Here is a 70,732-nt window from a genome sequence, read left to right as displayed (position 1 = left end):
TTTGATCTTGTTTTCAAGTCTTTTTGTTAGATTTTAATTGAGTTTTGCTAACGATTTATTTGCAAAGAGAATATCGGTGTAGTACAATTCGTAAGATACAAATTGCACTAAGGTAAATTACTTATCGACTAAGAACTCTTCAAAATGAGACAGATTAAAAAGCATTTGTTTATAATTATATGGAGGAGGTAACTTTGTTTGAATACAAAAGTCAAAACCTTTTTTTTTCTTTTGGTTTTTTATAAGATAATATTTTGTTTTGCTATAGGAAGGCTACAAGTTACACCAACTTCGTATGACTATTCATTTCATTCTTATCTTAATTCAAACAATTTTTCTTGGTCAAATCATATGTCGTAAAAGCTATGTTACATATATATTATTTAAACGAACTTCAAAACAAAGCACTGTTGGTTATTAGTTTGAGAAAATGTTTGTTTATAGTTATATCGAGTTAGTTGGTGGTTACTTTATTTGAATTAGAAAGTCAAAATAGTTATAGTATTTGTTATTTCATGCTTATCGTAATTCAATCACTATTTCGTTGTCCTATTATGTGTATTTTGATTTAAAGTTATATATTTTTTGCAGAGAGTTGTCCGTATTTACACGTAGCTCGTATGAATCTATTAGAAAAAATAAAAAATAAATAAAAAAAATCTGTATGACATTTTTATAACAGCTTTTATAACACCAAAGTTTTATAACCAGTTTTGTTAAAAAAAATAATAAATAAATAAATATATGACAATTCACATGTTATGCAACACATACAAATTTAATGAAAATAATAAATGAATGGTGAAAAAACCTTGTAAATTTGCATCCTTTTGTTGTTTCCATTAGGCGTCACCATATGACCATCTTGTCGTTTTATCGGGTTTGTTTGGTCGTGGCTCATTTTATTATATTTTTCTACTTCGCACGTTTATTGTTGATTCATTTCATCTAGTCGAACAAATTGTATGGACACTGAGTGGTTGTGGAGCTAGTCAAACATATATTAGTCTTTGTTGTATTTATTTACTTGCATCTTTTGGTGAACGAGTACATGTTATTTTCAACGTTTACCCTCATGCGTATCTATTAATCCACTAATAGCATGCACAATGTGTGGACATTTTCATTTAAAAGATGTGTCTACTGCCTAGTAACCAACATCTACATCATTAACACACATACATCTTATTTATATTATCATTTTTCATACGATCACTTTCTATTTGTAATAACCAAATTATAAGGGTTTTTGGTCTCGTTTAAATAAAATATATTGATTGTATAATAATATAATAAAGAAATATAAAAATATATAAAGATATTATAATGTTATAATCATTAAAATACTTTTTAAAGTTTATTAAGAATTTACAAAGTTTATAAAAGTATATGATACTTGTGTATTCTTAATAAAAGTAACAAATTTTGCAAATATAAAACTTAACAAATAAGAAATAAAAAAAAGTAAAACGAATTTTGGAAAAAGAAAAAAGGGTTGAAAGACCACCACACCCTCCGTCTTCGTCTTGGTTCATGGCCGGCCCTGAGGTGGGCGGGGAACCGGTCAGGCCTGATATTTCGAACATGTTGTTTAAAAAAAAAAATCTGATATGTATATATAAAAAATTAAACTAATAGGGTATACTCATACAAACACCAACATAGGCCCACTTACAAAACTATTTTTATGGTTTTGATTAGTTATTAGTCATTGACATTAGGTTTAGAGCTTTAATGAGCTCAATACCCAATTTTGTTAAGGTCTAAAGGCACGTTTTTTCGAGCTCAAACAGGGTACATGAATTCTCAGGGCCGGCCCTATCGTGGTTGTTTGGACGTCTTCATGGATATGGTCACATAATTCCACATGTGTCGCCCTCCAACTCAAGGCAGACCCAAGCTTTGGCTTGGGTAGGCGGGCGGGCGCCCCCCTTGAAAACAAAATTTTAGTGTATTTTCGAGGTAAAAATTCCGAGTGCACCTCTTGAAAATTTGGTTGAACCCTTCGTTCGCATCCCCAGAAAATAATTCCTGCGTCCACCACTGCTCCAACTGAATGTGAAAATGAGTTTGGCTGGCGTTAAAGGAGATTGATGAATTTTCAATTATATTTATTATTTGGTAGAGTCAATCATTAAGCAACGCCACACCTTTCGCTAACTATAACCAGTGGCGGCTATGATGGTGTGTGGGGAGAACCTCCGCATAAGGCCCGTGATTTCGAGAGGCATGCAATTTAAAAAAAAAATCTAATAAATATATGTTATTTTTTTTAAATAGTAAACACATACCAATTCCAATATAGGCCCATTTACAAAATCATTTTTTATGATTTAGAATTTAGCCTATTGACATTAGGTTTATTGAGTCCAATACTAATTTGATTTTTTTACAAAAATAATAATAAAACATTACAGAAAGGCACATTTTTCCAAGCTCGAACAAGGTACGTGAATTCTCAGAGACGCCTCTAACTATAACACACCTTAAGCGTGATTACCCCTCCGTCTGCGACTCTGCGTAGCACCTACGTGTGTTTCATTATCACAACACACACAATAATACATGGTCTTAACGAAACGATTAAGACTGAAACGTATGATTTTGGATAAGCATATTGAAGTGAGTGATCACTATTTTTGATAACTCTTAGGCCCACTATATGTGTGAGTGGTCTACACGCTTATAATTCCTCCCAACAGTTTATGCTCGAAAGAGCATCTCATTCGTTAATGTTTTGGTGTTTGGAATTATGTATCGAGATATAAACTTGTAATAAAACAAAATAGGCATATCATAACAGTGAACTTGATAGTTCTTAATAGGTAAAAATGACCCACCAAAAACTTATTTGTATTAATCCATCTAAAAATGTTTAGAACTATTATTTTTTTAATATGTATCAAAGCCTTTGGTAATTATTATTTAAATATTTAATATAAAAAGCTTACATCACCAAGATTATTAATATTCATCGATCATCATGTTTGACATACTTATTTTTCTGTCTTAATCTATATTTATATTTGTTTAAGGAATATATATGCAAAATGGTATAATCTTTTAGTGTATTAATATTAAGATATCTCACCAAATAAAATAACTACAAAAAGTATTATTTATTCTATTTAAAATCATTTATTAGAGGAAGCTATTTGGTAGAGACATATGTCTTTAAGATATAAGCTTTGTCGTTCAAAATAAATATTCTTAACGATTCTAAAGAATACCATCTGTTATTATCAAAATAACTCTTTTGATAAACTCTAACAGTTAAGAAAATATATATATATATATGCTTCAAATAGACATATTTTCTAACCATCGTCATCGTCTAGGGTTGTAGTTCCGGAAAGTTACAACACCACCTTTAAAAAATAAATTTCTCCAAATTACTTGGTATCAAATTAACTAGTTTAGTCCGTTGGACGGCTTACGCTAACAACGTAACAAACAAAGCTAATATATATTGAGGGTGTTCGGGAACGCTTCTCCTTTTCTTCTTTTCCATGTCCTTTTTTGAAAAGGTTGCAACCGTCTAACTTTTCCTTTTCTTCTTTTCAAACCACTAAAATTCATTCTCAAAACCCATTATCCAAACACTACAAAAAGGAGCTCAAAATAAGCAATCCCAAACACCCACATTAAGTGGACACAAGTCTAAACAACATTATAAACAAAAGCACCATTTTTAATTTATAAAAGGAAAACGAACGTGAATAGTGTACAACCATACAACAATATAAAATAAAAGTGATAGAGTGACAAAACATGAAATGATATCATTTTAATGCAAAAGTAAACGGTAGGCAACAATGTGGGAAAGTTTTGTAACAGTCAAACATTGTTTACTCCCTCAATTTTTTCGACTTTTGGATAGTCCTCTTTAACCTCAAAGATGGCCTTTTTTTGACTTGTTGACTTGATGCATGGTGCCCATTTGTCAAAGTATCAATACTAATATATGGTAGTAAGGGGGCAACATGTGGCATGGTTTAAATGTTCTTATGTGATAATATATCCCACCGTGCCAAGATAAGTTCACCCTTGGTGAAGCATTCTCAAAAGTCTTTATGCGAGGGTATTTAAATACATGGCAAATATAGGATGAGTTGTAAAAAGGACAAATGTGCTCCTGGATTTACTCAAATGATTGGTTTTCTAATCTTACCAAAACTTAGGCCGTTGAGCAATGCCAACCCTGCATGGAAATAAAAATGGAATCAGATGTGAATTTAGTGGGTGATTATGATATAAAGTTGAAGAATTTGGAGTTGCATATTGACTCGCAAGCCGTTTTGGTATTAAGTATACTTTTTTTATTAGTGCAACTTTTATATAAGACTATTAAGTATACATATAACTTTTAATGTTTTTGTTATTACATTAGAAAACATGTAGATAGAGCGTGTCTTTTAAAAAAGTTATTTACTTTCGAAGGTTTTTGAATTTTCTTAATAAAATGGTTCTTTACTTGCAAATACCACTAACTCAACTAATTTAGGATAAAGTGGGTGTAGTAGGTATGCTTCTAGCAACCTCTAAATAACTAACTCGATCAATAAGGACCAGTTGAGTAAACATAACTCTACCATCATGTCAGCATTCTTAGTGTTTAGAATCTCGATCATCTTGCATGAAAGACAAAAAATGGAATGATTAAAAAATTATGCAAAATTATCAATATTGTCGATATCTCAGCCCTGTCACAGTGTGTCTTTATATATATGAAAGATAAACTTTACCTGTTGCTCATCGTGCATTGGATTTAACCTGTTTATCTTACATGGAAACCAAAAAAAAGAGTAAAATGCACGGATAGTCCCTGTGGTTTTGTAAAATAACACCTATAGTCCCCAACTTTTGGAAATTACACCGATGCTCCCTGTGGTTTGACAGTTTGTTACTCGGATAGTCCCTGGAGTGGATGTCCGTTAGTTTTCTCCGTTAAATATATGTAAAATGACAAAATTACCCCTTGCTTTTATTAAAATAACCCCTTACCACCACCTGCAACTCCACCATGAATAGCCCCTGCCCCTGCCGCTAATTTGCTTCAGTCAGATATCAAGTTATTTTGGGACGGGTATATAACCGGTAGTTTACCTACCTTGAATCCGATTGATCGATTGAGAAACGATGAAGAGGGGAGTTGCGGCCTGCGTGCGATTGTGAACCCTAAGTTGGGGGGTTTTACCTGGGAAGGAAAAAGAAAATTCAGCATCCCACAAAAGAAGACCCTATTTGTATTCGAACAAAAACCACAGCTATAAAATTAAACTCAAAATTTTGGAGAAAAACTTCAGCAAAACAAAAATTTGGAAAAACACTTCAGCCAGCAAAACAAAATATTGCTCACCCCAAAACCAAAAGATGTATACATCGCTGTTGAAATAATTGATGCGATTAGAGTGGACAATTATTTCAATAAAATAAATCTCATCTAAGGAGATGAAGAACACATTAGCTGCAGAGGCACCATTCATGGTGGAGTTGCAGGTGGTGACAAGGGTAATTTTAATAAAAGCAAGGGGTAATTTTGTCATTTTACATAGATTTAACGGAGAAAACTGACGGACATCCACTCCAGGGACTATCTGGGTAACAAACTGTCAAACCACAGGGAGCACCGGTGTAATTTCCAAAAGTTGGGGACTATAGGTGTTATTTCATAAAACCACAGGGACTATCCGTGCATTTTACACCAAAAAAAAAGTAAAAGAATTGATTACTACTTAATAATATAAATTAAACAATAAGTAATAGGGTCATTTACCTAGTCAAGTTTATATGTTGATGTTAACCCCGACTGGTCCATAAAAACTAATTTTCAACTATGAGACTGTCTTTCTAAAAAATAAAATAAACATAAAAATACACATCCTACAAGAAAACAAAATTCATTGTTGATTACATTTAATGAAGTAGGTTAGTAGAATATTTAATAAAATAAATTACCTTGGCAAGTTAGTTTGTGGTTTCATTCGGATCTACTTTTACTCCATGTAAATGTATCCATTTCCACTTATCCTTTCCTACTTTTGTTCCATGTCACTCGGATGAGATGAAAAAAAGCATAACTATATTACAACAATGAAACATGTACGTCTCCATCTCTACTGTTTAGTTTATCTTACCTTGGCTTTCGTAATCGTCAATTTCGAAAATGTAGTTCATTTCTATAAGTTGAAGTGCTCTGCAAGTTCTATTGAGAAAAAATATTTTTTTAAGACACTATTCGCGTATTATATATATATATATATATATATATATATATATATATATATGCTAAAGGGCAGTTGCAACCCCAACTTCCCTTGTTGCCCCACTTTGTTCTTGCTAGTGTTAGTCTCAAACTTATGAAAAGAAATATAAATATTCAGCATGTCTAAACTTTTACCCGTAGTGTTAAAAGTAAAACAAACATTTTCCAGTATTGTTAAAGTAGAACAAACCCTTTGTTCTTTCTTGATCGGGCTGATGTGTTGGTCCTGCTTGGCTACAAAAGCTTTTTTAGAAAGCTAAAATGTGATACATCAAGTGGAGGGTTTCAATTATATAATAAAATCAACAAAATAAAAATACACTCATGCATGCATGCAACTCTAAAATCGTATAATTTGATGCATTGGTATTGTAAAATTACATAAAAAAGGTCACCTCTTCACTAATCTCTCTCAAACTGAGATTTGTAGGGCTGAAACATTGGCCGTAATAAAGGATCTCAACAGTTGGGAGTGTTTCTCTGATCGGACTAACTATAAGCCAGTCCTGCTTGGCTTCAGAATCATTGTTAGAAAGCGGAAATGGAAAGTTTCTTAAGTTGCTAATACAATATATATAATATGTATTTTGTCACTTTTGGATCATACACTTAAATTCCGCACCATGTAGAAAATCAGAGTTACCTTGCATGCAAACTCTGCTGTTGAAAATAGGTACTGCATAACACGAAATATGTCTTGTGAGAAATCTGCAGTGTTTGTCTTGGTTATGTGACCAACAAAATGAAATACGTTTTCATGCTCCCTACGTATTTTATACACATTATGCTTGGAAGTTACGTAGACCGTTATCCCCACTACTTGCTGAAAAGTTGGGCTAACCACCCATTAGGAGATAACCACCTAGTTGTGGAGATAATGGGTAGGAAAATGTGGAGCTAACCATCCATTAAGGAAACCGCTAATAACCGCTCTGAACCGCCACAATAGCGGTTAATTTTGTGAGTTTAAGTGGCTGAGATTTAATCTCAGGATGATCCGACGGTGGAGATTGATTTCAAAGATAACTTCCACTTAATGGGTTCCATATATATATATAATACATATTATAATATTAAGAGTTTTGATAATTCAAAAGTTCACTCCAATTCAAATCTCAAAGCATTATTACTAAAAGGGAAATTGGATTTTAATAATCTCACATATAGCTATAGGTAGTTGGCCAATAATAGTCTCACATTTGTCATTGCCAATCCCACCTTTTAAAAAAATTCTCACTGGACATCCGTTAAAAAATTAATTCGTTAAGTTTTTTTTTTCCCGAATTTCAGACTAATGTTTTAGGGTTTTTTATCAGAACGAGGATACGAGTCGATTGATGTAAAATTTACCTCGAAACTGTGCTCCAAACGGCTTAAATTTTGTTAATTGGAAGTTTAAACATTCGAATTGAAGCACCGTTTTCGTCGTTTGGAGCACTGTTTTGAGGTACGTTTTACATCAATCGACTCGTCTCCTCATTCTAATCAAAAGCCCTAAAATGTCAATTTGAAATTAGAAAAAAAAAACCTTAACGAGGTTAAGTTTTTTAACAGAGGCCTGGTGGATTTTTTTTTTCAAATGTGGGACTGCCAGTGATAATATTTGAATGTGTAAGGAGAAGTACCTGTTAAGTTTAGATCTTCCTAGAGAATATTAAGCAACCATTCCCAACTCTTATAAATTTCAACTTCAACTAGAGCAAAAGCAAGTGGATATATAGTTGTTACCATCGACACCAACAACACTTAAGATCTGTCATGGATACGGACCTTTCATAAAGCAGTCATCCAATCTAAGAATTTGTCTACCACAGATATTATAATCTCTCTTTATTGCACCATAACAGAAGTAAAGCCTTCAGATTGCCTAGTCACTGAATTAGGGTCTGGACACGACTCCACCTCTATTTTGATGGTGCTTCTTGGATTTGCCCTCATCAGTTCTTCACTATAAATTCTAAGCAAACCATATTGATCTTTGTAATCTCTATGTAGTTTTCTGGTATCAATTGTTTTAGCTCTAAAGATCTTCATAAATGAAACATTTAATTGATGCTTTTTTTGGACAGAATCTTGTAGAGCTGGAAGGGGTATTGTAGGATTGGTTTCAACAAGAGGTGCAGTATCTTTGGCTATTCCACTCATAGTGTATAGACAAACCTCTTTAGTTTGGAGGCGGTTGTGTTCACGGTGAATGGTTTTAACCAGTGTTGTAAAAGTCGGCCTACTCGGTCTTGTACTTGGCGAGTACTCGGTCCTCGGACCACCTCCGAGGCGAGTTTACCCTAGTCGGACTTGACTAGTCGGTAGCGGTCAAAATCGGCCTACTCGGCCATGTACTCGGACTACTCGGCCTTGTATTCAGACTAGTCGGACTTGTATTTATAATACTCGGACTTGTACTCGGCCTACTTGGCCTTGTACTCGGCCTACTCGGCCTTGTACTCAGACTACTTGGCCTTATACTCGGTGAGATTTGAACTTCAAACATATATCATTTTAAATTATACTCATTTAACATTAATTATGCTTATTTTAACATATATATAATATATAACATTTAATTTTCTTTATATTTACCATGTCCGTGTACTCCCCGAGTACTCCAATTACTCCCAACTCCCCAGTCGACCGACTAGGGACCGCCTAGCGACTTTTACAACACTGGTTTTAACACACCAGACACCTAGGGTTAGTGGTCTTGATACATGAATAACCCAAGGATAAGTGGGTTTAATTTTCCTTTTAGGTTTAGGTTTTTCATTTTGCACTTCACTACTTATAGAACTTTCTCATTCATGCCCTTTAACACCTACCAATCTTGGATTTGTACCCTTACAAACTATTTTGTACCTTAATGGCTCATTCTTACCAATGTAAACATCTTTTCTAGCCTTTAATGCTTATTCCTTTACCGTCTGATTCAAAGTCCCCTTATCATCAATCAACTGCCTAATATACTATGGCATATAGGGGTCATAAGCTTTTGCTTTCCTTAACCTTTCTTGCAGCCTTGTCTAAGACTGTGATCTCATTATCATTAGACAGGTCAAAGTTGTCATGATCAACTAGAATATCTTCATCTAAATCAAGATCATAACCAAGTGTAGCCTTGTCTTCAAGATCATCATCTTCTAGATCATGATCAACAAAATCCTTCCTGATCCAGCCTAATGTGGTCTTCTGTTTCTAGATAATCTGGATCAAACTCCCTGGCCTCCTCATTGATGCGTGGTCGGAAACCGATGATTATTCGTAGTTAAGTTTGTGTTTTTTACATGAGTTTTGGTTTCGAATAGCCTACTTTTGATTAGAATTATGCTTTGCAAGTTTAACGGAGTTTAAGAGCTATTCGGAGGCTTTACGGAGCATCGGGGAACGAACGGGATCGACAGGAATGCGAAACAAGGAAATCAGAAAACAAGAAAAAGGGCAGGTCATCACTGTCACACCCCAACCAATGGCGGAGTCATTGGAGCGAGACGAAAAAGATTACTCATCACACATAACGCTAATTTTAGATTATTTGTTTATTTTTATTTTATTTACTAATTTAACATATATAAAAAAGTTAAATACTACACAATGATTTCTTTTATGAATGGTTTAATGATAGAATAATATACTATTTATCAAATACTTTAAATACAAATTAAAGTAATAATGTTAAAAGTAGTCGACAATTATTCTTGTGTTTGTAATACTTTGCTTGTTATGAAAACAAAACCAGTGTATATGCTTACGCATGTAAAAATTAAAATCTATGCAGATCCTCCGATTAAGAGGTTTTGGCTCTGCCACTGGTTTCAGCTCTTGCTTGATCTTTCCTCCGGCAGGAGCCACCACAGTTCATCATTTGTTGCTAGGTTATAGGGGACCATTTTTTATACTCGTCCATGGTCTCATATACTTTTTTTTGGAATTCTTAGGGACAATTCTTGTCTACGGGTTTCGCCTGTTACAACGTAGGGTTTCTCCAATACCAAAGTTCTAACAATATTGAATGAGTGTGCACTGCACTCAATACATCCCAACTCATATAAGTAGTTATTATGATTTCTCAATTTATCTACAAATAAATTCGTTACTAAAAATAAATTGATGACACTCATCTAACAATAACAATAAGTTGTTTAAGAAGATAAACAATGAGTTTAAAAGCCATAAATGTATTTTATACATGTCATATTTTAAAGTATTTTATATTTATAATATGATATTAGAATACCATTTTAATGTCAATGGCCTTCTGGTCGAATGACATAGTGGTGATGGTTAAGGTTTGGAATATCTAGAGGTCTCACTGACGAAACCTGACTCAATGTCGTTTTCTCATATTGGTGGGTTTCCTCCTTGATAGTGTTCCGTACTGAGTAAGGCTTGAAGTTTTAAAATCAGTATGAATAGTTGACATCCGGTGAAGATTCACTCGGATATTGGGATTAGATAGAGACCAAAACTATTATTTTAATGGGATAATCACGAGAATAGCCAAGACTTGGTTAAAGTTTCAAAAATAGCCAGATGACACCTCCTAAAATGGGCTTTCACGAATTTCCACGCGGCTCAAATTAAAAGTTAAGAACTTTCCTCACGACCAATCACCTTTTGCCACGTGTGCTGCTGTCATCACCAGTTGTTCCCTCAGTCTCTCTCTCTGTCATCTTGTCTGCACATCTTCTTCTTCTTTAATGATGCAGAGCACATCTTCTTCTTCTTCACTTCAGCAACAAATCCCAAAATTCCTTAAACCCCAACTCCATCGACATCAGTTCTCCCTTTCCATGGCGACTGTCATCCTTCAAAAAAACCCTAAATTCCTTAAACCCTAACTCCATACTCCTCCGATCCCTTTCTTCCACCGCCACAGCCACCGCCGGCACCACCTCTTCATCCTTCACCTTCTCATCCGACGATAACAACGAAACCAACAAACCCAACAATCCTAACGGAGATGAAATATACATCAAGGCTCGCAAACCCGCACCTTCCACATCAGTCACCATGCTGATGTCATTCATGACCGGATCAATAATCGGTAAGAGATTCTACAAGCAAGTAACCACCAGACCTGCTGATGATGGTGTTGGTTGGTCTGTTATGCTTGATTACCGGACACTTAAAACCCCTTCCACAAGGCCTCTTAAGTGCTCTACTTTGTCTCTTGCTAATTAAGCTATAGCTACTGAGTGGTGGTTGTGGTGGGTGGATGGGGGTGGTGCTCGGTGAGGGTGGTGGTGGTTGTGGTGGGTGGAGGGTGGTGGTGCTCGGTGAGGGTGGTGGTTGGTTGCAGGGTGGTGGTGCTCTGCATTATTAATTTGAGTCGCGTGAAAATTCGTGAAAGCTCATTTTATGGGGTGTCAATTAGCTATTTTTTAAACTTTGATCAAGTCTTGGCTATTATCGTGATTATCCCTATTTTAATTATGGTGATAATTACAAAAGAAGTTGCATTAAACCATAAGAACAAAACTATTTTAAATATGGTGATAATTACAAAAGAAGTTGCATTAAACCATGGGTATATGCAATTTATTCGCATTGTAGGTACAGCCAGCCAATGAAAAATCATGGATATCATCATCATCATCATCAATATCTTTCACTTTCAGGGTTATTTTCGTCTTTTAAAAAAACGTGGCTCTCACTTCTCCTCACAAGGATTGTTATTCCTACGGCAGAAGATACACTCGCAGATAGATCACAAATCATCTCCAAACCCTAATCACTCTCTTCTTCAAGGTAACTTCAATTCAGTTTTTTTCTGTTACTATCCTTCATTATGCTACCTCAATATTTATCAATCTCACTGATGTTTGATACATATTAAGTTTCCAATTTAATATGTGAATTTTCGTTTTTTTAATTGCGTAATTTGACGGAAATTCTTCATTGAATCTTGTTAAATCGGCTAATTGTTTTGTTGCTTTCTGTTCTTGAAATTATTTTTACCTTTGATCGTCTGTTTATTCAATTCTAGGGTTTTAATAGTAATTGGATGGCAGGATTAGTATCATTTCTTTTTTATTTTTGATGAAGAAATATCACGTGGGATATTTATTGATAAATAAAATAATTAATTGGAGTGAGAAGATGCAAGTTGCAAGTGCTGTGATGATAAAAGTAGGTGCAAATTCTCTTAATTTCAACCAGTTTTCTTTCATTTTCACCAGAAATTAAATCGTAGAATCTGATTTGGGGATCGTTTTGCAATCAATCGCCTTCGTGATGTGAATTCGACAATGCTACTTATACAAAATGTGCTCTCCTTAATGACCAAATTGGTGACTGACACTCTGGTTAGGGGTTTGAAGGCTCTGATGATAAAGTCAGAGTCTAAAGTTTCAATTTGATGTATTACGCATATCTTTTAATGTATTGTACAAAGTGGTATGCCGATTTTGTTTCTACGCTTAACTGAACATCTCTTGATATATGCCATGTGGCATGACGCGTATATGCAATTATGTACATGATACAAGAGGCTAACATGTTACTTTAACTATATAGATGACTAGTTTCTAATCATAGTTACTATGTACTCCATGCTTATGTTGAGTGTGTTTCTTTACGTATGCTATTTTGTTTCCAGATTTGAATCATGGGTCAGTCTCTAGGATGCATTCAAGTGGAGCAGTCTAATGTAGCCGTGAAAGAACATTTCGGCAAGTTTGATGATGTACTTCAGCCTGGTTGTCACTGTTTACCTTGGTGTTTAGGGTATAGGTTGGCTGGTCAACTGTCGTTGCGTGTGAATCAGATCGATGTTCGTTGTGAGACTAAAACAAAGGTTTTTTAGCCTTTCACTATTGACCGTTAATGATCGTATCTACAAAAATCACTTTTAACAAATTTGATTGGATCGTTTTGGTATCATTTCAGGATAACGTCTTCGTTACTATGGTTGCTTCCATACAGTACCGTGCCTTGTCTGAGAAGGCTGCAGATGCTTTCTATAAGCTCTCAAACACAAAGCAACAGATTCAAGCTTATGTTTTCGATGGTAAGATGCCATATATCGTGTATTATCTTCCGTTGCTTTTGTTTAATGATGATCGTCACGACATTTCGTTAATTTTTCCTTTATTCTTTCTGTAAGCCTGATTTTACATCATTGTTGTTAGTAATTAGGGCTAGTGTACCAAAGCTGCAATTGGATGATGTTTTTCTTCAGAAAAATGATATAGCCAAGGGCGTGGAAGAAGAGCTTGAGAAGGTAATACCGTAAATCGTAATAGTACTTTTCCTTTATTCGTTTAAATGTAATATTTCTGCCTTGAACGAACAAAAGAACGTAATATGTTTCTTCTGTTTCAGGCCATGTCCGGTTATGGTTTTGAGATTGTGCAAACTTTGATTGTTGATATAGAACCCGATCAACATGTGAAGCGATCCATGAATGAGATCAATGCAGGTATCTTAGTTTGACTCGCTGATATATTAATGAGCAAAGTACACGAATAGTCCCTGTGGTTTTTCTAAATTCCGGATTTGGTCCCTAGCTTTTCAAAAGTACACGGATGGTCCTTGTGGTTTGCACTTTGTAACGCATTTGGTCCTCAGCCAACAAATATAGAAGTTTTAGGAGGTCCAAGTTAGGGACTAAATGCGTTACAAAGTGCAAATCACAGGGGCCATGCATTTACTTTTGGCAAAAGTTGAGGACTGAATTTGTTACAAAGTGCAAACCACAGGGACCAGGGACCATCCATGTACTTTTGGAAAGCTAGGGACCAAATTTAAAATTTTGGAAAACCACAGGGACTATCCGTGTTCTTTATTCTATATTAATAATGTTAGTTTCAGCGCAATAATGCTAGAAAAATGGGTCAATTTGGTTAGCAGGGTATTGGTGGGCTCCATGAGTGTTCTGGTGATGGGTTCTCACTGTAAATAGAAAAAAAAATATAAATAATGAAGTGTTCTTAAACCTTGAAATTGCTTATTTTAAAAAACTGGATTATTGTTTTCATAATTATCTATAATTTATCAAGTATTTAGTATATAAGAAATTTAAAATATGAAGAAGGTACAACAGTTATACGCCTTCAAATTGTAAAATGGTTCATATATCGACACGTCCAATAAAATATTAAGTGCAATAACAGCTGCTAGAATGAGAGTTGCTGCAAATGAAAAGGCAGAAGGCGAAAAGATTCTACAAATCAAGCGTGCAGAAGGAGAAGCAGAATCGAAATACTTATCTGGGCTGGGTATTGCGAGACAGCGTCAAGCCATAGTGGATGGTCTTAGGGACAGCGTGCTTGCGTTTTCTGAAAACGTGCCCGGAACATCGGCGAAAGAGGTTATGGACATGGTGTTGTTGACTCAATACTTTGACACCATGAAAGATATTGGGGCTTCATCAAAGTCTAATGCTGTGTTTCTTCCTCATGGACCTGGTGCGGTCAAAGATATCGCCTCACAGATCCGTGAGGGTCTGCTTCAAGCTGAAAGTGTTGAAGCTTAGTTGACCTGAGAACTTGACCTTGACCTAGACTTTGATTTTGTTCTGAGTCGATTGAATATGGTATATACTATCGTGAACATAGTCTGGCTTTTTGAGGATTTGGTAAAGTAGCATGATGCGTATACACACTACGAGCATTCTCTTATTAGTTTGGTCTATGTATATGTGTTTTCGCTTTTTGAAATTGGGTTGTGGATGCTTGAGTTTGAATTTCACAGTTGCATTTTTCTCATTTAGGTTGTTACGTTTGTTCCTATCAGTGTTCTGGGGTTATTTTTGGTCGATTGGCGTAATGAAAATTAAAATCTTTATGTTGATCCCTATCAAAGGGTAATCGAGAAGTCGTGAAGGAGACATCCAGAACAAAGATTGATTGAAATTTGAAACACTGATTTTTTTTTTAACATAAGTAAATTATTGATACTTGAAATACAAAAGAAGTATTAACGTTTTCTTTTTACCCAAAATTTTTTTACAATAAAATTCACTAATATATTTGATTTTATCAACTATGCAACCACATGGATAATTTGGAAAGCTAGAAACGCGAAGATCTTTGATAACACCCCGTCTGCGGTATAACAAAGACAGTATACTTGATTAGAGAAGACCTTAGGTTAGAACATAGGTCTCCGCTCAATAAACTTTGCTGGGAGAGGTGAAGAGACTTTAATTTTGCCTTCGTGACCTCCGATCCTTTGTAGTATTTTATGTTTGATATAATTCATATATGTATCAGATTTTATAAACTACATGACAATTAATTTTGGTGTTAAAATTGGTTTTTTTTGTGAACATGCCACTCCATCAAACCAGTTCTCAAATGAAACACATGACACGCATCTTAAAAACACCTTTGGCATAAAGAGTACTCAATGAACAAACCAACCAAGAAGATAAACCTCTGGAAATATACTACAATCCATGGGCAGGTAACGAAATCACCTAAAAAACTGTTTGCAAATTATTTCTACGTCACCAAAAGTATGAAACGACAAAAAAACCCTTCATTTCGAGAGCCAGATCAAACCAAACACTTCCTCATGGCTTAAGAGCCAAAGCAAGACCAAACTTTGCACTCTTGTCAACAGCTTTGGTGTCGACTTCTCCTGAAATGGTAAAGAGGGATTTGGGGCGCCACTCGTGCTGGATAAGAGCGTTTGCCTTGCCAAGGTTGTCGATACGGGCCTTCACTGTGGTCAATGGATCCAAAGCGTGCTGGGTGCCAACTGTGATTGTGTTTTCATTGGTCGAGAAGTTGTGCCTCACTTCTGCACCCACTGACGTGTTGGTCAATGGCTTCACGATGTGGTAGTACGACGCATTCAGAGTCTCACCCTTGTCATTCCTGCAATATCATATTATGTGTGTTAGGTTTAAATGAAGAACCATCACAACTTTCGAACTTAAAGAATTAAGAACTCACAGAGTCAAAGCAGCAATGAGGTCAGCATTGGAGAAGCTGATGCCAGCGTTACATTTGGTGAAGTTCCCAGTCTTGGTGTCAAAAGAAACATCGGTACCAATAGCAGCAAGGTTGGTCCCCACAACACCAGAGAAGTTGACAATAGGGTTTGCGGTCAACCCAATGCTTGTGGCGATTCCAGCGTAGTCATGCAAGTATTGCAGTTCCAACTATCATAATATTAAATAATTAGGCATTTTGATTCTACCATACAAAATTCATCATGTTAAGAAGCAGTTTAGCTTTCACATACCTTGCCGGACCTTTGATCGGGGACTTTGAAGCTAAAAATTGCCTTTAGCCCGGGAGCAGGTTCATCTACCACAATGGTTGTCGAAAGCTACAGGTTTACAAAATTTTCAGTCAAAACAAGATTTATAACCAGACTATTAGAAAATATCATATGCCTTGTCTACAGACATTTTAACCGTAAAACATAGAAATAATAACAAATAAATAACAGTGATGTATGATCAAGTAACATAAAAAATTATTTTCGAAAAGTAGATTAAGCATGCATACATTAGAGCCTGTGTCCACTTTGATATCAGCAGTAACATTGTTCCTCTTCAATTGAGTGTTGACATCTGCAAGAAACAAGTCACCTTTCTTTGTTCCAGACGATGTGATTGCCTGCATAGTGTGGAAACTTTAATGTTAATCTAGTGAATAAGATGCTCAAAGTTCACCACCAGTAGACAGACCGAAATGAAATGTACCATATAACTTGCAATGTCTTCATATTAACAATATCAAACACTATATAAAATTTCTACCTATTCAAAACCGACAAATGAATACGACAATCAAACTCACAAGAGTAGATGCAATTTGAAAAGACAAAAACTCTTAATGTGAAACTCCACACATAAATACAAAAACATAAGCACACATCATTTGTCAATTCAGTCATATATGAACCGAAGAAAAACCTTTGAAAAGTGAGTGTAGATCAAACATACAAAGAGCCAAAAACATTAAATTATAGGGCATGGTCATATTAAGATTGTTAACATATTGTCGAATCAAACACGTCAACAAAAATACATATATAATGCAAAAAGCTATACATAGCTTATATAAAAGTATAATCCATACCAAAAAGGACAGACAAACAATATGATCAAATCCTCAGATCTATATACTTTAAGACCATAACATTACTAAATTTATTATATTCATCAACCACCATCCAAGAAGGTGGAAACTAAAACTAACTTTCTAACAGGCATCTTTAGCTTTATAACTTTATTCATCACCAGAATCAGATACTCCAAACACATACAACATTAACAAATCACCTACAACACATAAGAAATCTCATCTCCATTCTAAACTCTCTGCATTTACAAACTCAATGCCAGCAAAATGAAATAAACTAACAAAGTTAACATTAAAACTCACATAAACCCTAATCTACTCCAAAAACACAACAAATCAACCACAGTAATATCTCAACCATCATCTAGCAATATCAAAACACAAACAAATCAACACATACGAAAAGAAATAACTCACAACTCCAGTAGGCGAATACGTCGTGATGGTGAACTTATGGTCTCCTTGATAATCTCTGTACAGAAGATCTTCATTCACACAACAAACAGAATCAAATCAACAAATGCAGATCCAATAAACATAGGGCACATAATCGCATACATCTATTTGTATAAACGAATACACAAATCTATATAAACAGAGTGTAGAAATAGGAATAGAGATAACCTCTGGCTTTTTTGCCAATGTCGGTGTAGAGTCCGGGACCTTTAGCCATGATTTGTGTAGCTTGAAATGGTAATTTGATGAAGAAGAAGTGAGGATGGTGAGTTATGCAACGATATTTGTTTATATAGGGCAGGTGAATTGGGGGAAAAGAAAGCCCTAATTTTGAGTGGGTTAACTGTGTGATTCGTATGTGTACTGTCGATGATTCTGGGCCGTTGGATTGGGGTGATATGCGTTTTCTTGGTGGAAAAGATAGGATTTTTTTAATTTTCTTGTGACACAAATTACATTACATGATAATTAATCTAAGAAAATTTATGGTTATATTTTCGCTAGACTAGACGCACACCAACATGGATCCCTTTTTGGCTTTTTTGGGTCTATTATGTTGACACAAGTATTTTATTGTGCCACATTTGAGTTTAAGCTATTTAGTGTTGTTTGTTTAGTTAACAAGGTTTTTTAGTCGTTCAGACTTTTTTACTGATTCAGCATTTAATGGTTTACACTGTTTGTTTCGTGAGTAGATATCTAAATGATTCAAATATTTATCTCTGAATAGTTAAGCATTATACAGAGTTTGAATGATTAAGATCTCTTATTTGAATTGGCTAGACATTTGTCTCTAAACGGTTAAACAGTATACTGGTTTTTAATGGTTCAGACCTCTTACTGGTTCAGCACTTAATGATTCGGACTTCTTACTGGTTTAGCATTTACTCATTCAGAAGTTGTCAAACAGCCTCTTAGTTTAGTACATGGTTTACGGCGGGCGGATCTAGAAAAAACCTAAAGGGGCAACGTTTCTATAAAAAGGGGCAGCGAAATCGAGAAAACGTCAATTTTTTTTCAAAATTTACACTACCGCCGGAGAGTCAAGGGGCGACGGAGGTTGCCCCTTGTTCTATGCTAGGTCCACCCCAGGTTTACGCTTTGAAAAATCGAGTTTAACGGTTCAGTTAACGACTTATGCATTGAAACTAGTTGTGGAAATTGAACCGAACAGGGCTTTAAATAAAGCATATTTCAATTAAGAAGACATGTCTTCTGTATGTAAATAGCAAATGGCATTTGGCGAGGGTTTGAATTCTATTCCTGTTAACCTATGTATGAATTTTTTTTTATCCACTCTCTTTTATTATTCTTTCTAAATTATTTTAATAAAGTGAACACTCCAATTAACAATTACTTGTTTAGCTTCTCTCCTATAGTTTTATATACATTATTTTTTTAACGGAAGTATTATATGATTATAGAATAGACCAACATAATGGTTGAATTCTAATACATATTATTGTGTTAAATTTCTCTTATTAACAATTACATTTAAAAATAAACTAGGATTTCCCCACTGCGCGTTGCGGCAGAAAATCCATGTATAAACCAAACGGTAAAAATCGGCTTTTAAAGCAGTTATCTTACATTACAATATATATTCAAAACCAACTTGTTCTAATTAATAATGACAGTTTAAAACATCAATTTTAGATATTGTAAAAGTAAGTATATAAATTTTTCCTATGAGTACCTGATTGGTATGTTTTCTAAAAATATTTTATCGCAAATTTAGTTGTAAAAAAATAACGAACGGAAGTTATAAGAGGAAAATAAAACAATTGTGTTAAAGGCCTACATTATTTAAAGTGTAAGAGACTGATTTGAAACTTAAAAAAATATTGTAGCGCTATATGTAAAAGGGGTAATAATAACTTTATTAATGTTCAAGGGACACTTAATACATTTAGTTAAAATTCAAGGGATAGGAATGTAAGTTTAAAAAAAAAAACTAACAAAAGTTGAAGGGACGCTTAATAAATTTAGTTAAAATTCAAGAGGTAGGAATATAAGTTGTTTATAAAAATAAACTAACAAAAGTTGAGGGGACATTTAATAAATTAGTTAAAAGTTAGGGGGTAAAAATGTAAGTTGTTTTATAAAAAAAAACACTAACAAAAGTTGAGGTGGCACTTAATAAATTACTTAAAATTTAAGGGGTAGAAATGTAGGTTGTTTTAGAAAAAAACTAACAAAAGTTGAGGGATAGAAATGGTAAGAACTAAAAGCTCGGTGGTCAAATTATAAAAAAAAAAGAATTACTGTGAGATGGTTACAAATGCAACTCAAAAAGGAGTTAATTACAAAAATACATGAAGAATGAAAAGTTAAATATGTGTGGGGATGACATTCTTTTAATTAAAAAAAAAAAGAAAATAATAGGTATTGTAGCTATTGGAGGTTTGGATCTCTAGGAGATGTTATTAGTTAGAAACATATAGTATTATATTTGTTGTGTAGTTAACATAATGAAAATTTTGAAGTAAATTTGTTTTGGAGATTTTTTTTCAACAATGTCCATAAAGCCGTATAGCATGAAAACTTTTTTTTTGTTTTTATATAAATGTTAATTAATAGCTAGTGGTGTTAGTTAAACATCTTTGTATAGGAGAATATGATCGTAGTAATCATAGTATACAGACTATTGAGTAAAACACAGCCCAACCCATGCATCTAGACTATTGTTATATGTCGACTTTATTTAGGTAGTGTTTGTTTTCCTAAAAAATATCAGTGTAACGCAAATTTGTCTGCGTCGCGCAGATCACGCGCAGACATTGTGTCACACCCCAACCAATGGCGGAAACATCGGGAGACGAAGTGTGAAGATTGCTCGAGACATCATAACGCTAATAATTGTGACAAGTATTTAAATAATCATTTCATTTCATTTCTAAAGAATCAAGTACAAGGTTTTGAAACAAAGTACAACAACATGAATAATAAAATGATACAATACAAATACAATTCTTTCTAAGTGTGTATCTAAGCATCCTATTAGATTCCATGCATCGTCAACATCCACCTGTAACATGTTAAAATAAAATCAATGCAAAAGCAAAGGCGAGTATACAAGTTTGATACATACATAGCAAAAGATAGGTTTTGAACAATTCCTCATAGCAAGCATGTGATTCAAGATAAACATTTAAAGATGGTATGTGTCTAACATATCAAACCAAGGAAACGCAATATGCTCATGACATAACCGAGATAAAGGGGCGGGTTGTTAATCCTATAGCGCTACATATGTCACGGTTTGGCTCGTACGAAGTTAATGATAAATTCAACACATAAGATTAATCCAAGTTTAAAGCATCAAGCCATCACGTATACAAGCATGTTATAGGAATGTTCATGTGTTTAAGCAAAATGTTCATGTGTAAGTTTGTTGATAGATAAACATGTTACACCTCAAAAGTGGTAAAAGTAAAAAGGGGAAAATACGAGTATACTCACAATATTGCTAAGTCTTCCGATTATCCAAGTATGACGAGTTGATGAGATAGGAGGACGGAACACCGAGGTCACGCTATAGGGCAAACGATGGTGCATGAGTAAACGGGATTATGACGGAGGATTTGAAGTGAGATTTAAAGTGTATCTAATTGATATAAATGTAAATCTATATATATATATATATATATATATATAGTTTAAGTAATATTTCAAAATTAATTCCTTCAAAAGTTTTGTTGAAATGTTAAAAAAAATAACAATAATAATAAGATAAAAATAATCATACATTTATATCTGTTTTATAAAAATTAGCCGAATTTGATATGTTTCGTTTTGTAAACTAACGCGTTTCATTTTACGGAATTTTGAGAAAATCGGGCAGAGTTTCCTCTGTTTTTGGGCAATCCCGACAACTAAAGTTGTCGATTTATGTTCAAAATTGAAATAAACAATAACCAAGCAATAACACGATGTATAAATATATAATTTCTATGTGAAGAAAGAAAAAAAAGAATTTGAAATTACATATAGTTTGGTTCCGCGATTAAACGTTAATTAAACATGAACAATATAATTAGTATTCGCGCATTTTAAAACCGAGTCCCATGTTTAACCCGTATCGATCAGTCAACCGATTTGACCGTGTGTTGACCAGGCTTGACCAAGTTTGACCCGAACAGAAACTGACCCGAAACCACATCGAACCTGGATCAGACAACCGAACAAACATCAACGGACTTTTAAAAATAAAATGAAATTAGAAGTAAGCAGGGGGGTGTTACCGTGAACTCATCAGACCCGAACTGATGTTGATCGGAACTCGAACCAGTGACCGGAGATTTCCAACCGGCACTCAAGCTAACAGTGAACTGAACCCGAATCGAAGCTGGACCTGAACTAGACTGGGAACAAGCCGGATCGGAACCGACGTCCGCCGCTGCTGCGGCTCCTGTTCCAGTCCCGCCGCCACCGCCGTGGTGGCTGTCGGCTCTGTTACAGAGTGAGAGAGAGGAGGTGAGCGAGATGGAGAGTGAGAGGAGTGATGGTAAAGGGGTTGCGAGGTGTAGAAGGAGGGTGGAGGTGCGATGGTTCGCCGGAGATGAAGGGGGTACCGGGGAGTCGCCGGTCACCGTTTGTTTTACCGGTGGTCTTCGTCGGAGGGAACGAGAGGAAGCAGAGCAGTGTGGGTGAGGGAGTAGAGGTTGTGGTGGTGTGTAGCCGGCCGGAGGTCGACGCCGGTGAGGACGGCCGGAGCAGCTCCCGCCGCCGGTGTCTGAACGAGCGAGAGAGAGAGACCATGGTGTGTGTGTGTAGTGTGTAACCAAATAAAAGAAGGGGCAACTGATATAGGTGGCTGTGTTGCTTTAGAAAAATAATTAGGGTTTTGACTTTCTTTTATAATTAGGTTAACACTAGTGAGCTTGACTTGAATGAGTAGTTAAATGAATTAGGGATCGGGTTATGTCAGATGTGAAGGCCATAGTCTAGTGGTTATGTGTGCGTGTGAAGAGAATGGTGTCCCGGGTTCGAGTCCCGTGGTCAGCGTTTTCTTTTTGAGGTATTATTTTCTTTCTTTCTTTTTGTTATAATAATACCAAACTTTCAAAAATTGCAAAACAGACCCTGGGCTTTTATTTAACCAAGTCACTTTACTTAAAAAGAAATATAACTTTATAATATAAACTAACTAGGTTAGTTCACTAACTTTATTATCTAACGAGGCTAACTAGATATTATAAAAATAAACCTTTTTAGATTAACATCAATTAATTTAATTAATCAAGCCTTGATTAATAACCATAATTATAACGAATTAAATTAAAGAAAATATTTTTTTTTGACGATTATAACGAAACGATGAATACAAGGATACAAAATTTCTAAAAATGGGAATACTCACAGTGATTTCTAAATATGGAAAGTTATGGAAACGCGGAGCGTTACACATTGTCATCTACATACTGTAACTATTTTCGAAGACATTTAATTAAAAAACGTCTACGAGCTCTTCTAGGTGCTGACTTGGCACAGTCACTTTTAAGATCTTCTAAGGTCTGCAGAGAGGTAAACACCATCACCCACCACCACCACCCACCACTGTCTACCACCACCACTAATTGTCCACGTCCACCACCCACCACCACTGTTCACCACCACCGTCCGTACACCACCAGTTAGGTGTGAGCAAAAACCGAACCACAACTAAAAAACCATAACTCAAGTTGCTAGATTTTTATAGATTTTTAGTATGTTTGTTACTTATATATTGTAATTACCTATGAGGTTGGTGGCTCAGTGGCAACATCAAAAGCCTTTAGGTACACTTAGATTTGAAGGTTTTATTTTTAAGATTTCAAGCTCTACATACAAAAGAAATAAAGGAAAAAAATGTATATTGCAATTTAACTTTTTCCATATCTCATGCATTATTTCGTATTATTACTTAATGAATTATATTATATATTATATAAAGTAAAATATATTACATAAAACAACATGTGATTTTTTTTCGTAAAATATATTGCATGAAAGGGTGAAACTTTTTGAAGGGGTGTGTGTTGCTAATTGTTGTGTTACTAAAGGGTGTGACTTTTAAATAAATAAGACTTAACTCAAGTTGCTAATTGTATAAGGGTATAATGAGAAGCGGATGTTTAAATATGTTAATAATCGTAACACGGGAACTAATTGTGATTATAGTAACGTCTACATCTATATGTAATTTATTACGACCAATTGGATTTTAACACCTTTAACTTTGAAGAATTGGCCGATAACACCCGCAACTAACACTTTGATCTGTGACACCCCAAACTTTTAATTTTGTTTGTCATTTCACCACTCAGATAAAAAATGATTAACTGAGTTAGTCTTCCATCCTAGCTGGCATCCTACGTGGACTATTTTTGCCAATGTGGCACATTCATAGGTATAAAACCTCACTTCATTTGCAACATTTGGAGAAAACATTAAATCATAAACTTGCAGCCAACAACATTTCTCTGCCTCTCTCTCATCCTCACGAGCTCCGATGACCGGAGCCGTATCACCGGTGCTCCGGCGTCTCACCCTCTCCGCCAAACACCACCCACAGCACCCCCCAAAATCACGTTTTAGCCGACAATCACCTGCACACCTACACCCTGCCTCTGTTTCGCCCTCATCTCCGGTGACCGGAGGTTCCGGCGATGAGTCCAGGAGGTGCCGACCGTCGTTCCTGTTGTCGATCGAGATGTTTCCCGGTGGAACACGCCCCCAATTTTTAGCTTCATCAAAACGGAGCACCACCACCACTGTCGGGTGGTGGTGAGTGACGGATATAGAGAGAGAGAGAGAGAGAGAGAGAGAGAGAGGAGAAAACAGAAGAGAGAGAAGCTCCGGTCGTCTTCTCCGACACCGGCAACAGTGCAGCGGCGGTCCGAGACTCAGTCCGGCAGTCGGAGACAGTTGAAGATGATGATGATGATTAACGGCGGTCTTAGTCTTTATCCGATGGGTTCTGACAGTTGAAAATGATGATAATTAACGGCGACAGCGGCGACATGGAGGTGGTCCGACGGCGACGATGGCGGAGGAATGTGGTGGCTCAGCTTTGTTCAAGACAGGTTCAGATTAGATGATGTTCGGGTGTTTGGTTCAAATTGTTTTAAGTTTGGTTCAGGTTCAGATTAGATGATGTGCCACATCGGCAAAAATAGTCCACGTAGGATGCCAGCTAGGATGGAAGACTAACTCAGTTAGTCATTTTTTAACTGAGTGGTGAAATGACAAACAAAATTAAAAGTTTGGGGTGTCACAGATCAAAGTGTTAGTTGCGGGTGTTATCGGCCAATTCTTCAAAGTTAAAGATGTTAAAATCCAATTGGCCATTTATTACATCAATAGATTTATAAAAAGTATTTTCTTTATACAACCTTTGTAACAAATACAATGTTAAACTAGTCTAATATATAATAAACTGATCAAATGTGTACAACCTGTAAATTTCCTTTTCGTTATATGAAAAAGAAAAACGGCCACAAAATTTCAAAAGCATACTCCAAATTCAAGCATTTCCCCTTTTATTTTAATAAATTCAGTATTTTTTTAAGGCATACGCAAGCTTTCATTCACACGAAAAGAGTCAATCTTGATGTCATAATCAGTCGATTCCATAGTTTAAATCGCCATCAATGCAGGGACCCGTGAAGCACACAAACTCATTGTGCGCTAGGAGATGCATGCTAGTGGCAATATATATAATTAATTATATATTTAAAATCAGTTGGCAACTTAATTGAAACCTATATTTTTTAAAAAAACCATGAAGATACCATCATGCATGCTTGAAATTAGACTATTTTTCGTAAAACAAAAAAAAACGTTCTAATTTGCAATATACATGATTGTGGACAATGAAAGTAAAAAAAATTACATGTTAGGAAGTGTACCAACCAAACACATTAATTTGTTGTGTCATTTCAACAAATTGGCGTGTGATTCATGCACTGGCGGATGCAGGATTTTATTCTAATGGGTTCCTTTTGGTAAATTCTTTTTAATTCTCACTAATTTTTTTTTTCTAAATTCTACAAAGTTCTCACTAATTTTTTCCGTTTTTTTCCAAACGCACTGGGTTCCTGGGAACCCACAAATGTGGGCTGGATCCGCCCCTGGATTCATGAAACGTTGCGTCATTTTGACTCATTTATGAACTATCTAATTGAGATTTTGAGTAACTAATGAAAATACTTCAATCTAAAAGCGAATATATCGAGAAATACAACATTCTACAAGACTAGATTTCCCTATATGGGATAAAAACATTCTAACTATATACAAGGTACAAGTTCCTGGGACGTTTTTACAAAGGAAGATTTTGGACAAATAATATCTAGAAAACGAGTTTGCGTCTACACGCCAGATCATTGAGTATTGGTTATCAATACTATATTAGAAGATACATATCTGCGTCCAATGGTGGATCTAGGATTCCGACCAAGCGGGAACGTTTTATAAATAAGCGGTAACGAAATCGAAAAAATGTCAAATTTTTCCAAAATTTACACTAAAAATTGTCAAAAATTTTCCGACCAAGCGGTAGCGGAGGCTACCCCTTGATACACTATACATCCGCCCCTGTCTGTGTCTTTGTAGTGAGGCATTTTCGGTTTCTAGTTTTCATAATTATGAAAATAATACAACATTAGAAGATACTAGACTACACTTTAACTAGAAAGGGTACAAGTTTTTAACGTATAAAACAATGAAGAATGATGCCAGGAATAAAAATCATGGACAAAATAAGGTTGGCATCAAGCTGCTCCAATCATAGAAATCATCAAATTATTATAAAACATAAAAAAAGCCAAAAAGCCAACAGTTTTCATATACACATATATAAATACATAAACTGAGGAAGAAAGCTTAAAGGAGGGAGTAAAGTAAACAAAACTTTAAAGTGCAAATGGCAATGATGGCAATTAAGAGCGAAGAGAACTACAGAAAGCGATCCATTGCCATAGTTAACCACGAGACCCCAGAAGTAAGGCGCGTTAAAAGAAGGCGAAGAGACGCAGCAGCACTTACACTGGACTGCAAAAGCGAGCCAACTCAGCAAACGGGTCAAGCTTCGCCAACGACTGTAAACAGAAGTTCTAAGTTTCGCGGTGTGAGCAGACATAGGTGGACAGGGAGATATGAAGCACACTTATGGGACAAACTTTCTTGGAATGCTACACAGAAAAAGAAAGGAAAACAAGGTGGTTGCAACTTGCATGCATGTATTTCCTAATATTATTATATCTTTTTTTACTAGTTTCTTTTAGTTTCAAACGCCGTTATCTGATCTGAGTTCGTCTGTTTGCTCATGTGATCTGCGTTTTGGATGACGAACGCTGAACAGTTTATCTTGGTAAGTAGTTGTTTCTATAAGTCGTTATGACTTATGATGATGATTTGTATAAATCTTTTAAACCATAAAGTTTGCTAATTTTGTTTGATTATGATCTCAGGAGCTTATGATGAAGAAGAATCAGCCGCAAGAGCATACGATCTAGCTGCACTCAAGTATTGGGGACCAACTACTTTTACAAATTTCCCAGTATGGATCATAGTTTTAAGCATTATTATTAGGATATTTTGTTTCCAAATAAAAATAATTATAAAAAACAGTACAGTTTGAGAAAAGGAGGATTAAAATGTTAATGCAACAAAGGAAAAAAAAGTACACTTGACATATGCTTTGTCCAAAAAAACACTAATTCTTGCAAGGTGTTATTTTTTTATATATCAACTATTTAATCCGAATCGCGTGAGTTCGATCTCATTGACATCTTTTAACTTTTGTAAAGGTATCTGAGTATGAGAAAGAGATTGAAATAATGCAGAATTTGACAAAGGAAGAATACTTGGCTTCATTAAGGAGGTAAAGATCAATGGTGCATGATAAGATTTTAGATAATAGTAAAAAGTTATGGCTATTGAATAACATTACTTTTTTGTCAATTGTTCCAGGAAGAGTAGTGGATTTTCAAGAGGGGTGTCAAAGTACAGGGGTGTTGCAAGGCACCATCATAATGGGAGATGGGAAGCGAGAATCGGGCGAGTTTTTGGAAACAAATACTTATATCTCGGAACCTATAGTAAGTAATCTCGTCTAAATCTGACACAGAGCGGAAGCACATAAACAAAGAAAATTTGTAAAATTTTATTTAATACTCAAACTAACATCAAGCCCTCCTTTATAGGGGGGGATCTAAATATGGCATCTCAAGCTAAATCTGAATAATTTTCACTAACTACCAATATATAAATTTGCCTTCTCAAATAAACATGTGAATTACTCGAATCAAAGATGCGCGAGTTTTTACTCATAAAAGGGAACACATAAAGATTCGATAAAATTGGGAAAATCTTTTAACTTTGAAATTGGGGCTTTAAAGTTTGGAATTCGAGTCCATTAGCCGGGCCACCTAGGGCGTTTGCCACATGATTTGGCCCGTTGAGACCTTTCTGTCCATCACTTTTGGGCCCTGTAACTCTAAACATAGCCCAAGTTACATTTTTTTTAAGTTTTTAAGTTAAGTTGAGTTCTTTTCTGCCACATGTGTGAGTAAAAAGGTGGATAATTTTTTTTTTAACGGCCAACAGAATCAATCCCGAGCATTCTCGGGGCACCCACTGGACCAAACGGAGTACTCCAAGAGTAACCCGAGTCCACCACCAATTCCGGGGAAAACCCGATAACCCACCCGCCTGTAGGCATGACGGTGAAATTACCGGTAAAACCCGTTTGGCTCAAGGATCGAACCCAGGTTTCCCTGGGTCTCCTATCATTGCCCACCAATGCCTCACTCTGCACCAAGTGGGAGTTGAACTTGCATCTCTCAAAAGAAATGCAAGTCTTCCACCACTTGATTTAGAGATCGTTGGCAAAAAATTGCTCAAAGTGATTTAAAACGTTACAATCTCTTAAACCGTTTTACTATTGTTTTAATAAATTGGTTTGCTTAATAAGAAGTTGCATTATAAAATATGATCATCAACTTACCATAAGTTGCTTTTTAGGCACACAAGAAGAGGCTGCACGCGCTTATGATATTGCAGCAATCGAGTACAAAGGACTAAACGCTGTGACCAACTTTGAGTTGAGTAATTACATAACATGGTTGAATCCTGGTACACAAACTCGATCCACAAACCATGAACAACAAACAACCATCGAATCAAATGTTATGCCGTCAAATAACTACAGTTGGTACGAGGAGCCACAGTCTCCATTTCTGGAAGAACAAAAACCATCTGAAACTAAATTACCATTTACTTCAAGCAAAAGATCTTCACCAACAGCAGTCGACTTGCTACTTAGATCATCTATGTTTAGAGAACTTGTGGAGAAGAATTTACATTCGACTGACGACGACGAGGAAGAAGACATGAAGACACAAGTGATGAGACCTTGTTATGGAAATGAAGATGGTCTCATGTTTCTGGATTCCTCAAATGCGAACGATGTACAGTTGCAGGACGAGTTCGATTTAAACTACGATTTTCAAGGATCAACATACGCGTTTGGATTGTCTCCACTTGTTGACACAAGTTGATAATGTATGTAAACTGTTTGAAGTTGAAGGGTGTTTTTGTTTCGAGATCTTGTTTGAATGGTAAATAATGTTGCACCCTGTAACATGTATGAACTCTTTCAAGGCATTTTTTGAAACTACTTGTATAAATAGACAATTGAGCAAACTCTTGCCTTCAAAAAGTTATAGGTGAATTCGTAATTCTTCGCACCCACGCCCCACAACCTGATTTCTGATGGAGTATCATCGTCGGATCTATATGTCGGAGAAAGTCGTTTGTTTTTTAGTGGACATCCAAAACCCATAATATGTTGTGGCGATGTCTACGATATTATGATATATTAGAGTGACTAGATACATAGACAATTCTTGATTGTTTGGATGATTAACAACGTTATGACAATAAATATAGACAATAATTTTCGTTTAACGACGTTGCAATTGGTTTTTATTTTAGATATCTTAACAATTCCGGTTTCAACAGTTACAAATCAATTTTCAACACCGATGAACTAGTAGGATTTCTTTCTCTACTCTCACTGCTAAAGCATTAACATGCACATATGATTGATTTGAAAATCTAGAAAAGAAATCAACATTGAAGCGCATTCGGCTAACCTTGAAGATTTTGTAAAAGGTACAAGCAATTTATTGTGCATCAAGTTCTCTCATCACCGCGCCATAAGTCTTTACAACGACATTTATGTATGTATGACGATTTTAGATCAAACACAAAATATCAATGATTGGTACAACTAAACTAGCAAAAATATTGTTGTCCTAATGAAACTAAGGAGATAGGGCTAGCAACTATGGTCTCTCCCTTCCAACTTTTGCCCCTTAGAAAAGACTTTGTAAATTTTGCTTTTAACTTGTTAACTATGATACCTTCAATATGGCATGGAAAGCCTCTTGAGGTATGTCCACCGACCCCACACGCTTCATGCGTTTCTTTCCTTCTTTTTGTTTCTCCAGCAACTTTTTCTTCCGCGTAACATCACCACCATAACACTTTGCAAGAACATTCTTCCTCATTGCCGAAATCCTGAAAAGTTGGCAACATCAAATTCCAACTGTGAAAACTACAAATTTCATGGTTTAAAATAAAAGCCAGAGAAGGTGTTACTTACGTCTCCCTGGCAATGACCTTTGATCCGATGGCAGCTTGAATGGTGATCTCAAACATTTGCCTATTTTAATGTCAGCTGTATTAGTAGGATTTGTAATACAACAAAGGTGGTTGAAAACGGTTAGCTAACCTGTCAATAAATTTCTTGAGCTTGTCCACAAGTTCACGACCAACACGTTGGGCCTTCAACTTATGAACAATAGTTGCCATTGCATCAACGGGTTGTCCATTCAAAAGAATATCAAGCTTCACCACATCAGATGCAACGTACCTGTAAATCAAATCCATTTAATCAACCATTCACATAATCATAAAACCGGAAGGAGGGTCTTACTCTGAATCTTCATAGTCAAAAGAAGCATAACCAGACGTGATGCTTTTCAGTTCATTATAGAAGTCAACCACAATTTCCCTTAGAGGTAACCGGTACTTCATAAACGCCCGTTGACTGCATATAACCAAAAAGATGTTCAAGACTCAAAAAGTAACTTACTAGACATAACAATGAGTATGAAAATATGAAATAAATTATTATGCGATGCACATGTAAGCTTACCTATCAATAAATGAATACTCTAGCTGCTCCCCTCTTCGTTCCGAGCAAAGATTAATAACGACCCCCACATACCTTTTAACCAAATAAGCATAATAAGTGGTTAATATGAAATAATAGAATCATCTTACTTGACTCCCAAATGCAAACTAGTTATCATTTATGCAAAACGTCAAAAGTCAACGTAAAAGTTTCTACTAGACAACAGATTTTAGAATCAAATTAGGGTTTTTGAGAGCTTACTCACTGGGGATAATAATTGTTGCCAATACTGTAGGTTCCCAGGAAGCTACAACTCGAATTTTAGGATCTGACGTGAATGCGCCGGGATTTTGCACTTCTACTTTACTGGAAAACAGAATTTAGTAAAATCTTTATTATTTTATTTTGTAAATAAGCTGAAGTGATCTTTGAGGGACCAAAAGCCACTCACCTCCCATCTGAATACTCAAAGATATAGGGCACAGTTGGAACAGTAGAAATTATATGAGTTCCATGTTCCTGTAGTTTTCAAGAAAAGTATGCATAGTTAGACAAATACAAGACAAAATACTTACAAGGTACGATGAAAAAAGAACCGATAAAAGAATATGATACCGTATATGGTATACATACTTGTAACGTTATCTCCAAACAACAAGTTTGTCTAAAAATTTGGAAGTTATCTCCAATACAAATTATACAAGTTGGATTTCAAACAAACATCCGATCAGTAATTAATGATTTTATTAGCTAAAAACCTAACGAAAGAACACCTGTTCAAGGCGCTGATGGAAAACATCCATATGCAGTAACCCTAAGAAGCCACACCTGTAAAAAATAACCATGTATATTAGCAAATAAAATCAACTAGTGTTGCAGTTCAATAATTTAAAAGATAAAAGAAACGTAATTTACGGACCGGAAACCGAGACCAAGCGCTGTGCTGCTCTCTCTGGCAACCGAGACACTAGCATCATTGCACGTTAATCTTTCAATTGCATGGCTAAGTGCTTCGAAATCCGAACCATCCGCCGGATAAAGCCCAGAAAAAACCATATGTTTTGCAGGCTTGAACCCTAATTATCCAAAAACTTTCTTACATACGCCTACATTGTAACTAGAGCTGCAAACGAACCGAACTTTATGCGAACAGTTCGTGAACTGTTCGGTGGAAAGTTTGTTTGTGTTTGTTCTTTTAATAAATGAACAAACACGAACACGAACAAGAAATTTCGTTCGTTTAGTTAAATGAACGAACATGAACACAGGCCACGTTCGTTCATTTATGTTCATGAACGTTCGGTAACGTGTTCGTGTGTGTTTGATAGTTCATTAGTGTATTTAGTTTTTATTTTATTTAAATACTTCAAAATTCCGATAAATAAATATTTAATAAGTATCAGCGTATTATATATATGTATTGTTTCTGAGCGCTTGTTTGTACTCATTTGTTATTACTTGTGTTCATTTGTATTCATGAACGTTCGTTTGCGTTCGTTACCTAAAATACAAAAACGAATACGAACCCGTTCATTTCCCTAAGGAACGAACACGAACACAAAATCTCGTTCAGAAAGTGTTCATGAACAGTTCGTGAATACATATATTTCCTTAACAAACGAACATGAACAAGGTCGCGTTCGTGTTTGTTCGGTTCGTTTGCAGCCGTAATTGTAACGTAACATAAATCCATGGCCCATCAAACCAAATTACGAAATTACCTGGTAAAGGCTCTACGGTTGTTCGTGTATGAAACAATGTATCTCCAACACGTGCTTCTTTAGTTGACCGCATGCCACTAACCACATACCCCACTTGACCGGTCAACAAGTAACCCGTTGACCGAAGTTCCGGATGCATAATCCCAACATCCAAAACCTCATAAGACTGACCCGTAGCAACCGACGAAATTTTTTCACCTTTACGCAAACACCCATCAACAATCGCCACATGACAAATCACCCCCTTATACTCATCATAATAAGAATCCAACAAAAACATACGAAGATTCGAATCACGTTTTCCAGGAGGCGGAGGAATCCGTTCTATAACAGCCGGAAGTACATGTTCAAGACCTTGACCGGTTTTCGCAGAAGTCAAAAGTACATCGCTCGGGTCAAGGTCAAACATTGATTTTAACTGTTCTTTAACACGATCCGGGTCCGCGGTTGGTTGATCGATTTTGTTGATGACAGGTATTATTGTCAGATTAGATTCAAACGCTAGGTAAAAGTTTGCAACGGTTTGAGCTTGTACACCTTGGGCTGCATCAACCACTAAAAGGGCTCCTTGACAAGCGGCTAAAGATCTTGATACTTCATAGCTGAAATCGACGTGACCGGGTGTGTCGATCAGATTCAGTAAATAGTTTGTGTTGCTCTCTTTTTTGTTGTAGTCATAGAACATTGTGGCGGTTTGAGCCTTTACTGTGATTCCCCTTTCTCTCTCAACCTATTGCCATCCATAAAAAGATTATGAAATGTAAATGTAGACCTTGATTATTATTAATGTTGAAATAAATAAATGCGATCTAGCAGCCATACATGAGTCACAATAATTTGATAGTTCGTCGATTGTAGTTTATCCCAATATTTGTTTACTTAACCTATGATTGCTTCTCCAGATCTCATCATTTTGAACTTCATTATACAGAATAACGGCATCATCATAAATAATTTTTTTCCAAACTCAAATCTGATTGTTACGACTTAGTGAATAGTGATGCAATATACGTTAGATGTGCATCCAGAGTCCAGACGCTAGCTATAGAATGCAGAATACTGGTTCTGAAATAATTAAGAACCAAGTCAAAACACTGACTATAGGGTTTGATAGCCCTTAAGCATCTCAACAAGCGTAACTAAACCCTTAAAGTCAAAAGCGCCAAAGGCACAAATAAGCATCTAAAAACCGGCCAAATCTGAAATAAAAACCTGTTTGAACCGGCCGCAACTAGTCTAAACAAGCCAAAAAAAACAATATATACCAGTCTAAAATAGCCTAAAACATGTCTAAACCAGCTAAAATGGCCTGAAATACACATACAACTTGCTTGACTCGGGGCCTAACGCCTCACACCTAGACGACAGGCTCACCCTTTGACTACCTAGAGTGAAACCAAAAGACTGAAATTTGACTTTCTTGGTGAACCGTACAAGTCTTAAACTTCAAATGAAAATACATTTCAGCATTTCTAAGGTGTTAGGATTCACAAAACTACCACCATAATCAGAAAAATCAAATAAGCACATATAAAGAAAAATGTTTCCAACAATGACACACCTGCAGTTTATCAAGATACTGAGCAACCCCATGGCCTCTCTTAATAGTACCAGTTAACTCAAGAAGCCGATCAGCAATAGTAGATTTTCCATGATCAACATGAGCAATAATCGAGAAGTTTCGAATTTTATCGGTGGGGTACTGACTCAAATCTATGGCATTGTTCTCGTCTTTCTTGCGAGAATTGGAGCAGAAATTGTGATGAATCAAGGCAGAGTAAGGTAACCCTAACCTGTAGTGATGATGATTGGGGTGGTGGAGTCTTCTGTATATGCGATTGGCTAAGTGGATTGCTTTGGAGGATTTGGTAAGATAAGGCATTGGTGGTGAGTGGTTATGTGTATCGATTTAAGGGTTTTGTTGGTGGTGATCGGAAGCATAGGTGACGGCAACGATGGTTGCAAGATGTGTTTGCACCTTCTTCTTTGTTTTTCCTGTTTGCCCTAACGATGAAGAAAAAGGGGACATTATCGTCATTAATTAAAGATATATATTATTCATAACTTGTCAATAGATTTTTTTTTTTAATTTCGTTTCAATTCATTTCAATAATTCTTTTAGTTGCGTTAATCGGCGTAATTGTTGTAGCTCGTTTCGAGCGGATTCCTTCTTTTGCTCCTCAGCCTACGGGGTATTAGCAGTTGTTTCGAGATGTTGTTCCCCTCCCAAGGGCAGTTTCTTACGCGTTATTGTCCGCCACTGAAAACACCACTTCCCGTCCGACTTGCATGTGTTAAGCATGCCGCCAGCGTTCATCCTGAACCAGGATCGAACTCTCCATGAGATTCACAGTTGCATTATTTATAGCTTCCTTGTTCGTAGACAAAGCGGATTCGGAATTGAAAAAAGAGTTCTTGGTTCAGTTCTCCACCTTAACGACAGAAAAAAGGATTGATCAGATGTTATTGAGTCTGACTCATAGTGATCATTTACCAAAGAATGACTCTGGTTATCAAATGATTGAACAACCCTACACGAAGTTAACATAGGTTAGCTACCTACAAATATAACAAGTAACTGCTAAACACTACAACTTACTGTTCAGGTTGAAACAATGGAAATTTTTGGGAAACAACTTACTTTATAACTGTAACCTTAAACCTGTGAACTCACTCATCATTATGTGTTGACACTTGTTCTTGCATGTCTTTCTCAGGTTGCTAAGCTAGCACACGTCAGGACTAGGATGCATTATGAAGTCGCATTGATTTTATCAAACATTTAGACATAGCTTTAGTTACATTAGCTATTTGATTTTGTAATGATTTACGCTTCCGCAAAACAATTGTTTAAAGTTTAAACAGTATTTTCTCATGAATGAGCAAACAGGAAAGTATTTATACACATATAGTGGTCGTTCAATATGACTAATGACTGTGATCCTGGTTGTCGCGCGCCTCGTGGTAGAACTCTGCAGGTGAAATTTGAGGGTGTGACATTACCTCTCCTCAAGAGGTGACCACCCCTTTCACCCTAAGAGACTTATCATCTTTAAATTGAACTTTGATAAAGCTTATGACTCTTCGAATTAAGAATTATTGGATAGGATGATGGATCAAATGAATTTTGGGTATTAATAGAGGAAATGGATCTTTCAATCAATCGATCAATAGTAACCAGTAAATTCCACAAATAGAAAAGCTATTAGTAGGGTCTGGGAAGGGTAGGATATAGACACACCTTACCTTTATCCATAAGGATAGAGAGGCTACTTCCAGAGGGACCCCCAGCACCAAGGAAATGGATCTTTGTATGTCCCAATTCAAGTAGGGGTATTATACCTTGTCAACAGGTCCGTCACCAAGGAATCTGATATTAGAAAATAAGTGAGGCATCTAGCGTTCGTTTTACAAAAAGATTTAAATGTTTAAGATGTTTAGAGCTTTTTTAGTACAGTCGTTTTCAGTTATGCAATTTGTTGGTAACATGTCAGATTGAAGGTTGCATTTTCTTTGTAACGGGTAAGACTTCATGTTATATGTCAGATTGAAAGTTACATTTTCTTTGTAACGGGTCAGACTTGATGTTATATTTTATTAATTACAGGTAGCGAGTCATATTACAAAATGCTTTTTATGAATAACTACTAGTCATATCAGGGGCAGACTTACCTTAGGCGGAGGGGTAGCCTCTGCTACCCCTTGACGCTACAGCGGCAGTGTATAAAAGAAAAAAATTGATATTTTTTCGATTTCGCTACCCTATAAATAAATTATGTTACCCCTATTAAAAAAATAAGCTACAACGATGTGGTCTGGATCTTAAAAATAGGGGAAAAGAGAGTAAGAAGAAGATGGAATGAGCTTTACGCAGAGAATATGGAAGATGTAAACCTAGGTGTAGAGAAGAAACTAAGTGGGTGGACTACAACTGTGAAATGGGCTAGCAGCCCACAAAGAGGGAATTTTAATTTGATTTTCTAATTTCTAAAAAGTAAATCTTTCAACCCATGATTATTTTAACCGTTACGTTGCAATATTTACTTTTGGTCTGTTGATGTTAACATAACTAGTAAGGAACCCCGCGCTTCGTGATGGGTTTCGTCCGTAATAAAAGCGGTTGGTATTCTTTTGGAATTTTAATTTGATTTTCTAATTTCTAAAAAGTAAATCTTCCAGCCTATGATCATTTTAACTATGATCATTTTAACTGCTACGTTGCAATATTTACTTTTGGACCATTGATGTTACTATAACTAGTAAGGAACCCTCGCGCTTCACGACCAGTTCCCTACATTTAATGAGAAATTAGTCAAGACCATACCTGACTTCATCATTACTCATTAGAGAAAAATGTTAAAATATATTTTTTTCACAATTACCCTTGTATCTACACACTTGTGTGTGATGAAAACTAAATTGAAGAGTGACAATTTTGTAAATGAGGGTTCTTTAGCTACTCTAACGAAGAACCTACCCAAATTGTTATTATATATAATTCACATAATAACATTTCTTTTAAAATAATTTTAATAAATAATGTCAAACCGTAATATAAATCAAAGACGGGTTCCCTACATTTAACGAGAAATCGGTCAAGACCATACCTGACTTCACCACTACTCATTAGAGAAAAAGGTTAAAATATATTTTCTTCACAATTACCCTTGTATCTACACACTTGTGTGTGATGAAAACTAAATAAAAGAGTGACAATTTTGTAAATGAGGGTTCTTTAGCTACTCTAACGAAGAACCTACCCAAATTATTATTATATATAATTCACATAATAACATTTCTTTTAAAATAATTTTAATAAATAATGTCAAACCGTAAGATAAATCAAAATTTACAATATGGCATCTTTTTAAATAATAAAAAATAGAAATTTGAAAAATTACTTTGATTACACGATTATCAACCAAAGCCCCTCCACTAGTCACTACACCACTTTGGTGAGGTGAAGGGCGAAAAAAAGTACACCTATGTGTCGCTTACGTGGCGTCACATGGCAACACTTTTTTCTCGTTCCAAATTCAAATATTGATATTGATGTGCATAAAAATGAAAATATCGGTCCAAGTCCAAGTTCAAATTCGTTTACATTGTATGAAGTGCTACTATTTTTGTTTCGTTTACATTATATGAAGTGTGTTACATCATATGAAGTACGTTAAAAAATTTTTAAATGTTGCCCCTATAATTATTTTCTAGATCCGTCACTGGATCACATTGTAGATGTACAAGTACATGTATAAAATTCGTGACGTATCGTGCGAACCAACCCTAACGAGCTAAATGATAAACTCAAAAGTAAATCAACTATATATATATTACATTAATGGAAGAAAGAGTGAATAATGCATGGGAATTGCGTTACAAACCGTATCATTCCGCGTTAACGGTTGATTTGGTACAACACGCATGGTCGGTTCGGTATATCCCACCTGAGGGTAAGGAAGAAACGGAGGACGAGGAAGATGAAGTTGGCGAGTATGAAGAAAGCGAAGACGAAAATTAATGTATTTTATTTTTTTAGTAATTTTTTCAACTTTACCCCTTTTTTATTTTTTTATTTAGTGACGTATTATTAGTTTTTAATTTAAAAAAAAAATCAATAATTCTGTAATGATTGGTTGGGGCATTATTGAGCATTATCCTACTATGCCTGTTTTGTAAAAACGTTCAATAATGTCCCCTTGCAGACTAGACTAGCACGTAACAGAAAACGCCCAAAGATAAGAGCATTATTGCTCAAACCACTACGTATTTTCTTATGGCATCTTCAAACACTTGAACCTAAAATAACAAATAAAGAAATAATTTTATGAAAAAAAGTGGAAGTTGGAAACTAGAAATTCCAAAATTTGTTTTATTCGCTCCCAACAATTGATAGCCCAACCAACCAAAATGCGGCCACACTCTACATGAGGCGGTTTCATGCTCAAAATCTTTAACTGAAGGTACAATCTTTCAATTTCATCTTCTTAACTTCCTGCCGAGCTTCATTCTCTGTTATTAATTTTTTTTTTCCCGAACGATTGTATCTATGTTTTCTTCTAGTTGCAATTTTGTAGGTTGTTAAACTAGTGGCTAGTTGCTATAATTCCAGATCCCAAACACACTGTTTAAAACCCTAGGCTAGGATGTTGTGTAATTTGTATTTTTTATTAGTTTAATTTGGGTTTGCTACAGTACATATCTTCTTTTAGGTTTTAGAGGCATTGCTTGCTTTAATTTGTTGGTTGTGTTGTGAATGTTGTTTGCAGTTGGTTTTTAGTTGTTTTTGATTTATACTTATATTTTGTTAGGTAACGAGTTGGCGCCAACCCGCGTGTTGCGGCGGTATATTTAATATGAATGTCATGAGATGCGAGAATTCTTAAGTTCATGCAAAACATTCTTTTCATTTTGCTTATTGAAATGAAGCGACGTATAAATTTCTCAAACCTCGGTCTTGTGACAGGTTCTTCAATCGCAAAATGAAAAATTGAATGATACAGATCCATAACAGATAAATTTGGTCTAAAAGGTTATGGTAAGGGGGAGCCAAGATGCATAGAATAGGACAATAAATAGCTTTGAGCGTTAATGTGAATCATATTTAACGTCTTTGCAATGCTGCTGCATCTTCCTAAAGATAAAGATTTTATAAAACCGTGTTAGGATACCGATTAGAAACTACACTAAAACTCCCATTTGTATAACATCAAATCGCATATAATAAATCATGAGTGTTTGGATTAACGAATTATGTTTATATCATGGCCAAATAATTAGTCTGAGAATATTGCTTATTCGAACAAATGATTCGATTATTGAATGCCATAAGACAGAAGCACATCCAACCCCTTAGTTTCCGCAATCCGATCATCTTTTTTCATATCGCATAACTGATTCCAAAAAGCAACCCCAACCCAAATCCAATCATCCCTTAAGCCAAACAAATATCATCAAATCTTACAAACTTAATATGTAATTGCCTAATCAGCATGTTGGACCTATAAACGAAAAAAAAAAAATTGATGATAAATAAAACAATGCAAATCAAGTCAAATTAATCAACAATTTGATTCCAGAACAAAAGAATTATAATAAACAACAATAAAACGAATCAATATAAAAATATCACGAAAGACGACTATAATTTTTGCATCAATAACACCAATTGTGCCTAAGAATTATCAATCTAGTTCAATGAACAAACCGGGGATTGAGAACTAATGAGCACATCCTTGATAGATTTAGGCGGACCGATACAATCACAAACCTTAGGGTTTGCAATCTGTTCAGCGCACTAACAGAACGAACACAAATCAAGAAATTATTGTTCGAATTATGAACATGAATCCTTTGAATAGAGTCTAACATAACCAACTCTTTATACAAACGTTTTCAATTTGTGCCATTGTCAGGATTCTCTTTTTGTAACAGTAGAATTTATCACAGTCGCTAAACCTGATTTGGTACATCTAATACATTCACAAAAGCACAGATGCGATATTGATATAATATTGACACATCAAAGTAATATATACCTATACGACTATACCCGTTAAAATAAGAAAACTTCTACCCATCAGAATGGGCAAAGGATACGGGTGTTTCCTTGTTAAGAAAGCAATTCATCATGTTGGTGGTTCTGGTTCAAAGATTGTGCCTTGTTTATTCGTGTGTATGAACACATTGATAAGATTCTTGTATGATCGGATGATTTGTGTAAAACTCAGATGATCAAATGATGTAAAAAATAAACTGAGATTGATCCCGTATTCGCTTTGATCGAATGATTTAAAATTTAAATCGAGAATGATCCCGTATACACTTTGATTATGTTTGTGAACATGGATTATATTTCAAATGCAAGATGGCTGCTATATATAGGGTATTGGAACTTGGAATCATTGTGTTCGTTTACGGAATCGTTGTGAACGTATTTTGATGAAAGACGTGATTCTTTGAAAAGAAACAAAGTAAGTCGTAACCGCAGTCGTGCCGGTGCGTCATTTCTGTGTAGGAGTTCTATATGGATAAAAATAACAGGTTAAGTTAAAATGCATATTATATTGCTTAATAGGGTATAAAATTTTTGAATGATGTTTGGGTTCAGAAGATGCGGTGAATGCCTTGAATTTAATTTGTATGTTTAATTTATGTAAATGGTTACATGCTGATAGAATTGTTGATAACCGTAGGGATATATAATTTCCAAACCATTGCGTCTCACTATCTTGAACGAAGGCGACCCTCCATTTGAAGCGGGGATATTCATGTTGGTTTTTTTCTTGAATGAAAAGTTGCGTTCTAACGAAGTGATATGATGTGTTTAATATATGTTATGTGTTTATTAAGGCAATGGTATTATTTAAGGGTGTGATGTGAAGAGACACAACTATTGATTTAGCCTAAGGTATCCCAAGTTCTTTTTTGTAAGGGGTGTGTATATTGGGATATGTTGGTTTGGGTTATGTGTTTATTAAGGTAAAGGTATTAGTTAAGGGTGTGATGTAAAGAAGCACAACTTTTGAGTTACCCTAAGTAATGTATTATTCAAGGGGTGTGTATATTGGGACATGTTGGTTTTGAGGGTAATATATTTAAGGGGTGTGTATATAGGGACATGTTGGTTTGGGTTATGTGTTTATTAAGGCAAGAGTATTAGTTAAGGGTGTGATGTAAATAGACACAACTTTTGAGTTACCCTATGACACCCCAAGTTACTTTTTGTAGGGTTATGTAATTGAATAATAATTAGATTTTTTTTTATAGTTACTAATTTACTTGTAGTTATTATTATGCATGTTTGTGGTTTTACTGACCATAGATTTTGAATGTCTTTGCTGGCAATAATGTAGCTTGTTTGAGTTCTGCACAACGCAAGAGAATTTGTTAATGTTTTCTCTCTTTTTGCAAAGACCATTGATCATAGTTTTAAAAAACGGCTGAAGCGTGCGCCTCAAGGCGCGCCTCGAGGCGAAACGCCCAAAAAACGATTCTGAGGCGCGCCTCAGGGGGTTTATGTTGTACGTGCGCCTCAGAGGGGATGAGGCGCTAAAAAGGTTGTGCCTCAAGGGTTTTTGATACTTGTTTTTGATGTTTTTGAATTTTTGTGTCAATTTCAAGCAATTTATGTCTTTTTTATGTGTGTTTTTGATTATTTTGATGAATATGATGATGAATCTAGTTAGTATTATTATTTTTATAAGATATATATTTTTTATATTTATTTTTTAATTTCGCCTCGGGCTTACACCTCGGTTCCCCTCGAGGCTTACGCCTCGTGAGGCGAAGGGAAAACGCCTCAAAACTCGTTTCCGTTCTTTTAAACCTTGCCATTGATGCATGAATTCGTGAGTATGCTTATGGAGTTATACACTGAATTATTATGTTATTGGAATTTGGAATGATTTTCTGATTCTTTTTATTGACGATGCAAACTTTTAATTAGCGGATGCTGAAACTGATTAATGCAAAAAGAAGTTTAAATGAAAAAATCGCTTTTTGGAATATTGAAATATAATCTTGAGTGAATGCATGGATATCATTTGTTGATTTCTAGCTTGATAAGAGTTCGTTTTTATGCAATCCAGGGACATTTGAGGTTAAACGGTTTCTACCCTCTTCTTATCAATTGGCAATGGGGAAGTCTCCTGGAAAGTGGATCAAGACTGTGCTTTTTGGGAAGAAGAAGTCATCCAAATCTAATCTCTCAAAAGTATGTAAACAATGTTTTTACCTATCTCTTATATTTGAGCATGCAAACTTTTTTAGGTATATACGTTTTCGACCCACCCGGTCGGAAATCTCAAGCTTCGCCACTAGTCGGTGGCAACTGGCAATCCTTTTTGAAGCTTGTTTCTGGCGCCATGCAAACAAAGAAGACCCCTCCTTCAATGTCAAATTTTTTTATAACAAGATAAACTACTTTTTCTAGTCATGGCCCAGGGGAAAACATAACATAATAAGCAAACTTGCTGTGAGCCTGTGATTACTGATGTGATTTTCAGGATGCATTTGATGAACATAAAAAAATACAGAGTAAATTGCCATTTTAGTCCCTGTGGTTTGGGTCATTTTGCCAGTTTAGTCCAAAGGTTTCATTTTTAACATCTGGATCCAAAAAGGTTTCATCGTTGCCATTTTGGTCCAACTGACTTAACTCCATCCATATCTGTTAAAGCTGCCAAGGGCATTTTTGTCATTTCATTTTGGTCCAACTGACTTAACTCCATCCATATCTAACAAAAATGCCCTTGGCAGCTTTAACAGATATGGATGGAGTTAAGTCAGTTGGACCAAAATGGCAATGATGAAACCTTTTTGGATCCAGATGTTAAAAATGAAACCTTTGGACTAAACTGGCAAAATGACCCAAACCACAAGGACTAAAATGGCAATTAACTCAAAAATAAATAAAATATCGTAGCACTTCTATAAAAATTAAGGAATATGCATTAACGCTTCTTGATCCTGTATTCTTCTTCAGAATCAAATATGCATTTGAGTGTCTGTCATGTTATTTCTCTGATCAATTTTTTTGTAAGGAGCAATCTGTTTTTACAGGATCAATGACCTAATCAATAATTGGTTCCTGACGTTTGATTATTCTTGTAGGATTCCACATTAATAAAAAAGACCTCCGTGACTGTCAACTCACATTCAGAGGATCTTGGTTCCATAACTATGGCGATATCAAGTCCGGTACGCCATGTCATCAATGCAAGCGGAGAACATACACAATTGGAAAAGAGCTCCAGTGCCAACTTAATGCATGATAATCCAAGAAATACCATAGGGTTTACTGCTGCGAATGACGATGAGTTGATCAGGCTAGAGCAGGCTGCTACAAAGGCGCAGGCTGCCTTCAGGGGATACTTGGTAGGTTTCTTTTTAATTTAAAGAGTAAAATGTCATTTTTGTCCCTGAGCTTTTGCCAGTTTTGTGACTTTCGTCCAAAGGTTTGTTTTTCAACATCTGGATCCAAAAGGTTTAAAATCTTGCCATTTTCATCCAACTCGTTAACTCCATTCATTTTTCTCCGTTAAGTTAGGGGTATCTCCGTCTTTTTAGACATTTTTTCATTAAGAGTCAACAGAGGTGGATCTCTATTTCTTATAGTGTTTTTTTTTAGTTTAATAAAAAAAATGTCTAAAAATACGGAAATACCCCTGACTTAACAGAGAAAAATGGATGGAGTTAACGAGTTAGATGAAAATGGCAAGATTTCAAACCTTTTGGATCTAGCTGCGGAAAAACAAACCTTTGGACGAAAGTCGCAAAACTGGCCAAACCTCAAGGAGAAAAATGACATTTTACTCTTATTTAAAAGATAAAGAACATCCTTCTTCATGTTACTTTATGATGTGCTTCTGCTTGCTATTTTTGTTTTGTGAATGATTGAAACCGTTCTAAACTAAATATCATTATGTGTTATATAACAAATAAGTGTGATACCTTTACCAATATGAATTACTTTGTGAAGGCTCGTCGGGCATTTTGGGCCCTCAAAGGCATCATAAGGCTTCAAGCCGTAGCTCGTGGTCACCTGGTGAGGAGACAGGCTGTTGCTACTTTGACCTGCATGCGTGCAATTGTCGAGTTTCAGGCGCTTGTTCGTGGTCAAAGGGTCAGACGTTTCGGTAACGGTCCTCAAGCTCTTCAAAAGAGAGCTCATGGAGACCCTTTGGTAACTCTTTTTTTTTTTTTTTTTTTTTTAGTATTTCATGATAGTATGCAAGCTTTTTTTTCACTCATTTCAAGAGTTGATATTCTATATTCGTATTCTTGTTTGTATGTTTTGATAGCACAAGGAACGGGCTAACTTGCTTCAAATATCTCTCAAATCTGAGAAGCTATCAAATAATGCATTTGGCGTTAAGGTACCCTAAATCTTCACCAGACCTTAAAGTTATATCATCGATATAGATATTATGTTATATTAAAAGTCGACACATTTGCCTTGATGCTTATTTCAGCTTGTCACGTCATCAAAAACTACTACACCCTTAAACATCCATTACGATCCAGATGACCCGAATTCAGTTAACAACTGGCTTGAGCGTTGGTCATCTTCTAACTTCTGGGACCCACTTCCCCAACCCAAAAAAAACCATTAATATAACACCAAAAAGAAAACAAACAAAATCACAATCACAAGAAACTACTACAAGGACAAAGAGAAGTATCCGTAAAGTTCCTGCACCAAGTCTCGATAATAACAATAACTCGTCCAATAATGAAAATGAAACCAACGGGAAGGTTGAGAATCCGGAGTCAAATGATAAAGAAAATCAGAAAACGAGGAGGCGAAAGTCTTTACCAGCAAAACAAGAATGTTCTGAAAATGTAATACAGAATACACCGACAGTGCCAAGCTACATGGCGGCAACTGAGTCGGCAAAGGCCAAGCTTAGGGCACAGGCGGCCGCGAAGGCGGCAGAAGACGGAGTTGAAAATGGTTTTGTCAGGCGGCATTCTCTCCCTGATACGACTGGTAAACTCGGCTTACAGTCTCCTCGTGTTCAGAAACTTTTACATGCCAATGGTAAAGGAGTTAGTAAAACTAAGAAACCGCAAATTTCCCCCGGAGACGGTAAGCATATTTGTTTCACTAAATTTCGTTCGTTGGTTATATCATATCTTTAACGGGTCAATTAGTTCAAACTGCAAGAAAACACAATGACCTTTTTACTTTTTACCAATATATGCAACATAAACTATCTCAAGCGCGTGTGTGTGCGCGTGTTTGGATCCAAATCTTTTTCAGCTCTGCATGATGATCACTGATTGCGTTGCTTGATGATATTTGTTTCAGAAAAGGTGGTCTCGGCTGGGTGGAAGAGTTGAGTGGAGCAACCATGAGTTTTATGTGATACGGTTTTGGTAAGGTGGTTGTTATCGTTGAGATCTGTGTTGTGGTACATTGATAGTTGTTATGACCGGTTGTTGTAGGCGGTATTTTTATTGTTTTCATTTTGAGTGTTGTTATAATGTACAGAGGCAGGCAGGCACAATTTGTTTTGTAGTAATTTTAAAGAGTGTTGATGTGTTTTTGCATTTGGTTTGAGCATCTTGGGCATTTGATTTTGTTTACTTGATTGTGATACTGTATTTTATCCTTTTCATTTTGGACTCATTATGTGAATGTGATGTACTTATTTGTATTTTGTTACTCTATTTTTGTAGTAATTGTAAAGCAATCATTATTTATTAATCCACAAAAAAACAATTTTAACTAATCAGTTTGAAATAAAATAAAGAATCTCAAGTTCTATCAAAGACTTTTCTGTTAGGAGATATAGAGAAAAAACATATCATCTTACTGATTATATTGAAGTCATTCTCATGAGTATGGTCACCATGGTGGTTAAAATTGTTATCTCGATCTTAAGATATCAAATTGTTCTAGAATTATTTTTTAAGCACCAAGTTATAAAATATGTTACAAAAATTTCCATATTAAAATAATAATATAAAAAATTAATTGCTCCTATGACATTTACTTAGATAAATCGATGTATACTGAAATCATTATCCTTTTTAATAACATATAAAAAGAATCAGTAGTTTATTAAATATATATAAATATAAATTTTAACAAAGTTTATTAGTTAGTAATTTGTAACAAACACAATGATAAAAAGAATCAGTAGTTTGTATGATCTGAAATAATTATAACCAAGGTGCGTGACTGAGTGGTCCCTTGTTGTGGGGCTGGGCCGCTGGGATAGGCGCTGCGACCCATTTACACATAATGGATTGGATAATATCTGTACTATAATTTTTTATTTTTTATTTTTTATTTTTTTTCAAAATTATATGTGTTAGATAACATATTTTTATATGGATACATATAAGGGTAAAGATCAAATAGGAATTAATTTTCTCTAGGAAGGATAGGAAGCCATAGGATTATGACATGTGGCAAATTTTAAAATAAAGAGAAAGGGTATTTTAGTCAATCCAACTCTTTCTTCTTCCTTTTTCAAAACCCAGTAAATTCAAAAACCCATCATTTTCAAAATCCACCATCTTCAACTATTTCTTCACTTTATATCTCAATAATCACTACATTATAGTGCGATTTTCATCACAAATCAATGATTCAGAACCCGATCATCGTGTTCTTCAGCTTTTTTTTTGAAGAAAACCCAGTTTAATTTCATAAAAAAATCTCGTTTTTTCCGGTGATTTTGGAGATAATCACTCGATTCGTTCGATTCGAGCGTTGATAAGTGTTTCTATCATTCAAATTCCGTCAATTGATGAAGAAATCGGCTTCGATCCATGTAAGAAATTCTTTAATTTCATTTTCATGATCTGGGTTTTTTATTTAGTCATTGCGTTTTACGATCTTTGCGGGGGTCCGGGGGCGGCAGCCCCCGGTAGCGGGGTCCCAGGGGCGGCAGCCCCTGGCGGGGTCCAAGGGGCAGAGCCCCTGGCTGGGGTTGAGCTGCCAGGTCAGCTCGGAAATTTTTTTTTTCTATTAAATTGCTGTACTAAAAACGCATCAGAAAAATTAAATTTCCATAAATTGGCTCATTTCGAAGACAGTAATTCGTAGACAATTCAGACAGTTCACAGTGACAGACAGTTTTATGTGTCCATTGCGTTTTAGAAATAAGACAGTTCACAGTGACAGACAGTTCACAGTGACAGACAGCTATTGCGTTTTAGAAAAAAACACATTTTTAAGTGTTTTTAGTCATTGTGTTTTAGGTAAAACACATTTTTTAGGTGTTTTCAGTCCATTGCGTTTTAGAATGAGTCATTTTTAAGTGTTTTCTGGCCATTGCGTTTTACATATAAGACATTTCTTTGTGTTTTTGGTGCATTGCGTTTTAGGTAAAACACTTTTTTATGTGTTTTCAGTCCATTGCGTTTTAGAAAACAGACATTTTAAGAGTATTCTGGCCATTGCGTTTTACAAATAAGTCATTTTTTTGTGTTTTTGGTGCATTGCGTTTTAGGTAAAACACATTTTTATGTGTTTTCTGGCCATTGCGTTTTACAAAAAAGTCATTTCTTTGTGTTTTTTGTGCATTGCGTTTTAGAAAAATGTCATTTTTTAGGGTTTTTTTTTCATTGCGTTTTACGATACTGGGGTTTTTTCTATTGCGTTTTACGCAACTGGGTTTTAAATTTTTTTTTTTCAAAATATAGCAATAGTATACTCGTTTTAAAGATAAAAAAACACTCGTTTTTTTGGTGCAATTTTTATAAAAAAATAATGTCGTATGAAAGAGTTATTAACGTTTAAAAAATGGGGGGAATTGGAGGAGAGAGAAACTATTGGCTTGGATTGACTAGATTGCCCCTGAAAAAAGTCACGCGCCTCTTTTTTTACTTTCAATTTCCCTGATTTAATCTTAGCCCTTGATTAAGTAAATGGATGGTCAAGATCACTTCCTAGCCTTCCTAGCCAAATAAACTTCCTATTATATCTCCACCCTACATATAAAATCAATTTTATAATATCCATCAACGGTTGTTTAATCATAAGTATACCTTTTTCACTCTTTGATAGTTTAATACTTATCGGTAAACCAAGGTTGTTAAATATAATTTAGTGTTAAATGTCATTTTAGTCCCTGTGGTTTGGGTTATTTTGTCAATATAGTCCAAAGGTTTCATTTTTTCATCTGTGGGTCCAAAAAGGTTTCACCGTTGCCGTTTTAGTCCACTGAGTTAACTTCATCTATTTTTTTCTATTAACGAGAAGGGCAATTCGGTCATTTTATATGTAATTCTGTTAACTAGAAGGGCAATTCGTCCATATAAAATGACCAAATTGCCTTTTTCGTTAACATAAAAAATGGATGAAGTTAACCCAGTGGACTAAAATGATAACGCCGAAACATTTTTGGACTCACAAGCGAAAAATGAAATTTGTAGACTAAACCGGCAAAGTGATCCAAACCACATGGACTAAAATGACATTTAACTCTGTAATTTAAGATAGATAAATATGCACCAATGATCATCCATTTATCTTTTACCAAATCAATATTTCGTTGATCATCTAACAAAACATTAAAAACTATAGTTATCTTGATATTTAGAACTCCCATGAGTCCCTCATCTTGAAGGTTTCTTTCCCTATATATATATATTCCCACCCATCAAACCCCACCAAAAACCAATCTAAAATCATAAACCCATCACCATTATTAATCTCCCACAATGATGAACAAAACTTCAACTGTTTTCTACTGTTTCATCGTCACCATCGTTGTCACTTTTGTGTGCTTATGGGGAGGAGGAGCCAGTGCATCAAAACATGAAGATATAGGGATCTATGAGCTCAACAATGGCCACTTCTCCCTCAAATGCACCAATTGGGGTGCTGCCATTATCTCTGTTTTTCTTCCTGACAAGAATGGTACACACACTGAACCCACCTTTTTCTGTGTGTTTTGTACTTTTGTTTGAAACCCAAAATCTTTTTGGTGATTTGGATCATGGATTCATGGGTAATTAATAGTTATGTTTGTTGTTGATCCTAACACATTAAATTACTCACCTTTAACTGTGTGTTTTTTCTTTATTTTTCTACTTTTTTTTATTATTTTTGTGTGGATTTGTCTTCTTTGAATCTTGTTTGTGTTCTTGAATTTCTCAGAAATCTTTTCGGTGATTCCTATGTAGTTTGAGAATATTAAGGATCATAATATGTTCATCCTAGAAGAACTATGTAGTTTGAGAATATTAAGGATCATAATAATATGTTCATCCTAGAAGAATGATACATAGTACATACACACTAACACAAACCAAACTCATATTTCTGTGTGTTTATTTTATTATTCTTTTTTTTTCCTTATTTGAATATTTCTTTTTTGGGCCTTTCATCTTTTAGGCAATTAAATATTTTTGTTGAGAAAATTAACACAATCTGTTCTTCTTTTAGACAAAAATCACACACACATTAAATCCATCTTTCTCTGTGTTTTTTTTCTTGTTTTTTCATCCTTTCAATCTTTCTTTTTGGGTCTTTCCAAATTTTCCCAGAATCCTTTAATGGTATTTATGGACTTCGAGAAAGTTAACAACAATTTGTTCTTGTTGACAAGAATGGCATAACACACATACACACACACACTAAATTCCTCTTACTCTGTTTTTCCATTTTCTAATTCATTTATAATTACTTTTTTTGTAATTATTTATGTGTATTGAGGAAATTAACCAACTTTGCGTTTTGCAGGAGAATTTTCAGATGTGGTTCTTGGATATGATTCAGTCAAGACATACAAGGTGAGGTTTTGCATTCTTTTTATCTTTAAATAAATAATATAATTCGAATATTTATATATTTAAGATAAGACTATATAATGATCATTAAATCACGAGGAGCTTTAGCCAATTAAATAGCAATGGGGCATGAGCTTATGACCGTGAGTGTGTACAGGTGTACAACACATAAATGAGATCTTGACTCTTGACTAAAAGGTTATCATGTTGGAAATATATAAGATAATAATGTAGAATTTTTTAAAGAAAATTCTAAATTTTTAATTCAACTATAATATTTGACAAATGATAATAACGTATATAATGTATGAAGTTTGTCAGATGTCTATAAAAACTTATAAGTGACTAAAAAACATCACTTTAAATAAATTATAAACAAAACTTATAGTCCAAGAGATTGGTGTTTTATTGGTTAAAAAAAGTACTTGTTTATTAAAACGTATAATCATCAATGTTAATATTTTAGTAAATATAGTAGTTTATTTATAAAAAAAATATATGATGCCAAGAAACAAGTTGTAGCATGTGTCTTTGGAAGTGACTCCAAAAGTCCAACGTATCTTGGACAAAGGTTTTCTTTTGAATATTATGCAGCTTAGCTGTAACATACTCATATATTTCATATTTCCACAATATAACTATTATTATATTCTAAACAAATTAAATTATTAAGTTCATGAAAAATTCCAAATAAAAATGATCTAAAATAAACATTCCATTAATTATCTACATGCTGTATTATGTATAACTAATACGATGTATTCTCAAATCTTGTATGTTGTTGTAGAATGACTCGACCTACTTTGGAAGCGTTGTCGGGCGGGTTGCTAACCGCATAGGTGGAGCTCAGTTCACCTTAAACGGAACTCGATATAAGTTAGATGCTAACGAGCATCAAAACATACTTCATGGTACGTTTATTAAACCTTGCAAACTAATCTAAACAAACCAATAACTCTTAAACATTCAAACTGATAATTTAAAACTAATTAAATCAAACTTTTCACTTTGACCATCTAACTTTCTTTCAATTGTGTTTTAGGATTAAATTCCAACATTACTATATTACTATGCATGCATTCATGATGATTTAAATTATCATGCTTCAATATCAGGTGGGCATCGAGGGTTTAGCGACGTTGTTTGGAAGGTCGTAAAGCACAAAAAGGACGGTGATTCTCCTCGTATTACGTTCTCATACAATAGTTACGACGGAGAAGCAGGTGAATCTTGGTTTCATTGATTTCATGAGTTAACTTTATAATGTTATTATGGAACATTTTAATGAAAGTATGTTGTTTAAGAATGAGACTATTCTTAGTTTTTTTTTTAAAAAAAACTTGTTATACTTCTAGGCAGTAATACCCCTGTAAACTCTTGCTTTGGTAGCAAGTGAACTCTATAACGAACTTGCCAAATTCGTTACTGGGGTAGCAAACTGCCTAGAAGTAGAAGTTCTAACAGACACTTAGAAATACCAGTCTTGTTCCTAAACCACCTACTAATTATACGAAAAAAAAATCAGTTATCATGACTAAGTTTGAATGTAAATAGGGTTTCCTGGAGATCTAGAAGTGATGGTGACCTATGCACTAGTTGGTAAGTACAAACTAAGTGTAAAGATGGTTGCAAAACCAAAAAACAAGGCAACACCGGTTAACCTCGCCCAACACACATATTGGAACCTTGGAGGTCATGATAGTGGCGATATCTTATCCGAAAAGATCCAAATCTTGGGGTCCCATATCACGCCAACGGATGGCGAACTTATTCCCACGGGAGAGATTGCTTCGGTTAAGGGCACCCCATACGATCTCCTCAAACCAAGTGTCATAAAGAACAAGATCAAAGACCTTCCTGATGGGTACGACATAAACTATGTTCTTGATGGTGAAGAGGGGAAGAAGATGAAGCTTGCCGCCATTGTATGGGATAAGAAGTCGAAACGATCAATGAAGTTAACCACAGACGCACCTGGAGTACAGTTTTATACCGGGAACTATGTTAAAGATGTGAAGGGAAAAGGTGGATATGTGTATGAAGCTCATGCAGGATTATGTTTGGAGACACAAGGGTTTCCTGATGCAGTTAACCATCCTAACTTCCCTTCACAGATTGTTAATCCTGGTCAAACATATAAGCATCGCATGTTGTTTGCATTTTCTATTGATGATTAGGTATAGAATGATTTGGGTTTAGAATAAAACATGTTCTTTGTTGAGGACTCTTTTGGAAGATTTGTTTTTTGATGTCCTTGGTTTATAATTAATAAAGATAACGTTCATGTTTTTTTTTATATCTTGTCTTGGTGTTTCTCATGTTATATACGAAGTGTTTTTTTTTTTTTTTTTTTTTTTTTTGAACGGTCAACAAACTCAATTCCGAGCATTCTCGGGGCACCCACTGGACAAACGGAGTACTCCGAGAGTAACCCGAGTCAACCACCAATTCCGAGGAAAACCCGGAAACCCACTCGCCCATAGGCACGACAGTGAAATTACGGGTAAGTAATTCGTACACAAGCATAGTAAATTCTAGTTTTTGTATTAATCCAAATACATAGTATCAATAAGAAATTTACATTCAATTAATGAAAATCAAATACCTTAAATCTATCAATTACAAAAAATGCAATTCAAGTCATTAATCTTCGTACACCCAAAATCTAACTTGAAAAATCTATCAATTACAAAACTTGCTTTAAATAAATCCTTGAAACTTTAATATCCTGAATTGATGATATTAGTTTTTCTTCTTCTCATATATATATGATGACAATTCGTGTTGTTTCCGTTCTCCTTTTTCTGAGGAGAGAAATTCTATATAACATTCTCAAATATAAAGAAAGAAACATCAAATGTCAAAAGAAAAAATCTTGACAAAATGATGTACAAAATGATTATCTCATAGAAGTTTTTTTTAACGGCAAAGAATCTCATGTGTAAACTCACGCTTCTTGAGGCTATGTCCAAGACCGACTCCTTGACCGCCATGTGACCGTCTCTCGAAAATGGCCCAAACGAGAATCGAACCTGCGTCTCTACTAGGAAGAAGAAACCTTTTGACCACTGGACCAATATCTCTGTATTATCAACGTACAATTTCACATGTTAGTTAGTGGTACTCTCCCTAAATGATATACATTAAAACAAAGAACACTACTAGCTATACACGTAAGCGTTCTTTTTTCTTTCCAGTCACATTTTTATTTTTATTGTACATGGTGCGGGATAAAGCTCTCACGCCACAAAAACGACACGTAAGTTAAGAGCTTTATTGTTAAATTGCATGGTGTAAAATAAAGGCCTCTCAATATATAAAAGAAATTTGATTGGTTATGTGAGTGGGCCCCCTCCTTTTCTTCCTCTCACGATGCTAAAGGACGGGGAAGACAACAATGGTGTCCTTCAATGACGCCTAAGAGATGGCATTTGAAGTGCCATTAAGGGTGATGTGGCGAGAGGCTTCATCCCATACCACAATGCTCAAAAAATATGAGTAAATTAAAAGGGTAAATTACGATTTTGCCTCCTGTGGTTATATCACTGCTACCCTTTTAGCCTAAGAATGAATCTTTTAACATCTGAGCCCACAACGTCTTTTTTTCTAACCCTTTTGGCTACTAACGTCTTTTTTAAACCCTTTTGGCCCCTAAAAGTAAATGGATGAGGTTAGTGTTAGGGGACAAAATGGTTAGAAAAAAAGACGTTGGAGGCTCAGATGTTAAAAGATTATTTTTAAGCTAAAAGGGTAAAAGTGATATAACCAGAGGGACCAAAATCGTAATTTACTCAGATTAAAATTACCATATTTTGTCAGGAGACATTTTTTATTCTTTAAAATCAGTTGAAATTGAAATACAGGAACAGAAATGGGTGCTGCTGCTCTATCCCTTTCTCCTTCCTCTCCTCTTCCACCATCAAAGGTTCTTCTCTCTCATCATTCATGCTATCAATTACTAGATGATGCATTTAATAATCCTTATTACTCTTGTTAGCCAAAAATTAACACTCGCAGATCAATCAATTCGCGGTGTCCGATTGTAACAATGTCGACAAATAATAAGCAGAAGAAGAAGAAAGAGGTGTGGATTTGGACGAACAACAAGCAGGTTATGACAGCAGCTGTTGAAAGAGGCTGGAACACTTTCATCTTCTCTTCTATTCATCGCCAGATCGCCACTGATTGGTCCTGTAAGTCTACAATTGATTGATGCGTTCAATTTTGCAAGTTGTAGTAGGTCAACTTTTTATTATTATTATTATTATGGATTGTATTGGTGTTGTGTGCTGCAGCCATTGCATTGATAGCTCCACTGTTTGTTGAAGAGGCTAAAATTGTTGATGAGGCAGGTAATTTGGTTGCCACGTTTTCCGAAATATCGTCCCCCCAACAGTTGGAGCAGCTTCAACCGGTGTATGAGCGTGCAGATAATGTTATCGTTGATCTCTTGGATTGGCAGGTATGAATGAATTATCCTGTGGACTTTGATTCTTCTTCTTTTTATTGTCTGAAAGAATGTATGTAGAAACTTATTACACATAGGGGCACTTTCATTTTGAAACCAGTAATACGTTGAGAACTGCATAATGCACTTGTACACATTGCATAGAAGATTATCAAAGTAGTGGGAGGTCGGAACTGTGGCGGTTACGTAACTGTCTTATGTATCACATGCACTATGTACAAGTGTATTATCTGGTTCTCACAATACTCAACATATTATTGATTCTGAAATGAACGTGCATCTATATCGATAAATCTTAAGTAAACACATGACGCTAGCCATACAGCCAATGGGGGATGATGGCAAGTGTCAATGGCGATCTTTGAGGCCAAAAAAGCGCTACTGGTTGTATTTGATTGATTTGGTCAAATGGCTACTTTGTTAAATTGTTTAAGTCAAAATGGTCATTCTAGTGATTTAATGTAAACCAACTTACAACTTGTTATATGGTTATTGATTTTATTCTTTCTAGGTGATTCCTGCAGAGAACATTGTTGCAGCGTTTCATGGCCATCACAAAACAGTCTTTGCAATATCAAAAAGTCTTTCTGAAGCTCAAATTTTCTTGGAGGTAAATCTTAAGACCAAAAGATTGCAATCATATAATATAGATATTATGAGTTTGACTTAGTGAGTTTCATTATTAGCCTTTTGTTGTAGGCATTGGAGAAAGGTTTGGGAGGAGTAGTTTTGAAAACCGAGAATGTTGAAGACGTCCTTGAGCTCAAGGTACGGTTTTTAACACCATCGAGTTTCTACTTTCTAGTCAATCATGGTGTCTTCTTACTCTTACATAAGTTGAATCATCAGGGTTACTTCGACAGAAGAAATCAAGAAGGTAGTCAACTGGAGTTGACCAAAGCTACTATTACGAGTGTTGAAATGACTGGAATGGGTGATAGAGTTTGTGTTGACCTTTGCAGCCTCATGAAACCTGGTGAAGGTGTTTTGGTACTCTCAGCCCTCCTATTCTGTTTTTTTATATATTTTTTTAATTCCCTTTTTTTAATAAATTCGTGAAATATTTTTTTGTAGGTTGGATCTTTTGCTAGAGGATTGTTTCTTGTTCACTCAGAGTGCTTAGAGTCAAACTACATCGCCAGCAGGCCTTTCCGAGTCAACGCAGTGAGTTTTGTCAGGAGTGATTAATTTACATCATTTTGTTTCATTAGCGACTAATATCTTACCGACATTTACAGGGTCCCGTACATGCCTATGTGGCGATTCCAGGCGGTAAAACTTGCTACCTTTCAGAGCTCAAGACAGGGAAAGAGATCCTCGTAGTTGATCAAAATGGCATACAACGAACAGCAATAGTTGGACGCGTAAAGATTGAGACCCGACCATTAGTCATTGTAACTGCTAAGGTTCAAAACAAAATCAAACCGTTTTAGACCAGTTTGGTTTTCTGTTGTATTATATATCGGTTTTGTGTTTTCACAGGTTGATTCAGACGAGGAAACTTGTTACAGCATCCTTCTGCAGAATGCTGAGACTGTTGGATTCGTACCACCCAACAAAGGTTTATATTTTTTTGGGGTCGGTTTGTATTAATCATACGTAGGTCTGGATGGCTAAACATATTCGATTTGGTGTAGGAAATGAAGCTACGGCGATTCCAGTGACGTCACTCAAAGTTGGTGATCAAGTATTGCTGAAATTACAGGGTGGTGCCAGACATACCGGTATAGAGATTCAGGAGTTCATCATCGAGAAATGAATTGATTGACTTGTATTTTGTATTCTTGATTTATAATCGTCTGGTTGTTTGTGACAGATAATTTTGTTGCAAAACACTGACGGGTCAAAACGGGTCAGGTAAAAAACGACAAATAATCTTGTGTAGTTATTTTTGTTTTCGGATAAAATAAAAAAAAATCTTTTCTTTCGACTCGCGTGATCGCAAACTCATAAGGGTTAAATGAAGTACATAAAATAGTAAAACAGAAGTGCAGCCATAAACACTTTAAACATTAAAGATGCAAACAAAACAAAGGTTTCAGCAATACCATAAAACAAAACATCACCAATTCATCAATCAGCAAATTCACATGTTTACAGAATCATGACATCACTGAAAGCTATTGGACCGGTTTTGGAGACCGATAAGGTTGATTCAGGTTATACGGCGAGTTTGAAATTGATAAACTCCTCATCGGCTGCCCCTTCAACCCATTTCTACTACTTGAATTACTTCCAGTACGTTCCGACTGGATGGCCTGAAAATATGGGGAAGCGCACGCCATGTCCTTTAGGGTTGGGAGGGGCTTCAGTGCTTCGTGAACCTCACTCATGAGCGGTCTAGCCTTTGGGTCACGGCTAAGACAAAGGGTAGCCAGTTGAGCTGCCTTCTGTGCACCTCTTATTGAGAAACGACCTTCCAAACGAGGGTCTATCAATTTGTAGAACCTTCTTCGCTCCCCGAGATACGGTCGTGCCCATTCCACGAGGTTATGCTCGCCATTTGGCCGGTTTTTGTCCATTGATCTCCTCCCGGTTATCATCTCGAGTAACACAACGCCAAAACTGTAGACATCACTCTTTGATGTCAAATGACCTAGGATTCATCACATCATATTAGATACGAAAACAACTAAAATGACAATTTAACCCTCGGCTTTTAGTGGTTATTAACATACCGGTCATCACATACTCGGGAGCTGCATAACCGTATGTACCCATCACTCGAGTAGACACGTGAGTTTTATCGCCTTCCGGGCCGTCTTTTGCAAGTCCAAAATCAGAAAGCTTTGCATTATAGTCCTGAAAATAACCAATTACACTTCTCACAATAAGACAATTACATAATCTGATATTACGGATAACAAGATAAAAGTATTTAAAGAGCCACAAACCGCATCGAGTAAAATATTTGACGTTTTAAAATCTCGATATATGACGGGTCTTTCGGCTTCCTCGTGAAGGAAGGCAAGACCCTTTGCAGCACCGAGTGCGATTTTCATTCTCATAGCCCAAGGCAGAGGTAGTGACCCTGTTTTAATGACATTAAATTTTTATTATAATATGAAAAGAAAGAACATTAAAGTATTTAACTTAGAACAGACATCTTACATACGTCTGAATAAATGATTTTCGAGGCTTCCACGAGGCATAAACTCGTAAACAAGCAGCCTTTGATCATCCTCGATGCAAAAGCCGATTAGTTTAACCAGATTTGGATGTAGAAGGTCACCAAGAAAGTTAACTTCCGCCTGCCAAAAAAAAAAAAGCCTGTTATCTGACCCGCCCATTTTGCCACCTCTAATTCCAAGAATGATGGAAGGATCAAATAGTACATACGAGCCATTCTTTGTGACCCTGGAGTCCATCATGGTTTAGAGTTTTGACAGCAACGGTTAGACCGGTGCCGGGCTTCACAGGTGCGGTCCCGTTCTCGTTGATCCATCCTTTGAAAACACAACCAAAGCCACCCTCACCGAGTAGACTCTCGGGTCTAAAATTTCTTGTTGCTGATTTAAGCTCAACAAAGTTGAATTTACGAAGCTGAGATGCTATTTTGAGTTCTTCGGTTATATTTGGAGGAGATGTAATGCTTTCTCCATTGCTAGTGGTTGAAGATGAAGCAACCGGAGCGACCGGTTGGCCTGTACTAGTATCATTTGTTGATTTACTTTCAGCTGGCTCACATAATAAACACAGAATTAGGAAACTTAATTAGTAAACCTTCGTACTTTTAAATGCTTGTTTAGATTATATTAATTTCCAATTTAAGATTGTTGGTTTTTAAGTAGATTTATTACCATTTCTTTTTCAGCGTATGCGCGTAAATCCATGCTTTTTAACCCTAATTATAATACTGCCGAGTGGGTGTTTCGGGTGCATGAGTTAGGCAACATTTTTTAATGAGCTTTACACTTCCACACTATGCAGTTAATGCAGTAAAAAATTGGATATCGGTCAAGGACCAATATTTGAGATATAAGTTATCGCGGTGGGATATCGGTAGTTTTAATATCATGCAGAATTTTTATATATATATATATATAGCTATTTAACACTAACAATTCGGTATACTCTCCTACCATTAACATATTAACCTTTTGCAACCGGAAAAACACTAGCAATTGTAGCAAGTAGGAACTGTTTAAGACTTAAAACACTAAAATTTAACAATTAAGACTTAAAACACTAATAGCAGCAATAATAAGAAAGACAAATGGCAGAATTAAGAAGAAAGGTACTGATATCGGGAAAATCGGTGATATATCAGTCAAATATCGGTCAACATCGCCGATAATATCAGTACCGATATTTGACACCGATATTTTACATGGGGACCGATAACCGATATATCACCGATATTAACTGCATAGCTTCCACACGTAAACCTACCACACAGAATTCTAAAGCAGGAAGCAATCTTTCCTTTTTGATCATACCACATTTAAAATATAAACTTCCCCTTTACTTATGTTCCCCAATGAGATATCTTTGGGCCCTAAAATGATACTTATGTTCTAGATTGACCGTCAAACCTTCGCTTTCTCTCATTCAAAGATATTGTTGATAACAAAATCTTGTTTTCTACTTTCTTATGACCTTAAAGAACATACTGAACTCCAACAAGTTGTAAATTGGAAACAAACTGATACAATTAACAGAAGAACTCAACATTAGAAACATATAATTACATACCCACAAAAGATAATATAACATAAACAATATGCAAAATACTATGATCACAATCAACTGTAACTAACAAAGATTCAGTAATGCTAATAGAACATGAGAACCAATTGATCAAAGAACTAAATTTGAATTTATAAGAGTTACCATATTGAGTGCTGCTGCCACTAATGGAGCTTTCAACTTTAGCCCTTGAAGATATACACCTTCCAAACAATCTAAACTTAATCCAACACCCTGTTTCTTCACCATCATCTTCTTTCTTCTTGCTCCCTTTCACTTTCTCCACATTCAAAACCCTAGTTTCAACAGATTCAGGACCCACCCCCATTATTCTCCCAAACCCTAATTTCAACTCCAAAACCCTAAAAATCACATACCCACATGAGTTCCAACACTTTTACACACAACCCATATAGGGATTTTAAATTCAAGCTTCAAAGCTTCAAACTTTTCCATGATCTTTAACAAAATGTGTTCTTGAAAATGGGTAAAAGCACCACAGAAGCAAGACCCAGATCAGAAAATGGGTTGAAAATTTGAACCCAGATCAAAAAGAGACATGCAGAGACAATGACACCAAGAAATGTGAGTGATTCATGTTAAGAAAAAAGTTACCAAGAACCCTAATTTCAAGAAACCAGAGGGGCAAAGAGTTGTGTGAGTCAAAAATGTAGTCCCACACACACACTAATTTCTTGAAAGAGACAGAGCAAAAGGGAAGATGAGTGAGACATATAGAGATATAATATAGAATATGTGGTATTTTTCAAGAAAAGAGGGACGACAGGGGCAGTTATCGAGGTGTAGCAAGAAAAACAAGATGAGAGAGACGAAAAGGGTATTTGGGTCGCTCTGTATAAAGAATATTTGTATATGTATGGCGTTTAATTAAGTCAAAACATGTCGAAATTACGTTTTAGGAGTGTTCTTAATTTACAAAAATACTTTGTTTTCAGTTTTTTTTTTTTTGGATTTATTTGAAACCCAAGAACACGTTAAAAACGAAAGAATTGCATAATAATTGTATTGGCAAAATATCAAATACAAATAAAGTTAACGTACAAAACATCCGAACTGAAAGGAAAAGACAAAAACACACGGTGACATTTTCGTAATTATCAAAATTACTTTACAAATGATCCTGTAGAGTAATTTTGTAAAATGTTCTTGTAGAGTAATTCTGATCTTGTAGGGTAATAATCAAAATTACTCTACAAGTGTATCAAAATTACTCTGTATCAAAATTACTTTACAAGTGAATCAAAGTTACCCTGCAAGTTTATCAAACAACATACAATTCAAAATTGCTCTACAAATGATCATGTAGAGTACTTTTGATCTTGTAGAGTAATTTTGTAAATTACTTTTGTAAATTACTCTACAAAAGATCAAAATTACTCTATAAGAACATTTTACAAAATTACTTTACAAAAGATCAAAATTACTCTACAAATGATCTTGTAGAGTAATTTTGTAACTGATCCTATAGAGTAATTTTGATCTTTTAGAGTAATTTTGTAACTTACTTTACAAGAACATTTTACAAAATTACTCTACAAAAGATCAAAATTACTCTACAGTATCATATGTAGAGTAATTTTGATAATTACCCTACAAGCAGATAATTACAAAAATGCCACCGCGTGTTTTTGTCTTTTCCTTCAGTTTGTACGTTAACTTTATTTGTACAATAACTTTCCCCTACTTATCTTTTGTTTTATGCGCGATAATGTAGCTATCTACCTCGTTATCTTATCAATGGAGATTATCAAATACGAAGTATAGTTTGGGTAGGAATGATAGGAAGTAATAGGGTTATGATATGTGGGAAAATTGAAAAATAAAAGGGAAGGGTATTTTAGTAAAAAATCATCATCTTTAAAAGCCTACCATCTTCAAGACATTTCTTCTTCCCCGTATACCAAAACCCACCATTTTCAAAACCACAAACCACCACATTACACCACCCCCACCACCACCTACAATCGCCACCATCTTTTCCGGAAACCGGATCTGAAACCACCAACACCATCTCGCCACTTTCACCTTCATCTACATCTTTACGATTTTCAGATTCGAAACAATCAAATTTACCTTTTTATTATTTATTTTACTACATTTCTCGTTGTTTGTTGTTCATCGGCCCGTCCTCAACGTCTTGGCTAGGACTATCTCGACGACCACGCAGGTAAGGAAAGGGTTGTATGGGGCGGCGCCGCCCCACGACGGCCCGGGGACGCCCCCCATACCGAGCGGCCTAACAAAGTGCATTATCAAACGTAGACACATCTCCCCAACATTTATGCTCTCCGAAGTTGTTAAAAGCAGTTAGTGGGCGATAATTACAGTAATAGTATTTAGAATGATAATAACACTAATAATAATCATAACAAGAAGAGAAAAATGCAATTTGCGTCCCTGTGGTATGTCCTAAACATCAACCTGAGCCCCTAAATTAAATTTTTGGATGTTTGAGCCCCTGACCTTATAAATTCATAATTGAGTCCCTGCCGTCAGTTTGACTGTTTGAGGCAGGGGTAAGACCGTCTTTTGACATATATTAATAACACTTTGCGTCCCTATGGTATGAGTGAAATATCAACCTGAGACCCTAAATTCATTTTTTGCTTTTTTCTTAAGAAATCTAATAATTCAAATTAAATTAACTCTTTTATTTAAAAAAAATGCAATCTAATAATTAACTCTTTTTAAATAAATGCAATATAATAATTAAATGTATCCTATATATATCAAAGATCCACAAGCAATTGGGTTATATTCATTCATAATAAAATTCTCGATAACAAAAGACCGTAACGTACAGACTCGATAACAAAAGACCGAAACATACAATACAGAGACAAAACGTCAAAGATCCACAAGCAATTGTGGATCTTTACTGACGGGTGCACTTCGGAATGTAGCAGATATGAATGAATATAACCCCAGTGGTAGATATGAAATTCCAGAGCTCCCTAATTACATATCTGCCACTGGGGGTATATTCATTCATATGAATGAATATAACCCAAGTGGTAGATATGAAATTCCAGAGCTCGCTAATTACATATCTGCCACTGGGGTTATATTCATTCATATGAATGAATATAACCCAAGTGGTAGATATGAAATTTCAGAGCTCGCTAATTACGTATCTGCCACTGGGGTTGTATTCATTCATATCAATCACTTCCTTATATGCACCGCGCCATCTTCTAGGAGGTTGTCAAGTGTTCTCGCCTTCGTAGTTGGTGTTTTGCGTATCTTTACGTCCGCAGCCATTTTGTACAACAAAACACATTCAAATGAGGAACACATTCAATCCAAAACTGATCCGATACAACAAAAACATTTAAACCAGAATCAAAACCAAAACACATTCAAACGAGGAACACATTCAATCCGAAACTGATTCGATACAACAAAAACATTCAAACCAGCATCAAAAACCAAAACACATTCAAATGAGGATACCCTAAACCCTAAACCCACAAGAATCAAAACCCACAAGAATCAAAACAAAAACACATTCAAACCCCCAAATAACACATTCAAATCATCAAATCAAAACCAAAATACCCAAATAACTGTTATCATCGAATCAAACAAAAAACAAAAATCAAAATGAGGAACACATTCAATCCGAAACTGATCCGATCAATTCTTAATATGAGGAACCCAAATCATCGAATCAAACCCTCTGTTTTTCACCGAAAATCAACCCTATGTTTTTCACCCTCTGTTTTTCACAATATAAACATATTCAAAATCAAACACAAAATCAAACCCAGAATCAACCCAAAATCAACCCAAAATCAAACCCAAAATCTGTTTTTCACTCTTTGTTTTTCACCCTCTGTTTTTCATCGAATGTAACCCAAAATCAACCCAGAATCAACCCTCTGTTTTTTCACAATATAAACACATTCAAAATCAAACCCAAAATCAAACCCAGAATCAACCCAAAATCAACCCAAAATCAAACCCAAAATCTGTTTTTCACCCTCTGTTTTTCACCCTCTGTTTTTCATCGAATGTAACCCAAAATCAACCCAAAATCAAACCCAGAATCAACCCTCTGTTTTTTCACAATATAAACACATAAATACATCGAATGACCAATATGAGGATGAAGATGAACCTGATCTGTTCGATGAAGATGAAGATGATCCGTTCGATGTTCGATGAAGATGATGAAGATGACCTGATCTGTTCGATGAAGATGAAGTTGATCTCTTCGATGAAGATGATGATGATGATCTGGGGAGTTGGGAGAGGAGAGCTGTTGATGATGATGATATTGGGAGTTGGGAGCGACTGTTGATGATGATAATGAAACTGGTCTGCTTTAAGTATAGATATTAAAAGGTGGGGGGTATTATGGACTTTTCACAACTGGCAAACGGTCAAACTGACGGAAGACTGATGGCAGGGACTCATACTGTTATGAAATTAATACCACAGGGGCTCAAAATGCAAAAAAATATTTTTAGGGGCTCAAGTTGATGTTTGGGACATACCACAGGGACGCAAATTGCATTTTTCTCTAACAAGAATATAATAACAATCATAATAGTTCTGAATTTAATATTGATTAGTAAAGAATAAAGCAATAAGTATACAATTAAATTTGACCCACCTGCTCATCAATTACCAAATCATTAGTTACCAATCATACTAGTAATAAGGGTTATTCATGAGCAAAACCAACTAAAGCGACATTAGCTCAAGTTTGACTCGACTTGAATTTACATAGTCGACCTCGAAATTGAGCTTGATATCAACTCCATTTGAACATTTGGCTAACTTTAGCTCATGACACATATCCACTATGTCATATCCCATGGAATGTTGTCCATGAACATGATGAATTCTAGCATTAAAATAGTCGTTCAACCCACCCTTTTATGTTAGTTGTCATGGCTAGTCGTGCTCTCATCTCCCAATAAGTTAACAGAGTCATCTAACACTATTATGAAACCACCTCCGATATGTTTGGATCAAGGTCATCAATAGAACAACTTGTACATAAAGAAGATCTCCTTCTCTCCTATCTCTCCACACAGACACACGTGCGCACATGTATTTTCGTAGGGGTGTTCAAACCAATTGAATTCCGAATTTGCGAATTAATCGAATCAAATTATTCGAATTTTGAATTTTTATACCTGGATTCGAATTAGATTCGTATTCAAATTAGATTTGATTGGAATTTGCGTCCAATTTCTAGTTCGATCCGATTCAAATTCATCCCCCCAAAAAATATATAAATTTTAATTTTTTTTTTCAAAATTACTACAAACTTGAATTATTTTTAACATAAAAAATACGTGTCTACCAAAATCATACAAACTTGAATTATTTTTAACAAATAAATAAAAAATAAAATACGTGTCAACCAAAATCATATGTTAAACTTCCAAGCTTCATGATAACATCCAGAATAAATTTTAAGTAGCCACATGATAATATTTTCAAAATAAAGTGACAATAGTCCAAGTCTATAACTTTCAAGACATTCAAAGTTAGGACGTCTACATGTTAATGTTAAACTTCCAAACTTCATGGCAAGGGCTGTAAATGAAACGAACAAACACGAACGAGATCATGTTCGTGTTCGTTCGTTAAGGAAATGCTTGTTCGTGAACTGTTCGCGAATACATGTCGAACATAAGTTTATGTTCGTCTTTGTTTGTTTAGGTTTTCCAGTTGTTCACGAACAGTTCGTGAACACTGGTCACGAACACAAACAAACGCAAAGGAACATAAACAAACACAGACGAGCATTAAACTTGAAATAAAAAAACACCGTTAACCTTAAACATCCGACATAAGTAGTCAATTACAAGCATTATATGATAAATCAAGAATTCAAGACACAAAAAGTCTACTACAAACACATACGATAAATTCAGTTTAGCTAACTTAAGACATAATATTTAGTTACTTAGACATATCCCAAAAAATGCCTTTAGCGTCCAAAAAATTGAATTTCGATTACAAAATTGAGTTCAGACTTCGAATTGAATACAAATTTGAAAATTCGATTCGAATTTCTAAGTGATAATTTTGAATTCGAGTTGAATCGAATTACGAGTTTTTCGAGTCCGATTTGAATGTGAACACTCCTAATTATACGTCATGAAGTTATGAGTTTCCTTCATGGTCATGCCTTAAATAGATATCACCATGCGAAGAAAATATGGACGGTATGTGAACCAAACTCATGTTCGCAACTAATTCATTATAGTAGCCTGATTTTGTTGATGATGCGCAATAGAAAGCAGGCACGAAAGCGGATTATTGCAAACGGTATGATTTTTTCCATTGTTTAATAGAATAGAATGGGATACACGACCATGTTGTAGCGTAACTCTTGACCATAGATGTAATTTATTAGTAAAATGACTATAGAAGTATATCATATTTAAAAAGAAGTTACTAGTTTCATGATATTTTATATCTTAAACGAGATAATTTTGTCTAGCATTCAATCATTTTTCAAGGGTATGACTTGTGAGTATATATTTTAATAAAACAAACATGTGATTGAAAACTAAATTTGTTTGGAGTGCAAATAGTTCACCATTTGGCAAACGTTTTTCTAGAGAATTTGTGTATGAAAGTTATCGTTGCACAATTGTTTTGCCTAAAAAGAAGTACTTTGGGCTAGAAGCCTAGAACTGTGTCAATTTGAAATTATTTAAACATTTCTCATCATGATTTGGACTAATGGAGCTTCGGCCCAGCCCATCTATACAAACAATATTTTCATAATTTAATTAGAACTAGGATTTCACTACCGCGCGTTGCGACGGGAAATCCGTGTACGAACTAAACGATAAAGACTGATATGAAGATGCAAAATATAAATGCGTAAAAAACTAAAATTGAAATAAAATGTAACGAATGGAAGAAAAAATGAGGACATGGTACCTATAACGTGGTGTTGCGACCCGAACAAACGAACGACAAAAATGGTGGTTGTGACGTGGTGTTGAGCCTTTTCCAAAAAAGTTATATCACGTATTTAGTTTTTTTTTTTTTTTTTTTTTTTTTTTTTTTTTTTTTTTGTAAAAGTAAACTAACAAATGAAAGTTATAAAAGAAAATAAAACTATAAAACTATTGGGTTAAAGACGTAATTTATTATAGTGTATAAGGCTAATTTGAAACTTTAAAAAAGAAGAAAAAGAAATTTAACCACTAAAAGTGTAAAAACCAAAACCTTGTTGGTTAAAATATAAAACAAAACAAAAAGCACTTAAGGGGTAAATGATGAAACTAATAAAAACTTGTGTTAAAAACATAAAAGTAAAAAATATACTGTAGTTTTCATGATGTTATTTAATATATACTAGTATTAAGTCCCTTCATTGCAGCGATTGTCATAAAATTGTGTTAAGTAGTAGCAATACTATACCATTGTCAGCGACCACCAACACCGGAAAAGCTCGAAAAACAAAATAAATAAAAACGGGAAGAAAATACCGCCGAGCGAAAAGCAAACGTAAAATCTTTGAATCACACACGCTCGTTGCTGAGAAATTAAACCGAAATGTAATACATAGAAAAAATAACTAAGTCTATCGAGGACCCGTGTGTTGGACGAACTTGTCAAACGCAAAAAAATAGATGTGATGCGACGGGGCAATCAAACGGGAAAAAATATACGAAAAAATGTTGAACCCCACATGCATGTTGCGGTGCGTTAACTCACAAAATTTAGAACGAAACGAAAAACTTGGGAAAGATGAAAAGTATGGTGGACCAAAATTGAAAATAAAAAAGATTGAGATTAAATTGCAAAAGATGAAAAACTTTCGGTTAAAAGTAAAAAAACAAAGGGTCTAAATTGCAAAATTGAAGTTATTTATTAATTTTAGATAAAGATAAGGATACAAATAAGTGATATCTATATATTGGTTATTAATTAATATTAATATTAAAAGAAATTTATTAAATAAATATAAATAAAATTTATGAGGTTGAAGGAGAGAATGTCATGTGTCATTATTTGGAGTCTTTTATTATAAGTTAGATAATAATACATTGAGATTAATTTAGTTAAATGTTATCATAAATTTGTAATTGTTAAATATTTTAGTGTAATCGGGGATTGACTTGGTGATCAAAGCGACTAAGACCGTGGGGTATGGTGGGGCTTGGGTTGGGGCTTGGGTTGGGCATTTGGTGACACGTGTAAAGGGAGCCAGCCCACTGCCAGGTTACGTGTCCGCGGGGTATGGCGGGACGTGGGTTGGGCTTGAGTTTGGTGCACCGCGTGGCATAAATGTTTTTTTAAAAAAAATACAAAAAATTTATAAAAAATCACACAACATTTATAAAAAAACCTACAACTTCATTAAAATTTTAAAAATTACATAATCCTAAAAATTACATAATTTCTAAAATTTACAAAATAAAAAAAAGTAGAGCGTTAAAAAAATTTCAAAAAGGTCGATCTTGTCGAACGCCTTGTTTTCCTTGCCTCGAAACTCTATGTTCGCCACCGCCACCCGGTCCTCGTGGCTTAACTCGCCACCGGGAACGGCTTCGTAGTATGCCTTGAAACGCTCGAGCTTGGGCCGTAGCTCGCGCCATTTATGTTGGCACGCGTTGAGGTTGTGGCGGTCGTTACCGACGTTATGTCGGTAGGCCGCGAATGCTTCCGCCCAATATTTGTTTGGCCCGGTGGCCGCCCCTTCATAGCGTCGACGACGCTAGTTACGAGTGCCATTTCTTCTTCACGGGTCCAGGATGCCATAGTGGTGTTGGGTTCGTGGGATGGGGGGGACCAGCGGGGTAGCGGGTTCAAGACAGTGGGTAGCCGGTGGGGTTTTGGTTCGTGGGATGGGGGACCAGTGGGGTTGGGGTTACAATATATAGGCCTTTGGGTGACCCGGGTGGCGGTTAGAGAAGATGGGGGGATGGGGGACCGTTTGAATTTTAAAATTCAAAATCAACCGCCTGACGTGGCGGGTGAACCAATGGGATTCAGCCAGCTCGCTTGGCCATACCGCCCCACGCCCGGCTTGAAAGCCAAGCCCCAAGGGGCCACGCCACAACCCAAGCCCACCCGAGGTGGTGGCTTGGGTGTTTTACCCCAACCCACGCCCCAACCCAAGCCCCATACCCCACGGCCTAATAATACACATCAAGCAAGTTAGGAGGTGCGGGAGTGCACGCTTGTTTGAGTTATTATCATTCAAAGTGTACGGGCGGAGCCCGTACTCTACGAGGGTTCCAAGGGGGCAACGCCCCTGGGAGCAGGGTCCAAGGGGCAGAGCTGCTGGCTGGGGTCGAGCTGCCAGGTTAGTTTTTTTTTGGGGTTTAGCTTTATGTTTTAGTATTTAGCATTTAGCTTGTGGGGGGGGGGGGTGGGTTAGGGTTTTTCTATGTTTTTTTAGGTTTTGGGTGGTGTAGTGGGTCTGTTTTGTTGTGTTCACATTGGTTCTCGCAATAAAGGTAGTTCTCGCATGAACCCTACCCATATATATAGGGACGGGTTAAAATGAGAACCACCTTAAGTTGTGATAACCGTGAGAACTAGGCCATCCAAAAGGTTTTTCAAAAAAAAAAAAAAATCTCCAAGAGTAAAATGCATGGATAGTCCCTGTGGTTTGTCGAAATTTCACCTTTAGTCCCCAACGTTTTAAAATTACACTCTTGCTCCCTGTGGTTTTACCAATTGTTACTCAGATAGTTCCTAAAGTGGATGGAGGTTAGTTTTCTCAGTTAAATGTGTGTGTAATTACAAAAATACCTTTATCATTAAAAAAACATTGACTGCATCTTAAAAAAAGGATGCAGCCGCTACTTTGACTTTTTGTCTTCTTCACCTTAACACAAACCAAACCCTAATACTAAAATTCAGCCGACATCATTTCCCTCTCTCTCTATTTCACAATACAACCAGTAAATGGAGCATAATTTCTTTTGTTTCTTCGCTTTTATCAACCAAACAAACGATCGGAATTACAGCAACGATGATGTTGACTGTTGCGGGTGATAAAGTGTTGGCTATTGAGGGCAGCGAGGTTACAGGTTGGGGTCAGAGATGGTGTAAACGACAATGGTTGTGGTTGAGAGGATTGTTATGCGTTTGAATGGTGGTGGTTGTGGTGGTTATCGACGGGAGGTGGACGGTCGGGAGGTGGACGGGTCGTCATGTTGTAATTGTGGTTAGTTGGTTGCGGGTAGTTTATCGGATTTGAAGGTGAAAGGTGGGTGGTGGGTGGTGGTGAGTGGTGTTAGGTGGTGGATGACGGTGAATGCAATGGGGTTTGGTAGTGACGACGGTCGTTATGGTGATGGTAGGGTTGGATTTCTGGTGGTTGGGGTGTGTCATTGCAGTGGTGTGGGTTGTCGAAAAGAACAAGGATGACCAGAAACCAGACAACAAAACCTACTTATCTCTCTAATCTCAAAGTCGTCGGAGCGGGTTTACCGGTCCCTAGAGCTGTTGACCGAAATTACACAGGTGGTTTGGGGGTGGGGGCGTGGATGAAGATGAAGTTAATATAATTTTAATGATAAGGGTATTTTTGTAATTTCACTCCTAATTAACTGGGAAAACTAACCCCCATCTACTTCAGGGACTATCCGAGTAACAATTGGTCAAACCATAGGGAGCAAGAGTGTAAATTTAAAACGTTGGCGACTAAAGATGAAATTTCAACAAACCACAGGGACTATCTGGGCATTTTACTCTTTCTCAAAAGTCATACAAAATCACTTGTTCAGCAAAAAAAAAAAAAATAAAAAAAAATAAAAAAAAAAATAAAAAATGCCGCATACCCACATTTACATGAGGCGTAAAAAAAATATTTATTTTCGTAAAAAATTTACACCAGCGCGTAAAAAAAACTTGCATCAGTCAAAACTACCGACTCGACAATTGTTTTTACTTTCTTTTATAGATGTCTTTATAATATTTTCATCTACGTTTGTGCAAAAAAAATTAGCCCAAGTCGCACGGGAAGAAAAAGTTCTCACGGTTCTCACAACTCGTGGTGGTTCTCATTTGAACCGAGCCCTATATATATATGTGTGTGTGTGTGTGTGGTGCTTAAAATTACACACACGACATTTTTTTTTGAATTTTTTTTACAAATGTGTTTATAATACACGCATCTACGTTTATGAAAAAAAATTTTGGTCCACCTCGCCCCGTACGGTGTAGTTCTCACGGTTCTTACAACTGGAGGTGGTTTTCATTTTAGCGGTCCCCTATATATATATATATATATATATATATATATATATATATAGGATTAAGTTCAAGAGTGAACACTGGTTTATTTGCGAACTGAGCGAACAAATCCTGGCCATACACGTGTGTAAACCAATGGCCAGGATTTGATGGTGAAATCCTAGCCATGGATGTGTGTAAATCAATGACCATGATTTGTTCACTCAGTTCACAAATACACTAGTGTTTACTCTAGAACCCCACCTAATACACACACACACACACACACTATATTATAATACATGAGGGAGGGGTATTTTAAGATTCCCAAGAAATAAGAACTTCTTTCCTCTTTATTTATTAAAACACCCCTAAAATGAGGGTAACTTAGTCTTTTAAACATTAATTATATTTTAGTATCTCATACTATTACTCTTAAATCCCTTTATTTTAACAATAATA

General features: G+C 35.6%; 7 protein-coding genes and 1 pseudogene across 10 annotated transcripts; 5 read left to right on the top strand and 3 right to left on the bottom strand.

Moving 5' to 3' along the window:
• The first annotated feature begins 11,863 nt into the window (after nt 1-11,863).
• LOC110879234 (hypersensitive-induced response protein 1) lies at nt 11,864-14,967 on the top strand. Of its 2 annotated transcripts, XM_035977771.1 has the most exons (7): nt 11,916-12,007; nt 12,439-12,564; nt 12,858-13,055; nt 13,148-13,268; nt 13,390-13,481; nt 13,583-13,679; nt 14,374-14,967. In XM_035977771.1, the coding sequence occupies exons 3-7, from the start codon at nt 12,867-12,869 to the stop codon at nt 14,733-14,735; spliced, it is 861 nt and encodes a 286-aa protein (XP_035833664.1). In that variant the 5' UTR covers nt 11,916-12,007; nt 12,439-12,564; nt 12,858-12,866; the 3' UTR covers nt 14,736-14,967. The 2 variants fall into 2 exon arrangements, with proteins under 2 accessions (XP_021983344.1, XP_035833664.1); XM_022127652.2 differs by lacking the exon at nt 12,439-12,564 and having other exon boundaries at nt 11,864-12,007.
• A 607-nt stretch (nt 14,968-15,574) lies between these two features.
• On the bottom strand, nt 15,575-18,215 carry LOC110879233 (mitochondrial outer membrane protein porin of 34 kDa). Its single transcript, XM_022127651.2, has 6 exons — nt 17,926-18,215; nt 17,719-17,786; nt 16,723-16,833; nt 16,454-16,540; nt 16,162-16,370; nt 15,575-16,083 (listed from the first exon to the last, which is right to left on the bottom strand). The coding sequence occupies exons 1-6, from the start codon at nt 17,972-17,974 to the stop codon at nt 15,777-15,779; spliced, it is 831 nt and encodes a 276-aa protein (XP_021983343.1). The 5' UTR covers nt 17,975-18,215; the 3' UTR covers nt 15,575-15,776.
• An 8,428-nt stretch (nt 18,216-26,643) lies between these two features.
• LOC110876617 (AP2-like ethylene-responsive transcription factor At1g16060) lies at nt 26,644-29,434 on the top strand. The gene is made up of 6 exons (XM_022124782.2): nt 26,644-26,960; nt 27,104-27,112; nt 27,213-27,301; nt 27,552-27,625; nt 27,715-27,842; nt 28,768-29,434. Exons 1-6 carry the CDS (start codon nt 26,666-26,668, stop codon nt 29,301-29,303), a joined length of 1,131 nt encoding a protein of 376 aa, XP_021980474.1. The 5' UTR covers nt 26,644-26,665; the 3' UTR covers nt 29,304-29,434.
• Nucleotides 29,435-29,870: 436 nt separating this feature from the next.
• On the bottom strand, nt 29,871-34,698 carry LOC110879232 (translation factor GUF1 homolog, mitochondrial). The gene is made up of 11 exons (XM_022127650.2): nt 34,229-34,698; nt 32,668-33,397; nt 31,866-32,022; nt 31,720-31,774; nt 31,398-31,465; nt 31,208-31,312; nt 30,968-31,039; nt 30,746-30,859; nt 30,542-30,682; nt 30,413-30,472; nt 29,871-30,327 (listed from the first exon to the last, which is right to left on the bottom strand). The coding sequence occupies exons 1-11, from the start codon at nt 34,547-34,549 to the stop codon at nt 30,162-30,164; spliced, it is 1,989 nt and encodes a 662-aa protein (XP_021983342.1). The 5' UTR covers nt 34,550-34,698; the 3' UTR covers nt 29,871-30,161.
• A 3,784-nt stretch (nt 34,699-38,482) lies between these two features.
• On the top strand, nt 38,483-45,764 carry LOC110879230 (annotated as a pseudogene).
• A 2,980-nt stretch (nt 45,765-48,744) lies between these two features.
• LOC110879231 (galactose mutarotase) lies at nt 48,745-52,216 on the top strand. Its single transcript, XM_022127649.2, has 5 exons — nt 48,745-49,048; nt 49,874-49,923; nt 50,708-50,831; nt 51,036-51,143; nt 51,475-52,216. The coding sequence occupies exons 1-5, from the start codon at nt 48,850-48,852 to the stop codon at nt 52,095-52,097; spliced, it is 1,104 nt and encodes a 367-aa protein (XP_021983341.1). The 5' UTR covers nt 48,745-48,849; the 3' UTR covers nt 52,098-52,216.
• A 1,533-nt stretch (nt 52,217-53,749) lies between these two features.
• LOC110879229 (3-dehydroquinate synthase homolog) lies at nt 53,750-56,318 on the top strand. Of its 3 annotated transcripts, XM_022127646.2 has the most exons (11): nt 53,750-53,845; nt 53,918-54,113; nt 54,216-54,382; nt 54,900-54,998; nt 55,088-55,156; nt 55,238-55,378; nt 55,463-55,552; nt 55,627-55,794; nt 55,871-55,949; nt 56,026-56,112; nt 56,205-56,318. In XM_022127646.2, exons 1-11 carry the CDS (start codon nt 53,792-53,794, stop codon nt 56,225-56,227), a joined length of 1,173 nt encoding a protein of 390 aa, XP_021983338.1. In that variant the 5' UTR covers nt 53,750-53,791; the 3' UTR covers nt 56,228-56,318. The 3 variants fall into 3 exon arrangements, with proteins under 3 accessions (XP_021983338.1, XP_021983337.1, XP_021983339.1); XM_022127645.2 differs by having other exon boundaries at nt 56,026-56,318; XM_022127647.1 differs by having other exon boundaries at nt 53,772-53,845; nt 53,938-54,113; nt 56,026-56,318.
• Nucleotides 56,319-56,366: 48 nt separating this feature from the next.
• LOC110879227 (probable serine/threonine-protein kinase PIX7) lies at nt 56,367-59,931 on the bottom strand. Its single transcript, XM_022127644.1, has 6 exons — nt 59,222-59,931; nt 57,728-58,065; nt 57,504-57,639; nt 57,283-57,419; nt 57,067-57,190; nt 56,367-56,984 (listed from the first exon to the last, which is right to left on the bottom strand). Exons 1-6 carry the CDS (start codon nt 59,403-59,405, stop codon nt 56,509-56,511), a joined length of 1,395 nt encoding a protein of 464 aa, XP_021983336.1. The 5' UTR covers nt 59,406-59,931; the 3' UTR covers nt 56,367-56,508.
• Nucleotides 59,932-70,732: the final 10,801 nt, after the last annotated feature.

The sequence above is a fragment of the Helianthus annuus genome, chromosome 9, assembly GCF_002127325.2.
Source record: "Helianthus annuus cultivar XRQ/B chromosome 9, HanXRQr2.0-SUNRISE, whole genome shotgun sequence".
Taxonomy (NCBI): Eukaryota; Viridiplantae; Streptophyta; class Magnoliopsida; order Asterales; family Asteraceae; genus Helianthus; species Helianthus annuus.
This window is presented reverse-complemented; position numbering and strand designations above follow the sequence as displayed.

Bases quoted from the DNA above. Each gene is read 5' to 3' on its own strand.
- LOC110879234 (XM_022127652.2), top strand. From the start codon at position 12,867: ATGGGTCAGTCTCTAGGATGCATTCAAGTGGAGCAGTCTAATGTAGCC. The intron at 13,269-13,389 runs GTAAGATGCCAT...CATTGTTGTTAG, and splicing joins TCAAGCTTATGTTTTCGATG to TAATTAGGGCTAGTGTACCA. The intron at 13,680-14,373 runs GTATCTTAGTTT...GTGCAATAACAG, and splicing joins CATGAATGAGATCAATGCAG to CTGCTAGAATGAGAGTTGCT.
- LOC110879233 (XM_022127651.2), bottom strand. From the start codon at position 17,974: ATGGCTAAAGGTCCCGGACTCTACACCGACATTGGCAAAAAAGCCAGA. The intron at 17,787-17,925 runs GTTATCTCTATT...GTGTGAATGAAG, and splicing joins CATTGGCAAAAAAGCCAGAG to ATCTTCTGTACAGAGATTAT. The intron at 16,541-16,722 runs GTATGCATGCTT...GTAAACCTGTAG, and splicing joins AAGTGGACACAGGCTCTAAT to CTTTCGACAACCATTGTGGT.
- LOC110876617 (XM_022124782.2), top strand. From the start codon at position 26,666: ATGGCAATGATGGCAATTAAGAGCGAAGAGAACTACAGAAAGCGATCC. The intron at 27,302-27,551 runs GTATGGATCATA...ACTTTTGTAAAG, and splicing joins CTACTTTTACAAATTTCCCA to GTATCTGAGTATGAGAAAGA. The intron at 27,843-28,767 runs GTAAGTAATCTC...GTTGCTTTTTAG, and splicing joins CTTATATCTCGGAACCTATA to GCACACAAGAAGAGGCTGCA.
- LOC110879232 (XM_022127650.2), bottom strand. From the start codon at position 34,549: ATGCCTTATCTTACCAAATCCTCCAAAGCAATCCACTTAGCCAATCGC. The intron at 33,398-34,228 runs GTGTGTCATTGT...GGATGGCAATAG, and splicing joins AGTATCTTGATAAACTGCAG to GTTGAGAGAGAAAGGGGAAT. The intron at 31,466-31,719 runs GTGTTCTTTCGT...TGAAAACTACAG, and splicing joins TCCATCAGCGCCTTGAACAG to GAACATGGAACTCATATAAT.
- LOC110879231 (XM_022127649.2), top strand. From the start codon at position 48,850: ATGATGAACAAAACTTCAACTGTTTTCTACTGTTTCATCGTCACCATC. The intron at 49,049-49,873 runs GTACACACACTG...TGCGTTTTGCAG, and splicing joins TTTTCTTCCTGACAAGAATG to GAGAATTTTCAGATGTGGTT. The intron at 50,832-51,035 runs GTACGTTTATTA...CTTCAATATCAG, and splicing joins GCATCAAAACATACTTCATG to GTGGGCATCGAGGGTTTAGC.
- LOC110879229 (XM_022127645.2), top strand. From the start codon at position 53,792: ATGGGTGCTGCTGCTCTATCCCTTTCTCCTTCCTCTCCTCTTCCACCA. The intron at 54,383-54,899 runs GTATGAATGAAT...TATTCTTTCTAG, and splicing joins TTGATCTCTTGGATTGGCAG to GTGATTCCTGCAGAGAACAT. The intron at 55,795-55,870 runs GTTCAAAACAAA...GTGTTTTCACAG, and splicing joins TAGTCATTGTAACTGCTAAG to GTTGATTCAGACGAGGAAAC.
- LOC110879227 (XM_022127644.1), bottom strand. From the start codon at position 59,405: ATGGGGGTGGGTCCTGAATCTGTTGAAACTAGGGTTTTGAATGTGGAG. The intron at 57,640-57,727 runs GTATGTACTATT...TTTTTTTGGCAG, and splicing joins AGGGTCACAAAGAATGGCTC to GCGGAAGTTAACTTTCTTGG. The intron at 57,191-57,282 runs GTTTGTGGCTCT...GGTTATTTTCAG, and splicing joins CAAATATTTTACTCGATGCG to GACTATAATGCAAAGCTTTC.